Here is a 72,089-nt window from a genome sequence, read left to right on the forward strand (position 1 = left end):
TGTTTAACTAGCAAGTCTAACTAATTATTGTCTTGAGCAAGTGAAGTACTTTTAGCTCCTCGGGGAGAAAGATGAACACTTGAAGAAGTACCTTGATTGTAGCCACTTCTAGGTTGCAAGACAAAGCAACAGACCTCTCTCTCAGTTCAATGTTGAGCTTGAAGACCAGTAGCTCTGGTTTCTTCTTTCTAATGAATTGTGCTATGGTTACCTCTTTGGTCATCACTATGATGTAATAGCTCTATAGATCTTTTTTGTGATGTTTCCTCTATGAGGTTTGGACTGGAAAGAAAATGTATAAATCTTTGATATAATATTAATACAATTTTTTTTTCTACCAAATTGTCATCTTAGTCAATCGTCGTTGCAATACCCTTGATGGGGACTACCCTTAAATCAGTTCTTTAGCAATATGAAAAGAAGTATGTGAATTTTCTACATATGAAAGCCACCGATGCAACAAAGATGGCTCTATGTGAGAATGCTTAGGAGGGTGTAGAAGCACTTTGTATATTTAGTAGCAGTTATCACCTAAACCAAATTAAAGCTGGGTTATACCCCTTCATAGTACATTGAGACTCAATTAGATACATTTGTATCTTTAGTAGCACTTAGCACCTAAACCAAATAATAGGTTACACAATTGAGTATTGAGTGATCGAGGGAAAGGTATCATCAACACATAGTTTATATAAGGCCGGAATAGGCTCTAGACATTGTTGGAATAGTAATTGTGCTTGCCATTTTAAGAAATTCCATCTAGTCCTTAGTGCCTGCATAGATGCCTATTGAAGAGGCACTTATTATCATCCATCTCAATCATCCAAAAAGGAGATTTAATACTTTCATTGTTTCCACAAATGGAGTACCATGAAGATCATTCATGTTGCATTCTTCATAAGTTGAGATAGGAATGTTTGCATTCTTCCAAATTTCAAATAGAAAGGTTTGAAAGAAAACACCATGCTTTTTGTAAAATAGAAGAAACAAGGGCCGAACTATTCAAGTAGCTCAATTATATTTAGATAAGCCATTAATATGAAGCAAGCTCAATTTATGTAAGCTTCTCACAGAGAAAATTTTAGTTAACAACTCGGAATCATGGATATATAATATTCCAATCCAAAAGCAACGTATCCTTAGCATGCGACTACCAATAGCATCAACAATGTCAAACATGTAGCAAGTAGGCTTTCTAGGCTTTAGTCAAGATTCAATGTTGGACAAAAAATGGGTATATGTTTTAGAATCCAACATGTAGCAAGTGCAACAAAAACACTTGTAGATCTACATTCACAACAAATATCAAAAGGTTTTCAATAGTCTTTATAAAAAGGACCATAATTCCTTGCAAACCAAAATTATTTAGATGGGATAATCACTTTATAGTTAAAGCAATGGGATTAACTCCTAAGATGAATTCCGATTTAGGTGCAGATAACATTGCACAAGTATGCAATAATTAGTCAGATTGTTATTAGAGTCATGAACCTCTACCCCCCCCCCAAGTTATGCTTATATGATAGTTCAAACCTTTTGAATCCTTGCAATCAATGCAATTTTGAAAATGCAACAAATGTATATCAATCATCCAAAATTATGTTTACCATGAACACTAGTGCTAACATTTTTAAATCATGGAAATCCTCAATAAGTTTGGAACATAATATGTACTCATCAAGTAGATGAATGTTGTTCAACAACTGTAGAAGTAGTCTTCTTAGAACATCAGCAAAGCCAATTTCTCATTGTGACTATGAACAATAGTTTCTAATACATGTGCATTTAGATATTGCACATAAACCCCAATTAGACTTTGGAGTAATAGAGTTGGTTATTCCAACTAATCATGCTTATGGTATCACACAACAAATGAATATGCATGAATTATTTCATTAATGGTATTACATATGTATTTTGGAAATTATATCCATCATCAACTTTAGTTAAAGAAAATTACCAACATATTACAAAGAGCATTCACCTCGCATTCACATGCCATCGTACTTCTTTAGTGGTCACACCATGGTTTAACGAACGTTCACATAAAGGAAAGCTGATCTTCAAGCCCTCTTTATGTATTTCCATATGTGAGGACGCATTTTCTTCAACTCAATTGTATCTAACTAGAAATCAAGATCTAGTCTATGATATCTAATCAAATTTTCCAATCCGTAATTTAAATAATTTAGGATAGAAATCTTCTAGTCGATTTGGAGATCAAGAAAATATGCCATCATCAGATATCAGCAACATGTTTGACAATATCTCTCCAATTATTACCTCAGATTATGTGAAGCTTCATTATAAGACAAAGGCTAAACACAAAGAAACATCAAATGTCTATTAATAGAGATCTATGTTCCATCATTTTTATTCAATGCCATTAGTCATTCTTATGTTTTTAGAGCAAGCCAATATCAAAGTAGAAGTCCATTACAATTCTGTGGAGATAGTCAATTTCCATGTTCAATAATAACGACATTTGCTTAATGACTTTAATATGCATCCATCTCAGTAGAAATAGCAATAGAAAGATTGATACACCATAATGTTTCACATAAAGTGGCATATACAAAGTTAGAAATGGAATTTCTACACCAATTTTAATGTAACAGCACATCAAGTAACTAAAGTCAACACTAATCTCTTAAACACATCAAAATATTTTCAAGTATGCACACCAAATTTTGTCACGCATTTTCTTTGTCATATTTATGGACCATCCTCTTGATTGTGTACTCCATTTCTATGCTAAATACTTATAGGTAATAAACTCACATGTGCCATATCTTCCCCCTAGATGGAGACTATGTTAGATATACAATAAATGGACCATAGTTTGGGAGGGTTTGATAACCTCACTGATGCACTAGAATAGGAGGATAACTTTGTACTTCTTGATGTGTTTGAGGAGAATTAGGGAAATGAACCATACTTTATGTTGTACTGTACCAAACTCAAACATAAGGTTGAGGAAGCTTTTTAGGCTCTTTGGGGATCAAACACAGAACATCCACGAAAGGCTATAAATATAGATTGTTACATAAAAGATTTGTAGAAGCCTCTACACTATCACTTAGTTAGGGCCATAAAATTTCAAATGCAAGTTGTGTCTAATGGAAAGAAGCATAGTATGGTCTTGAAAATCAATGTAGACATTGATGAGCACATCATGGGGTGTCTTCGAGTTGTGGAGGATTGACCCAACTATAATGATGAAAAACCACTAGTATGGGTGCATTAACACAAAAAAGGACTAGTTTATGCATATTATCTTACAAATAGCAAGGCATATACTCTATGTATATATCCTCATTGCAAAAATATCTGTGAAATTGTACCACTATTATATTCAATAATATTTAGCAATGTATTGAGCCACTTTTAAATATTTAGCATGTACTAAGATATTCAACATTAGCAAATATATATTCAGCAATATCATGGTTTACAAGGGCTCCTTGATTGAGCACCCTTCATCAAGGAGTATTTCCTTTTTTGCCTTGTTTTTTGGGTGGAGATAAATTGATAGAAGCTGCATTGAGAATGTCTTTTAAGAGCATGAGGGTGGAAGATATGTGGTTTATGAGCTACAAAGTATGAAGCCTCTACAATCTTATTGTTATGAGACAGACTTTCTTTTATATATAATATATAAAGAGTGTTTTATTCTGCAAAAAAAAGAACCTACAATTGCAAAGAACCAATTGACTTTATTAAAGTAAAAAAACAATCTTTGAATTTTGGAAAATTAAAACAAAAAATTTTATCCAATAACATTCAATTCATTATTTTCAAAATTTATTTGTTACTCAACAAAGGTAATGTCTTGAACACACAATGTGCTCTCCCACATCAAGAATCTGGGAGGCATTGATGTGCTTTCCCACATCATCACTCCCGCCCACTCATAGCTGGCCTTAGGCTACTAGCAGCTGGAGACATCCTATAGGATTTTAACGTGGACAAGTAGCTCAAGTGGGCAAATGCTCTCAGCAGTTTTGGTTGCTCCGCAGTGTGACATGATAACAATCACGAGGCGATGCTAAAAAGGAATGCCCGCATCACCCACTACAAGGGGCACATGAGCCATTGGTAGGAGATGTCCTATAGGGTTTGAATATAGGCAGACAGCTAGCTCAAATGGGCGAATGCCAGGTTGGAGCAGCTCCACAATGTGCTCTTTGCGGTAGGCAGCCTAGGGGGAAATTTGGGTTTTTTGACATCTCTTTAAGCCACATGTTTGAAGTGTAGACCATTGATGTGAATTGGTCTTGACCAATTCACATCTCTTTAAGCCACGTGTTTGAAGTGTAGACCATTGATGTGAATTGGTCTCGACCGTGAAAGGAAGCTTTTCAAGATATACAAGTAGGCTTTTCACGTGAGAAAAACAAAAGCTTCCATGAAGTAGCCAATGAGTGTCACAAGGTTGTGAGCTGAGCAGAGTGTAGACCATTGATGTGAATTGGTCTTGACCATGAAAGTAAGCTTTTCAAGATATACAAGTGGGCTTTTCATGTGAGAAAAAAAAAAGCTTCCATGTAGTAGCCAATGAGCGTCACAAGGTTGCGAGCTAAGCATAGTTGAGGATTTCAACCTCGGAGGACTACATATTGTCGTCAATGCTCTTGAAGGATTGAAGCAGGAGATTGGAAAGCATATTATGGGTCCATTGTTTTTGGGATAAGTTGTTAGGGTGGTCAGATGTTGGGGACATTGTCTCGAAGACTTGATGAAGTTCTAATAGAAGTAGCTCTTGAGATAACAGGGGTTCGGCTTCTCTCCTTCAAGGACTATTGGCTCAATTTCTGACCTGCACGATGATAGTTAAACTTTGCCATCAACTTCTCACTGAGAATCAGACTGTGGCCAGGTAGACAAAGTTCATTGTTGCATTGGAATACTTGTGGTCCCTAGAAAACAAATCAAAGAGTAGTAACAATTACCTCTACTGTGCTTAAGTTGATACTGAGCAGGGTCTGCGACAAAGCAGGACATCATACTTAAATACCGAGAGGGTTTCTTCCTGAGTTCAAGCTAGTAGATGCACTATTGCACATTTTTGAGCTTGAAAGTGGTGCTTCAGTATCACTCCCATGCTGGGATCTATTTGTTGGGTATGATTGTATGTTACTATGATCGGAGATAGTTGTTTAGGATGGGGAGGATGTGCCAAAATCTGATGCTGTAAAAGGAGTATAAGATTTTCTGGTATTCAAATTGCTATCATCGCTCTCTTACTTATAATTAATTGTTGGTCTTTGGTTTCTGTGTTGCTCTTGATCGGTAAGCTACTTCAATGCTACAATCTCTACTGGTAATCTCTCAATTGTGTTGAACAAGGATTGACCAATCTTTCTCCGCTTGCTTCTTGATCTGATTCAAGTTTTCATCATCTTATAGTCTAATCAGACTGTTGGATTGGTGGTTTGCAGTAATTATGACCAGTTGGTAGCATGTGGCAGTCTATAAAATTACAATTGTCATCTATAGGAGAAATTGAGCGACCATGAAAATGCAACAAAAATTGACGAGCAGTATCTTATCCATTTGCGAGACTTATTCTCAGTGCTAATATTCTCGATGCTCTCAATGCTAATGCACAGGGAAGGGCCCGTTCCCTCGGATTATAACTCTTTGTGAAAGGAAGCGCGCCGCCTCCCCACCCACACTATGTGTCATTGTAATTATATTATATATTATCATGTAAATATTTTTAATTTCTTGTCCATTCGAAATTCCTTATTTTTAATCTCAATTCTTACAATATTCCTTTCTTTTGATGCATGTTCTTGATGCGAGAGAGCAAAGAAATCCCAGCTTGATGCAACATCGATAGATAACACCTTTATGCATATGGTTGTAGTCCACATGACAATAATCTATAGACTGCACCAAGGATCAGTTATGAGTTGGGTTGTTCTAGAAAATTGATTGATGAGCAAGAAATGGTAGCACCACCCTTTCAATTCCTTGCTTGATTGCATTTTTCAATCACGATAGAAAACAAGACTAGTAATGTTTGCTTTGTGTCACACGTCATGGATGCCCCCATTACAAGCTCCCTGGAAGACACCTTGTCGATCCTGTAAAAATAGCTTGCCAAGAAGCACACCGTCGAAAGCGCCATGGCTTCCCTTATTCACATTGTGTCCAATCAATATGCCTCCATTTCGCAGTCGGATAAAAAAATGGTATACGATTCCTTTGATCATGACCTATAGTGTAGAATGAGCTCGTCTTCTATGTTCAATTGTAAAGCATCTTTGGTAGCATTCCATTACCAAGGTGGGAAAATGGTGCCAAGTTATTTGTGCCTATTATAAGGGTTGAATGTGGGTCTAGAGTAAAATAAAACAAAATCAGCACGAAGAGTCGGACAAAGAGCTCATCAATAGAGCACGCTAAGTATTTTGAGAATTCAATAACATTTTTGCTGGGGAATACACAGGTTTTAAGGGGACATCTCCTCTAATATCTTAGCATCCAAAGTCCTCTAATCATAGATGTGAAGACCATAAAGTGGAAATGATATGAGTCTAAACTATGCCAAATCAATGAAAGCGAAAATATGTAACTTTTGCAAGTAGATACTAGAGTACATCTAATCTCAATAAATAGAAATAATTTGATTATTTCCCATTGTAGTTGCTCGAAAAAAAGAATGAAAAATTAAGCGCCTGTGTAAATTCCAAAACACTTAATACATAGACCATCAAGTTCCCTATCCCTTCCCATTCACTAACATATTCTAGATAAAATGGCACTATATGAAATATATTCAATCACAGATGGATACAATAGGTACAATCAAGTGACATTAGCTAGAGGATCAAGACAAGACTACCTTCATCATGGGATGGGGAGCATTCTGAAGTATAGTGATGTCTTTCGGATGAAGAATGCTCTAGAGACATTCCAGAGGTTCATAATACAAAAATTCAAGGAATAAATTGATGAGCCTTTGGCAAATTTTCTAGAGCTCGTAGAAATTTTTTTACATAGTGGCATTTTGATCAACCGCTACCATTATGTAAGTTCTATGTGCTCTTGGGTATATTGCTTGGACACACAATATCTAAAAATGGAAATCATGCTAAAGAATATTATCAATGCAATAGAGAAAATTAGGGAATCAAGTCAAAATGAGAGGCAACAAGGGAAAAGTTAAGCAATCTATCAAAGAAACTGTAGCAAAAGGGCCAAAAGATTTGGTACTAATAATTGGACATGTGGATCCTTTACAATGACAATGGAATGGCACTAAATCTATGATTCAATATGAGCACAACAATTGCTATGGATCCTTAGTAGTATTGTGAAATGAACCAACAAATATTCAAAAGAGCTACAAATGTTGGTGCTCATGAGCTAGAAAATTTCCAACAACTAGTCACGCTGGAATTTGGCCTAGTGCAAGAAAAAATACATTAAATCCAATGTATTGGAGGCTCAAGCAAACCGATAGGAAGGTGGTCATGATGAAGCAAGGGCAAAATTAGGCGTTCTACTAATGCTCATAGATGACAATGAAGCAATGGGATGCTTACAACAAGTAACAAGCCATTTAGGTGATGGATGGTGACAAAGGTGTATTTTGTCCACATGCATGATGCTACGACCACCATGGTAGTGGGACTATGTACTTTGCATCTTTCTCTATTGTTGCCTAATATATTTTCTGGTTCGGTGGATAAAATGAAAAGAAGCATGGTGTGGGTGCATATCACATGGTACACCCTATGGGTAAAGAGAAGAGTGGACTCAACCAAGGAGGGCTTCAAAATGCAAATTTGTTCATGTAATCTTATGGGTTTTAGGAAGTACATTACCTTCATTTTAGCAAGAAGACCATGCATGGACCGTGTGTGAGGGAGCTTTGCAAGCTCTCCTAAGTTGGATTAGGTCATTGATTATCCTAGTGAGGGTAGGGTACATGCACGAGATAGAGAGAATGTTATTTGAGTGGGAGCGATGAGCGGTTCAAGGGTGTTAACAATCCATTGTGTTGTGATGTGAGCCAATTTTTTTCTATACACGAGAGAAATAAGAGTCAACACACTCACATTAGCTAGCAAGAGCACATCACGTAGAGCATACAAAAAGTCTCAATGAAGCTAGATGGTGCTCATCAAGAAGATATATCTTCAACCCTCCCAAGACATGGACATCTACTAAGTATGGGTTTAGTGAAGCAATGCATGTGCCATTGCACCAGCTAAGCTTCCTCTAAGGGGTTGGAAAGTCTTTCATAAGTGACTCATTATCAGCATCTATCCTAGTAGCAGCGTTTTAGTTGAAGAAGCCAAAAGCCCTAGGTAGATTTGGCCTCTTCCTTTTCCCGTGATAAATATTTAGCCCAAACATTTTGATGCACCATGCGTACAAATGGAGCTACATGGTTGACACAAGGAAGCAGATGGTCTTGTAAGAACCTATATGGATCTAGCCTCCCATGTGGGTATAGCAAGTTTATCTTGAGGCAATCAATTAGCTAGCCAACCAACGTAATTAACAAGGTCAATTAATTTAATCAGTCTAAGTAATTAGTTAGTTATTTCCACTCAAGCTAGATCAATCAATCAGCTCTCATGTTAAATAATCAACCTAGAAATTTTAACACCAAGTGCATATAAATTGGCCTACAAACCTATAGCCAATGCAGAGCTTCCAGCAATTTTGATAACTTTAGATATTCCGACAATTCTTGAAACTTCTAAAAAGCTCGACAACAGATATGTGTGCCCTGATGCACATGTTTTTATTCTTCTGCGGAAGCAGTCAAGGCTCAATTCTTCTCTTCTCTCTAGCAACGTGCAATCGATGCACATATTCTTCTTTGAATTGTGCATTACTGCATGGATTCTTCCTCTCAAGAGCATAATTGCTCGAGTTTTCCCCCCAATGGTGCATGGGCTTCTTTTTAAGGTATGGTCAATGCACGTTACTAATAGATCTCAAAATCCTCAATAGGGTTCCAACTGTCCGTCCACTCGATGGCAATCTGACATTTCAAAAAATTCCAAATAGTTTCATTCTATCATCTAAGGGAGGTTTCACACCCGTCTGCCCGCAAATAGCCAGACGGTGTGACCCCCAATCAAAATGCATGCTGTTCATTCAATGCCTTCACACTCGATCGCCCGCAGGAGAAAAAAAATGATGTGTAATCCCAATCACGCCCTTGCATGCAAGAATTCTTGGGCGGCCTAGTCGTGGCACCCAAGTGAGCATCCGCCATCATGCAGTCAATCAAATCCCATGCTCAGGAATCGAACCTGGGATCACATTTTTTTGACCCCACGTTTCAACCAACCAACCAAGCCTCATTTGGTGATCATTCCCTGCAACATTTAATATATTAGCATAAATGTTCAGCCTGTTGTGAAAACACTCCCGGACGGAGGAGTCTATTCAAGGCGGACATGGATATTGGGGGCTTCACCCGTTTGCAGATGAGTGTGAACCCCCCCTAAGCCATAGAATTCCAATCTAACATTTTGATATTGATTCCACAATTCGACTTCCCTCCTCCTCGAGAGTTTTGGCGCTTTTTTCCAATATTAAGCAAATAATGCGCATGGTTTCTTTTCATGCTATGCAACGAGGCATATGTTTTTACTCCACAAGCGATCAAGGCCCAATTTATCCTCATCCCAGTTGTGGAGTGGTGCATAGACTACTTCTATTCATAGATGTCTGATCAATACACATGTTGATAACCCCCTTCTTCATAAGGATGTGCATACAATGCACATGCCCTTTCTTCTACAAGTTGTGCAGTTTTTCGCTAATGTGCAGCAATGTACGGTTTTTTCTTCCTCAATGAGATGTACGCTGATACAACGGTCCTCCTTCCCCTCTTCACGATGTGCGATTAAGGCACATGGTTCTACCTACGTGCAGTGTTACATAAGAATTGGATTTGGGCAACAAGTAAACGCTCGCGAATGGTATGGAGCCACTTGTAAATCCAAGGCCTATGTAAATAGTCTACACCCGCCTATAAATCCTCGCATTGCTTGTAAATCTATGGTCAAAATGAATGTTGTCTATAAATCCATGAACAGTTTGGAGCTTCCTATCAATGTATGGATGCTTCTTTTGGAGGTGCATTGCCTAACATGCTTTAACAACTATTCATTTTTCTAGTCCTACCAATAAATGCTCATAATGGTATGGAGTTGCTTCAGCATGGAATTGCTTGTAAATCCAATGGCGTGCAACAATGCATAGATCTCTCCAATGGGAAGTAGAATGGACCCAAGAAAGGGACTAAATGATGGTGTCCTTGATACATCAAGTTCTTCACCGCATGGATTCATTCTTTGAATCAGCAATTGGTGGCTCTTCATTAACATATGTATTTTCTCATCCACCAATGCTTTTTAGTTTTGTATGAATTTCAATATGGGTCCCCAACCCTGGCCATTAGTATTAAACTAGTCTATAGCTTAGCTTTTTTTTTTTTTTGCACAAAAAGTAGTGCTAGTTATATTACTTGAAAGTGAGAGTACAAGAAGGCCTAAAGGCCAGCGGGTTGTAATCACAAAACGGATTCAGCCCGTGAAGTCAAAATGCTAAATACAAGCCTCTTAGGGCATAATCATCGAAGAGTGGACAAACATCCACGGTGGAGGGGCGTAATGCCACTGAAGACTCTGAGTGGAGTGCTGGAAGAACAACTCCGGTGGTCCCAGTCACGAAGGAAATGTCGTCTCTTTTCCTTCCCTGCCCGGGACTCTCCGTGAATCTGATCCCACTGACCCTTGAGCGTGTGAATGATATATCTGCTAGGGTCTGGGTAGTAGTAGTCTGAGCTCCTAAAGTCTGCGCGCATAGTCTGCGCGCATCTGAAAGTCTAGATATGCCAGCCTGCGATGCTCCCTATGATCTCCCAAACTGGGTGCCGAGGCATCGCTCTTGCATCTGTCTCTGTCAGATGCCAAGGGAAGTTGTCCATGTATGCCCAAGTGGCTTGCGTGATGAAAAAGACGAGATCCTATCTAGAGAACTCATAGGCCAAGTGATGTCCCGACTCAGTGCTGCACCAACAAACGGCTGCGAGCAGCTCCAAAGGCAATGCTTCAGGGACGACTCCTCCTGAAAACACATCTGGCAATGCCCCTCCTGCCCCATCTATCTCAGCCAGCTGCCAACTGGAAGCCCCTTGTGTGCCACCATCCAAAGGAAGTAGGAGATCTTCCTCAGATGCCAGCTAGCCCAAAGAGTCTTCCAGAAAGTGCGAAGAAAGACCAAGGATATCCCCTGGGCATACCACCTATGTGCCTGTGTGGGTAGCCCACGTTGGAGAGCCCCAAGAGCACGCCGACCCGTGCGTGCACTGTAAGAAAAGAAGGGGGTAGGGTTCTTTGAGGTCTCCGATGGTGGCCAACGCCACTCCCCTGGGTCCCACTCCACCTCTGACAAGGAACGGCCCTCCCATATCCAGAGTCTCCAATCCTGGTCCTGCATAATCAGGGGGTCTATATGCCACGTCTTCCCTTGCAGCCCTACAATGCAAAGGCGCTGCCAGGGAAGCTGGGGGTCGATCATGGCCTCTCTGCTCTGTAGGCGACTGTCATCAGTGATGGAGAAGAAGTGTACCGAGGAGTCCGAGAAGAGGCCTGCCACCACCAAAGGAATGCCTCGTGGAGTGAACTGTCCTAGCCACCTCTCATCTCTCGGGAAGAGCTGTCCGGTGACTATGGGAATCCTCCAACCTACAGGGATGGCAGCATCAATCTCCGCTCGTCGAGCCTGGATCCCACGTGCCGTACCTACTGCTGTTGCCAGCTCGCCTGGGCTCAACTGACTGTAGACGTCCCTCCAAACCTGGAGCGAGCGCGCAGGCCCACGCGCCCAAAGCGCCCAAGGGATATGGGATCTCTCTCGAAGCTGACGACTCGTATCATCTGTCACCTGGCTGCTCCAGATCAGGGGTTGTCTGTCTATCTCCTCTCGGCAGCTAGGGGGAACCTAGGAAAGGTTGTGTCGCAACTTCCTCCAGACCAAAATGAGGCTACGGAGGAAGGGGGAACGGGGCTGAGTCAAAGGAGCTGAAGTGAAGATCCATCGGATAGAAGGCTGCCAAACACCCCCTCTCTAGGAAGTACACGCACTGAGACCATGATGTAGCAAGAGCTTCCACGTCTGCCCTCCTGGGGTCAGACCGTGGATGACTAGCTTGCCAAGAAGTGCCTGACTCTACAGTTCTGGATCTATGCTGCCGAGGCTGCCCTCTGCCTGGGGGAGAATGACCGTCTGCCAGGTGACCCTAGCTCTGGTGGTGCCAGAACCGTCTGAACCAGACCATAGGAAGTTCCGCACCAGTCTCCTCAGCTGGGCTACACAAGACCTCGAGAAACACCAGCAAGAGGCCACATACCAAGCAGTGGCAAGAAGGACCTGGTTGACCACAAGGGCCCTGCCTGCCAAGGAAAGCCGAGCCGTGCTCCAGAAAGCAAGCTTTCATCGTATGGAGGCTAGGACCGGCAAGAACTGCTGAGCCGGTGTGATGTCCAGGCCTACCTAGAATCCTAGGTAATGTGTCGTCTGTCCTCTAGGGATCCAACGAAACCCCAAGAAAATACCCCACTGTGAGCTGGCTCCCGGATCTGTAAGAAAACCAACTGACTTATGCCAGTTGATTTTCGCTCCAGCCGCAAGGCAAAAAATCTCTAGGGACAGTCTCACTCGCTCCAGTGACTCGACATCATCTTGCACATATAGGGCTGTGTCGTCTGCATACTCGGAGTCCAGCAACTTTGCATCCTCTCGAATAGGGAGACGCATCCCGCGAAGACCAGTGGTACGGGCTCGAAGGAAGTGTGTCATGGCCTTCGCAAAAAATAAGAAGAGGTAAGGCGCTAATGGACAGCCCTGACGCACCGAGCGCTCGAGTGTGAATCTCTCCCCCATCCTGCCGCTAATGATAACTCGACTGGAGGGCCGATCTGTAAAGGCTAGCAATACCTCTGATCCACTTGTCCGGGAAACGGAACCGAGCGAGTGTACCTTCCAAGAAGGACCAGTCTACCCTGTCATACGCCTTCTCAAAGTCGAGAAGGAGTATGGCAAGGTGCTGGCCACTGTGCTGGGCCCATTCCGTCGCCTCTGAGAAAGTGAAGATGTTGTCCAAGATGCTGCGATCTTGGACAAAACCAATCTGGGTGTCATGAATCAAGTCGTGTAGCAGGGGGCGGATGCGGCTGCTGATCATCTTGGCGAGGATTTTGTAGGCGGTCGGGAGGAGGGTAATTGGGTGCCACTGTCTGATCTCCTGGCGGTCCCCCCCTTTGGGGATGAGGCAAATTAGGCCTGTCGCAAGGCTCTCTGGCATCTGCCCACTGGAGAAGATGTGCTGGAAGGCTGTGAGCAAGGGCCGGTGGATCTGCTCCCAAAAGGTGGTGAAGAAAGCTCTAGAGAGGCCATCCTCACCTGGGCATTTCTGCCCATCAATAGCGCTTACTGCATCCTGCATCTCCGCAACATTGAAAGGGGCGAGAAGGGCGTTGCTCATGCTGGGCTGCACAAACCGCGGTGTAGATCTCCACACCTCCTCCCTGCAAATGCGTCCACGAGGGTCTGGGGGCTCCTGCTAGAACAATGATCTATAGAAGTCTGTCGCCAAGTCCCGAACCTCATCTGGATCTGTCCTGACACTACCATCCTGCGCCCTAAGAGAACGGAGCTGTTCCCCTGCTGACCTCTGTCCATGAGTCCTGAAGAACTCTCTGCACATCCTGTCGCCTTTCCTAGCCCAAAAGGACTTGGAAGCATGAAATGAAAACTCTGAGCAATGCTGGGTGATCTCCTCTAGCATGGCTCGGGCCCGAACCTCCTGCTATCTGAGCTCCTTAGAGCCTGGAGAAGACTATTGCATCCTCTGAATCGAAGCGAGATCACGTCTGAGACCCCTCTCCCACGCCCAACACCGCTGTCACCTGAATCGCCTCCTACTTGCAAATGCGGCTAGACTCAGCAAGCGCCTGAGCTACCTGTGCTACCATATCCCTGGTAGGGTCCCAATCCTGCTCCCATAGGTCCACTATCCTGCTGTGAACCGCTGCTCTGGCGTAGATGGAGTCTGGGATCCGGCATGAACGTGGAGGTGAGGATTGAGAGGCTGAGTCCAGGACTAGGATGACTGGGGCATGGTCTGAAAGTGTCGTCCCTGGAACCACTCCTGACTCTCCTCCTCTGCCAAGCGCCCAATCATTGACATAGAAACGGTCCAGCCGCTCCAGAAGTCTGCCTCCCTCCCTCCTGTAACCCCAAGAGAAGTCCAGACTCCCAGGCCATCTGCGAAAGGAAGGCTCCCTCCAACTGTCCCGACCTCCCACTGCGAAGAGGAAGGAGTCCCAATCTGCCTGCTCTGCCTGAGCTATACCGAGGAACTCTGGGCCCCATCCCTGCTGATCCTCTAAGGTCTTAAGGTTGTTGAAGTCCCCTCCTACAATCCAAGAGTCCATCTCTGGCAACAAGTTTGTCAAGGATCTCCAAAAAACAGATCTACGTCTGAGATCAGTCGGGGCGTAGATATTGAGGATGCCGATATGGGATCCCTCAATATGCAAGCCCACCCAAAGCGCACGTCCTGGGATCATAGTGCCAAAACCACACACATGTTGAACTAGAGAAGCATCGATGGAGGTACAGACACCCCCGCTCCTCCCTTGCTCGCCAATCGAAGGTTCCCAGTAGGTGTGGGAGCGTCCTGTGAGGACCTTCCCACAAATACTGGTCTGTGAAGCCGAAAGCTTGTGTTCCTGTAGTGGGAGCACATCTACCTTTCCCACCAAGGATGGCTGGAGCTCCTGCCTGAGCATGATCTTCCTGGGGCCACGGGTGCCTGATGAGTGGAACCTATTAACGTTCCAAGAGATAATGCGTAAACTCATGAGGAGGGAAGGTGGGCCACAAATAGCTGTCTGCTTGCAGTCGAAGTCGAAGTGGTCGGAGGATGTCCTGTTTGGAGACGAAGGCGCTTCTATGAAGGTTTCGAAGGAGAGGCCGGATCATCGGACCCATCCTCTAAAACCTTCAGCAGAGGGGAAAGGCCCTTCGTCCCGTGGTGGTAAGCTCTCTCTAACCAGCTCGACGCCTCTGCCAAGGAAATGCTGTAGAAGCCCGCAACCTCTGAAGTCCTCCATGGGCGAAGCCCTTCCGCGTAGGCCCACTCCAGCGGTGGTCTAATAATGACCAGGAGTCGGAAACGTTTGGCGCTGTGGCGCCAATGCAGACGAACATCACCCTCCTACCACTGCTACTGAAGAAGCTCCGCTGCTCTGCTACCAATCCAGTCCTGCACCTGCTCCTGGGTCTGGTCTCGTATTGTCTCCCAAACATTTTCATTCGTCCATTGCTCATTCCCTTCATTGGAGATAGTGAAGGAATAGCTAGGACCATCGTGCGGAGCAAGGATGGACACCTTACCCTCCGCCCCCTTGCGGAGGAAGAAGATGCTGATGTCTAGGCATGCGGGAAAGGAGCCAATACCCGCTGCATCCAAGTAATCCCAAGGACCTGCTCGGTAAAACTCCAATGGAAGAGCTCTAGGAGCAGCCCTTGGGCATGGGGACGAAGATGAGGAGTCTGAACCGGAGGGAGGGGTGCTGGCCACCTGCGGGGAAGGGCCTCTCCCCTCCGTCGGGCCCGAAGGGATAGGCGAGGGTGAGGTCTGTGCTGGCTTCGGGGCTGCAGGTGGCGCAGGTGGAGGGGGAGATTCCTTCTGGATCATGCTCGAGGAAGAGAGTGGAGCAGAAACCACTGGTGCGGGGGGGAATCCTGGAGGGGGTGGGGGTCGGAGAATCGAGGAGGAGGGGGGAGGGGGGGGAGGGGGGAGTGAAGGATGAGGGGGAGGCTGGCTAACCTTCTCCTTTCCCTTCTCCTTCCCCTTACCGGGCTGCTGATGAGTAGGGACCATCAGAGGGGGCTCTTGCTATATATGGGCAGATTTTTTGGGGCCTGCTTTGTTTCCCTTCCGTTTTCAGCCTTCCCCTTCGGGAGGGGATGTCGCTAACTGGTGTGGAGTATCCTGAGTTGCCTGAACGGGGGTCTTCTGAGGTTTTGTACCCGTGAAGCGAGGACATGAGCGAGCCTGGTGCCCAAAGCCATGGCATCTCAGACACTGGTTTGGGTGACCAGTGACCAGAATGCGCTGCGTCACCACACCTGTGTCTGTCTCTATCTCGAACTCTGAGGGGATGCTCTGTGGATCAAGGACTACCACTTTGACATGTGGCACCCCTTGGGCTGCCGTCGCATCAACGTAGGTGTCCTGCATAGGCCAACCAAAGTGCGCCCCCAGGTCCTTGATGATCGGGCGAAGCTCGATTGCGAGACCTGGGAAGATAAGGGTAACTGGGTGGCGAGGAATGCGAAAGCGGGCATCGAAGTCCGCTACACTGAATCCCCTGTACCATGGGACCATGAGGATGATCTTCCCACCCAGAGAAGTAGGGGATCGCCTGACCATGTCGCTCGCAGCCTGTGCTGAGGAGAGCTTAAGCCAGAAAATGCCATGTCCCATGAGTGCAACCTCCTCAATGTGACTGTCCTCGAGGTAGAGGGTGGACTGCAACCAGTCCCTAATGTCTGCTCGTGAAGGGGAGTAGCCAATGACCCTCCCATAAATTGATGTCTGGGAGAAATCTGTGGCGGCCTGCTTCACCAAGGAGACCTGGTGCTCTGTCAATGTAACGCGATAGGCTGATGGAGGGGGGGGGTCCGTCTGGGCCACCGATTTCGGGCACGTAGCTGCCATATCGCTTGACTAACTGCGAACTCCCGAGGCGGGGGAAGGGAAAGGAAACGGAAGGGGAGACGTATGGGGAAGCGGGGGGGGGGAAGAAGGTGGGGACTAAAGGGGTGGCAGGGAAAGAGGAGGAGAAAGAGAGGGGGAGGTAAGGTGAGCAGAGCAGAGCGAGGCGGGGGGGTGAGGTGAGGTGAGCGGAGCGGAGCGGTGCGGAGCGGGGTGAGGTGAGGTGAGCGGAGCGGAGCAGAGCGGGGTGAGGTGAGTGGAGCGTGGCGGGGTGAGGTGAGTGGAGAGGGGGTGAGGTGAGCGGAGCGGGTGGAGTGGAGCGGAGCGGGTCAAGGCGGGGTGAGGTGAGGTGAGCGGAGCGGAGCGGAGAGGAGCGAGGCGGGGTGAGGTGAGTGGAGCGTGGCGAGGGGAGGGGAGGAGCGACGGGCGGAGGATGAGGAGAGGGGGGCGGCTGGCCACACGGCAATAGCTGACAGAGGGAGAGGGAGGGCCGCGCAGCATGCGAGGGGGGGGTAGACGGGGAACGAAGGAGGGAGGGAGCTCGCATGAGCTGATGTCTATAGCTTAACTAGTTTTCCACATGCACCATGTAAAAGTGTGTGGGTTCAACAGATTTTCATCCGTTCACCATGAGTGCCATTGCTAACTGGTTTCGTACACATGGTTAAGTGCTAACCAGGATTACGCATAAGACTCGGCACATAACAAAGGCATCTTCACATTTAAGAAGAGGCAAATGAACGTTGAGGAGACCTTGGATGCTTGGCCACCTATATCTTTGTATGGAGCACTTTCATGATAGTTTTGCATGCCCCGCTTAGGGAAATTTCTTATGCATACTTGGCCTTATAGAAGCCTCTCGCTTTGGTCTTCTTTCTTTTACATTTTACGTGTGATGTAGGTTTTTCCGCAACACTTTGTTGGGGCAGCCCTTAGCCCCCAACACTTGGTTAATGGAGGCGTTTTTGCTGTCAACACATTGGCGATCAACTCTCCTTTTTTAGTTTTACTATTGAGGAATTTCCTCGTCAACAATGATTGCCGTTAATGACCATAAAGACCTAAAGAAGAACTTCTCATCTAAATATTTGAGTCACTGTGAGCTACATTGTTCACATATATTTGGTGTTGGTGTATCATTCATACCATTTGCAAATCATTATCATAGTGCTATAGTGATAACCAATCTCAAAAGCATGAGATATAAGCCATAGGATGCTATACCACTTGCTTGGAAGCAATGTTTGATAGATTTGTCTAGAAATTGTGGTACCCCCCAAAGTCGCAAGCAAGTATGAGGGTTGCATGCTTACTTGATGCATGACGATGCAACTTGATATCATGCATGACTCAAGAGGCTTACAAATGAGACCCAAAATGTGATTTTATTGCATCCTTACAACAAATATATGTACAAAGAATTTCTATGCATAAAGAATTTGTCTTTTATTATTACTCCGCAAGCTTTAGAGCAAGGTTCATCTCTTCAATAAGCCATACAACTAACTGCCCATCACAACCAAACACCTGAAGTGTCGCATTGCATCTTTAGGTGTAAGCCTTTCCGATGGGATTTCAGCCATCATCTTATGACCAACATGTATCAAATGGACTGCAAAGGTGCTTCGATACAAGCATGCGCACACCCAAATAGAAATATTTATGAGCAACAAAGACAAACTTCACCATCATGGTGATAATCCAACCAAGGACAAACATATCGGATTGTGGACTGTATCTCTGGTGCAAGCCAGTGTTTCTAGCATGGTATTGCTTGCCGTAGAGAATCTATTATGTCCAATCCTATCGCTCTCATCCTACAACCACTTCATTTTTCTAAAGGACTTTCTACGATCCACTGAAATATCTTGTGCCTTTCTCTAATCAATTATTCTATTATGTCCAATCCTATCGCTCTCATCCTACAACCACTTCATTTTTCTAAAGGACTTTCTACGATCCACTGAAATATCTTGTGCCTTTCTCTAATCAATTATTCCAATTTGACATGCACCATTTGAAGTAAAATTGAGCAAGAAATTGCCAAGGTGCAAGTCTATATAGAGCCATGGGCACAAAAGAAGTTGATTCTCTACACCACGTCTCCTCCTTTGAACGCATCCTCTTGCTTGCTTTCTACATGTGCCCTCATCTTGTTCCTACCTTCAAGTGCACATCCACGTAACGCGTGAAGGGCAACTTGCAAAAAACGTGAGAAAGGCTCCCACAATTGAAGTATGGTGTGATGGTCCAGAGGAGCTCCTCTCGAGTAACAACAGCAACTCACACGAGGGTATAGTGTACTATTTGCATGGTCACCTCTCTTCATACTCATAATGCTTCTCGTCTATGAGTGCCCTTGTATAGCTTGCCAACATACCATAATTGTTGTAATTAAGCAAGACACCCTATTAGACGAACGATGGATAGTCCCCGTTTGTTCCAGATTCAATCTCTCCACAAAGGAAGATCTCTTTCTCTGTACTAAATGTCGCAAAAGTAACATTTCTTATGTGATTAGCTCGTTGCTGTAACTTTTACATGTCACCTCCCTACACTTTCCCTTTCAAGTTTGCAGTGCCTCCTTCACTAATCTTGCTCAACTCACTCTGTGCCATCCCAATCATTAATGTTGACTTCTTCCCCCAACTCTCAATCATGAGGGTCTCCTTCTCAAATCATAGGACTACAGTTTTATGCAAAGTCCATCCCATTGCTCCATCTACGATGCACGGACATCGTTGGCAAATGTCATTACGATTGCCCAAAGCGTATGTAGACATTGCCAATGAGGGATTAATCCTAAGTACGCACCAAACTCCCATTTTACAATGCTGACAAGCCCATGGGGTTGGGCATCTACTTCTAGCAACCTATTGCAAAGAATACGCTCTTTCCTTCCGAAGACCCATTGCAAGGTGCTTCACAATTATCTTAATGCCATCTGGTAGTCTATGAGATACGTGTGGTTGAGCTAAGGCTTTGCTTCATTGCATAACATAAGTCTTGCATTGGGCTTCCCATGTTTCTATGAATGTCAACTCTTCCTAAATTTCTTAAGCAAAATCAAATACCTCCTCCATGGTTGGCTATTGAGGCCCGAACTCTAACATCGCCTCTTCAACAAAAGCATAAAGCAAGAAAGTGAGGGGGAACACATCACTCAGCCCAAAACATCACGGAGAGGAGCCTTGAGAGGTTTAAGATAAATAGAACCTTGTTCACGAAAGGTGAAAATGAGGTAATCAATTGCCCTCGGATATCTGGAGACTTGCTTAACACCATTGCAAACAGAAAACTTGTTTTCCCACGTATAATCTTAATGAAGCCATTCAAACAAGTGTATGGACTCAACAATCTTCTTTAAAGCAGATTAACACTTGCTACCCAACAAAGGATTGGACTGAACAACAAAAATGGTACGAGTTCGCACTTCACACCATCCAACAAACACAGTTGAACAATGACGAAAGGCACAATGTATTGACATTGCCATTTCTTACATTCTATTCCACTAGCTTCAACCTTGACTTCAAACTTCGAATTCGTGTACAATAAAGACAATTAAACAAGGGTTTAAATCATAAAACTGAGCTCCGCTTGTGAGCAGTAAAAAAAATATGGATCTTTGAGTCGTCAAGCACATGGCACAACACGACACAAATCCAGAATCTTTGCAGAGAGCATTTCTTCATCCCATATCACTTACTCTACAGCAATCCACTCATATTTGACAGTCTGGCTCACATATTGTTTCGCTGAATCAATCTGTAATAGGCCTACTGCATCATACATACATGAACTCCCCGCCAGGTAAGGCATTTTCAGCACCTTTTCTCTCCTCCTCAAACTGTTTGTCTCGTTCCTTTTTATTGTTTTGCTGAATCAATCTGTAATAGGCCTACTGCATCATACATACATGAACTCCCCGCCAGGTAAGGCATTTTCAGCACCTTTTCTCTCCTCCTCAAACTGTTTGTCTCGTTCCTTTTTACTCTCATACTCGTGATCATCTGTTTGGAGTTCGAATCGACATATGGGACATGAATTATGTTGGTCCTGCCATTAATGTAACGAGGTGAGACAAGAAAACTGTTTTTTCCCAGAAACAAGACTCGGAGGTGAACGCAATAAACTCACCAGCCATGGTTTCAAACAATCTGGATGAAAGTAGTGTTTGCAAGGCATTTCCTGCATCTTATTGCCAGTAACCAATTGTTCTCTGCAGACAGCACATTCAATCCCTTCGCCAAGTTGCTTTAGCAAAGAATCAGTGACATCGAGCACTGGCAATTTTGCAACCTCTTCTTTTGAAGCTGGTGGAGTACCATCAGGGATATGGCCTATTTCCTGTGATTTATTAGCTTAATTGCTTAAATGTTCAGCCTTCTATATTATCATGGCAGAAAAAAAACAAGAACCCATTACTAGATTCTGACATTCAAAAAGTCTCTCAACTTCATAGAAAGCACCTGAAGTGATGCTTGCATGGCAGCTTCAAGTCTTGACCCAAAATCATTGGGCCCGTCCATTCTCTGAATCAACTCTTCTATATCACCTGCCAACAGGTGCTCCATTTGTCGCCGTGATTCAGCTTGTAAAGTTTCCCCAGAACTTGTGCTGCTCTGCTCAGGCTGAGCAACTAAAGCTGCTAGAAGATTTTGAGCCACCATCCAAGCAGGACGGGGTGGTTCTGGGCCCACTGTCAGTTGCCCTTCAAACAGAAATCCAGGGTCTGTCGTAGAAACAACACCTGTCTACCTTAGCCCATATTTATAGTAACAGTCATACCACTTTGAAAAAGTACTTACACAGACAAATAGTACCACATCTCAGATCGCTAAGGAGCGTAGAAAAGATAGTTACATACTTCTGCCTGCTTGTGGCTGCACAGGAACCTCTTCTTTTTGTAAATCTCCAATTATTTCATGAGCTCTTCTGATACACAATTTCATGTTTTCTCGTTCCTCAGGCTTGCCCACTACCTGCAATGTTGCTTCGAATAACTCCAAACCTGCCATCCAAAAGCCTAGAGCAGTGTACCGTGTCTTAAGCAAAGTTGCTGTTCTGCAAACTGCAGCATAGATCTGCATCCATCATAGCAAGGCAAGACAGTGACATCTGTTATTTTTAATCCTCTCTTTCAACAGCATGATGTGCCATTTTGTAGCCAGAAATAAAGGCTGCACAAGCTAAATACGAAATATTAAGGAACCGTCTCTCTCTCTCTCTCTCTCTCTCTCTCTCTCTCAATTAACTCAATGGACAGCTGCAAAATATCTCAGTTCACATGATCTAGAGGTGGAGAGGGGCAGGTGGGCAAGACCCAAGATCCCCAGAGAAGAAAGGGCCTGCAAAATCTGCCCCACAAAGGAGGTAGAAAATGAGCAGCATTTACTCCTAAGATGTAGAGCCTGCGCACACATTATAGAAGAATCTGCTGGAGCAGCCAGCCAAAAAGCTAGGAAGCTACTTAAAAGAGGTTTTGCAACACTGCAACAAGGTACTAACAAGTACTCACTACATAGCAAGTTTGTAAAATTTTCTTTCACTAGCTGTAAGGGATCACTATTAATTTACAGTGATGACAAGTCCCATAGATCCTGAAGGGTCTCGACTCTCATGCAAACTTTAAATACAATCATATCATATCATTTCTCCCTCTCTCTCTCTCCCCCTCTGGTTATCCAGATGAAGAAGTCAATTTCTTGTGTGTGTACTTCACCTCATAGACCCGTGAGGTCTTTCACAGAAATTGATAGATCTCTCTCACACACACGACACCCACTCACCCCCACCCCCCATACGTGCACGTGCACATCACATAATCACGTTGGTTTTAGATTTTAGTGAAGACTATCATTTGGCACACTTAGTTTAATGACAATGAAGAGAGATGCCCAATGAAAATTCATTTTCATGCTGATGCAACTAAATTTTCAGTCAGGACTTTGATTCGCAAATGAACAAGCCCCCTTCATTACACCTCTCTCTCTCTCTCTCTCTCTCTCTCTCTCTCTCTCCATACCACGAGGCCTCGTCATGATCGTGACACAGAGCCAGCAACGTGACAGCTCAAACAGAGGGTGGATGCACAGATTACACTTGGGGATATTCCTTCCTTGTTCAAAGTTGGGACTCCACCGATAGGGGTTACAGTAGCCCTTGTCAGATGCAGAGCTACGACCAGGAGACGACACAGGACCATATCAGCGGGAAGCCGCCGGCACTCTATCTCTGACTTTATGCCCTCACTACCTCATCCCCCTTGACGCTCTGATGATGAGGATGTTAGTGTTGTGTAGACGATCATCATTCTGACATGACTATGTAGCACTCAGCACTTATCATTTTGCATTCTGTATTGGAGTGGATGCTCGTTTAGTAGCTCCACCCACACAACTTGTTTGTATCAGGATTTTTCACACCCATCGGTCTTTCAAAGACTTTTTGTTGGGGTAAAGGCACATTGCCACCCCTTTATTAAAGATAAGACAGTCATAGGGTAAAAAAATCTAATCCTAATAAAACTTAATAGTTTGTGGTGTGGCTCATCACTTCACACCTGCATCTATTGTGTCACTCCTCTCTCTCACTCACTCCCCATTGTACTTCTCCCCCTTTCCTTCCCTCTCAACTGGTATCAGAGCCTTCATCACTCCCTCCCTACCCCTGCCTACCTCTCCCTCTAGCCCTTAGGGACTTGTGCCCTCAGCAGCGTGCAAGCAGCGTGGGCGGAGCTTGGCATTGCGCAGGCAGCTCGGGCTACAACGGGATAGCGAGGGCAGCAGCGCGGGCTGCAGCGGGGCAGCGCGGGACAGCAACGCGGGGCAGCGTGTGTGTGAGCAGGGCAGGGCGGCGCAGAACAGCGCCAGCAGCTGCAACAGCAGCAGCTAGCTGTGCGCAGCACCGGTGCGCACCTACGCAGCCTCAGGGCCTCGAACAGGTCGGCGCGCATGTACAGACGTACGGCCGTCCGTACCGCCGTACGGACACCGTACAGGCGTCCGTACTGTACGGACGCCGCCGTACGTACAGGGAGCTGCGTCAGGAACTTTTTCGTCAGGGAAGAGCATTTCGAAAAAAAAAAAATTTTCTCTGTTCTGGGATTTCGTACCCTGCACGTGTACAGCAGGTACAGTGGTACCCTGCACAAGTACACAGGTACAGAAAGTATAGCACTTTTTCTTTGGGGAAAGAAGGAAAAGAGAGAGCATTCCCGGCCGTTCAGTTCCACAGTGTGTGGTGGTTGCACAGTTATCTTGTTTCGGGAAGGTAATGCCTTGATTTTGCAGAGGGCTTTTATGCTTTTGCTGAGTGCAAATCTCAGCTTTTGGGTGACATTTTCAAAGGGCTTTTGCCTGGAAGCTTATGCAGTGTATGCCTTGAGGCAGTGTGGAGCCAGGGAGCCCACATTGGTCTTGTTTCCGCAGTGTATTCAGTGACATTTCTGCAGGTCACATTTTGTGTACGACACCTTGGAAAATCTCAGTTGAGCCACGCTTGGCCAAGGCGCATCGAGTTTACTCGGTCCCTAACTGTCCATCGTTGACAGTGCTCAAAAGATTTTCTCTTCAGTGTTTGTACGTTGGGATCTGTGTTGTTATTGTGTACACAGGGCTGTTTATGCATTGCATTGTCAGGTGAAGGTGCCAGGAGAGCGCTGCATTTTGTATGCTACCTCAGTGTTGAGGTGTTTTTCACTTGGTACAGGTGTCAAATCAAGGGGCTTTTGCCCAGATTTTGCATGGGAGCACTTGGGTTACTGTTTGAGACCTTCAGATGCCTTTTATCCCCTTGGCAGAAGGGTGATTGCTTGGGATTTGTCCCATTTTCTGTTGCAGGTTTGTGACAGGCTGAAGTGTCTGGAGCCTCTTTTTCAGTGAACAAAACAGTGTATGACAAGTGGTTTATGAATATAAAATCAGTGCAATACCTCATCTGAGGTGGGAGAAGTGATCAGGACAGCAGTGTTTTGTGCTTTGTCAACTGATGATGCACTGTTAAAGCACTTGTGGAACAGCTGCAGCATTTTGAAATTACTGTTTTATGCCTATTTGAGCACGGTACAGTGTGTCAGAAGGTACAGTAACTGGAGGGAAATTTTTTTTTCTGTTTTGCTGCAGATTTTTTGATAGTAAACACAGCACTATTGTGAGTGCTCCTGGCTCTTGATAGAGCAGGTTTTTTCTGAGAAATCAGAATTTTATTCAGTCTTTTTTTACTTACAGGGAGTCAGGTACTTTCCTTAGCTGATATGGCATCAGGGGGAAGTGAATCATCAATTCTGAACATAAAGAAATTGGAAGGGGCACACAATTATGCATTATGGGCAGAACAGTGTTTGAATGTACTTCTGCTTAAGAAGATTTCTAAGCCCATAAGGGTGAAGGGTGTCAAGCCATCTGGGATGTCAGATGATGAGTGGAAGGAGCTAGATTTGTCCGCGAGGGCTGCTATCATGCTTACTCTTAGTGATTCTCTTGTGTACAATGTTCAAGCAGAAAAGACCTCTTATGGCGTATGGCAGAGGCTAGCAGAGTTGTATGCCCAAAAGAGTTCAGCCAGTAAAGTGTATTGGTTGAAGAAGCTGGTTGATCTTCGCATGAAGGAAGGTACAGCTATGACCTCACACTTGAGTGAGTTCAATGCCATCTTTACACAGCTGATTGCACAGGGGTTGAACCTTGATGAGGAGTTCAAGGCTACTTTCTTGTTGTGTACCCTCCCTGAGAGTTGGGACACTTTCAAGACCACCCTGTCTAATTCAAATGTCACTCTTATATATGCTGATGTAGAGAGCTCTCTTCTTATGGAGGAGATGAGCAGGAAGAATAATGCGGGCAGCAAGTCTTCAAATGCTTTGCAGGTACAGGAAAGAGGCAGGACTCAACAGAAGGGGAGATCTGCTAGTAAGTCCAAATCCCGCAGTCAGTCCCGTGGCAAAAAGGATATTGAATGCTTTTATTGTGGCAAGAAGGGACATGTGAAGTCTAAGTGCTTCAAGTTTATACGGGATCAGAAAGCCAAGAAGGCTGAGGCAAAGGATGCAAGCAGTGGAAGCAAAGGCAAAGGCAAGGCCAAGGTAGATGACTTGGATGCAGTGAATGTTGCAGCAGAGGACAGTGACAGTGACAGACATGATGTTCTATGCTCTTCTGCTGTAATTGCACATACTTTGGTTATTGATGGCCATGACATGCACACCTGGCTCTTGGATTCAGGTGCTTCTTTTCATGTTACTCCTCATAGGGAGTGGTTTACTTCCTACACAGGTACTCATGGAGTTGTTCACCTTGGGAACAACTATGCATGTCAGATTGCAGGGATTGGCAGTATACAGATAGTATTCCCTGATGGACGCATATTTATGCTTGATGGTGTTCGCCATGTGCCGCAAATCAAGAAAAATCTGATTAGCACTGGCTCGTTGGATGACAGTGGTTACCACACCACATTTGGGGATTCCAAATGGGTGATTACTGATGGCCAGGTTGTAGTGGCTGAGAGTTTTAAGAGTGATACCTTGTACCCTCTTTATGTTTCCAGTGTAGGTAATCATGTTGTTGCCATAACCGAGCTGCCAAAGGTTTCATTGTGGCATAGCCGGTTGGGACACATGTCCGTTAAAGGAATGCAAGAACTGTCACGTTTGGGTTATCTGCCGTCTCTTTCATTTTCAGATTTGCCTACTTGTGATCATTGCATATTTGGCAAGCATTCTATGACTCCTCATAAGAGAAGAACTCCCCAAAATAGAGCACCGCTTGATCTAGTGCACACTGATTTGTGTGAGATGCCACATTTATCACTAGGGGGTGCAAAGTATTTCATTACTTTTATTGATGATGCCACACGCAAAGTGTGGGTCTATGTCTTGAAGCATAAGAGCGATGCCTTAGATGCTTTCAAGAAGTTTGTCCCTCAGGTTGAGAATCGGACAGGTCGCAGGCTGAAATGCCTCAGATCCGATAATGGGGGTGAGTATGTGTCACATGCTTTTGTGCAGTTTTGCGAAGCTAAGGGCATTAAACAAGAACTCACAGCCCCTCATAATGCATCTCAAAATGGTGTAAGTGAGCGGATGAATCGAACTATTCAGGAGAAGGTTCGATGTATGTTGTCTTATGCTGCATTGCCCCATGGCTTTTGGGCAGAAGCCGTGCAAACAGCAGTTCACATAATCAACAGGTCGCCTAACAAGGCTTTGGAGTTGAAAGTGCCAGAAGAGGTGTGGTCTGGCAAGCCACCTTCATATAAGCACTTACGTGTGTTTGGCTGCGAGTGCTTTGCTCATATACGCAAAGAACTGCGCACCAAACTGGAGCCAAAGTCTTCCAGATGCATCTTTATGGGGTATGGTGACGAAGGTGAAATGGGGTACAGGTTATGGGATCCCGTTAAACGGAAGATTATACGCAGCAATGATGTCATCTTTAAAGAGGATAGTGTACACAAAGAACCCGTGCAACCTGTGGAATACAGGAGGGTTATTTATGATGATGTCGGACAGCAAAGAATGCCCATTTATCTGCAGCAGCAGGCTGCTGCAGATAACCCTGTTCAAGAGGGTATACAGGCTGAAAATCAGCCAGATAATCTTGCCAATGATGCACCACTGAATATGCCAGCAAATGGGGCTGTAGAACAGCCAGATATGGTGGTACAGCCACCCGTCATGCATGACGAACAGGCTAGACAGCAGCCTAATCCGGAACATTTTGTTAGGAGGAGCACTCGTGTACAACGGCCTCCTGACAGGTTTGTTCCAGGAGCCAATAATGTGGCTGATTTTATTATGCTGACAGATTGTGGTGAGCCTTCCAGCTTCAAGGAAGCTATGGGAAGAACAGAGAAAAAGAAGTGGGAGAAAGCCATGCAATCAGAAATGGACTCCCTACTTCAAAATGATACATGGGACTTGGTGCAGCTACCTGCAGGCAGAAAGGTTTTGCCATGCAAGTGGGTTTACAAAGTCAAAGTGGATTCAAATGCTTTACCGAGGTATAAGGCCAGATTGGTTGCCAAGGGCTTTAAACAAGAGAAGGGCATTGACTTTGATGAGATCTTTTCTCCTGTAGTCAAGATGACTACTTTGAGAGCGGTGTTAGCTCTTGTTGCTCATGAGGACATGGATTTATGTCAGATGGATGTGAAGACTGCTTTTCTTCACGGAGATCTCCATGATGAGATCTATATGAGTCAGCCAGAGGGATATGCTCTTAAAGGAAAAGAGCAGCTTGTGTGTAAGCTCAAGAGGAGCTTGTATGGACTCAAGCAGGCACCAAGAGAATGGTACAAGAAGTTTGATGCCTTCATGCAGTCCCAAGGGTATCATAGGTGTGAGACCGATCATTGCTTGTACACCAAACGGGCAAAGGATGGCAGTTTGATGCTACTCATTCTATATGTGGATGACATGCTGATTGCCAGTAAATCTCAGCATGAGATTAGTGCTTTAAAGAAACAACTGCATAAGTCTTTTGACATGAAAGACTTGGGTGATGCAAACCATATTCTTGGCATGCGGATTACTCGTGACAGGTCCAAGGGACTTTTGTTTCTGTCACAGAAGGAGTACATTGACAAAGTACTGCAGAGGTTTAAAATGGAGGGGGGGAAGTCTATTAGTACCCCGTTGCCTCCACATTTAAAACTCAGCAGTAAGGACAGCCCCAGATCAGATGATGATAAGGCTGAAATGTCCAAGGTTCCGTATGCATCTGCAGTTGGTTCTTTGATGTATGCCATGGTTGCCACTCGTCCGGATATTGCTTTTGCGGTGGGAGTCATCAGCAGGTATATGGCAAATCCAGGCAAGCGGCACTGGGAAGCAGTGAAAGGTGTCTTGAGGTATCTCAAAGGTACCAAAGACTTGAGCATATGCTATGGTAGGCAAGATGCATTGGTGCATAGTTTTACAGATTCAGACTATGCAGGGAATGCAGATAACCGGAAGTCTACTACCGGTTATATTTTCACATTTGCAGGAGGTGCTATATCATGGGTGCCTCGGTTGCAGAAATGCGTTGCACTGTCAACTACTGAAGCTGAATATGTTGCAGCCACTGAGGCTTGCAAGGAAGCAATATGGCTTACTCGGCTGGTGGGAGATTTGGGCATTACAGGAGATATGCCAGTTTTGCATTGTGATAGTCAGAGTGCTATCATGTTGGCAAAGAATCTGGTCTTTCATCAAAAGACCAAGCACATAGATGTGAAATATCATTTCATCAGGGAGGTACTGGAAGACAAGCGACTTGAGCTTGTGAAGGTGCATACTGATGATAATCCTGCAGATTTGCTCACTAAGAGCTTGCCTACAGAGCGGTTTGCACATTGCCGCCACATCATGGGATTAGGATGAGACCATTCTTATTTTATGGTCTTGTATACAGTAACTATATATTGCTGTAATTTTTATTCTTTTCTCCCCTTTAGGCACATTGGCCTTTAGGTGGGAGGTTGTTGGGGTAAAGGCATATTGCCACCCCTTTATTTAAGATATGACACCTATGACTGTCTTAAGACAGTCATAGGGTAAAAAAACCTAATCCTAATAAAACTTAAGAGTTTGTGGTGTGGCTCATCACTTCACACCCGCATCTATTGTGTCACTCCTCTCTCTCACTCACTCCCCATTGTACTTCTCCCCCTTTCCTTCCCTCTCACTTTTAAACTCTCTCTCTCTCTCTCACACACAAAAGAGGGCTCCTTACTGCTACTACAATTTTTCTGTCTTCATACAACAGCATGATCCTAAAAGAGAATCGGATGCCGGTTTTTTCAATCTCCGAGACTAACTCTTTGTGTGTAGTGCAATTTCCCGATGCATAACACAATACCACAGGCTTCCTCAATCTCCAAAACTAGCAATTTCTTCTATGTGGTTCTTCTCAATGTTCTCTCTTTACATGAACAGATATTTACCGACCACACCCCACCCCAAAAGGGCATACTCAATCCCTTCTACCAACTGTGCATCCTTGAAAAACTAGGCTAATTGAATCTCAAACCTTGGTAGGGGAGCCCAGAAGTGTCCAATCTTGATGATGCAGAGGATGCTGGTCATGGTGCCTTCTGGTACATGAAATGCAAAGGGGATAGTACAGCTCGTAGATCCCACTGCTCAGATCAATAGTAACAGCAGGGGACAACTCCAAGTGCCCAATGAAAGGGAGAGGTAACAAAACATCTGTTTACACGGTGCTGCTCATTCCAAACACTGCAAGAATCTTCCAAAGAAGTTCACCTTGACAGGTCACCTTGCAAAGTATGTGCTTGACAATAGTCTCTACCTAGTAATTGTTAGAAATAAGTATAACAGAGGGTATACACAGCAGAAGATAGATTGTGTAGCCAAGGAACTCACGCAGTAGTGCTTAGATGGAATCCAAGACTTCTTTTCTCAGTTTGCTCACATACATGTGCAAGCCACTAAATAGAAGAGCTCATGAGAGAGATATAGAACCAACAGTAGATATATTTCTGGCCAGAAATGGACACAATACAAAAACAAGCCCAGAGTCTCACCAGAACGTGGTCCCTAAGATTTGAAGAAGCACCCACATTCCCTTTCTCCCTTCCCGAAAGGCATACACCTTATCTTAGACTACATGAGAAACATGAAGACCAGATTCTTCGCACAACATGCTATTAAGGCTCAAATCAATTACGTAAAGTACATACCAAAACGTCATCCTGCATGTGTGCTTGCTCTGAAAGCAAACCATGCATCTCACGGAGGCACAACCAACTGCCTGATGTAGTCCTATAATGCCCTCTTCTAAACCACCACATCTATCTGACCCTGAAACCCTATGCCACTCCATGGAATCCTCCCTTATGTCAATATTATCAACCAAGCACCTAGAAGAGTCCAAGCACTAAATGCTTTCCCTCACCTCCACAAAAATTTCCCACTCCTCTTCTACCTATATCTCAATAGACATCCTCACTGTACTTCTAGGTCTGCATATCTTACCTCAGTTTCACTCGGAGATGTCACCAAGAACAGTTCTACACTGACTACCACATTGCCTATGTCTGACTCCACTGATTCTAAGCTGGACCCCTTCTTGTTCTGCTAATCCACCTTCTTCTTTCTGCAATCCTTTACAAAATGGCCTGGCATCCCATAGTAGAAGCACTTCTTCTTGTGCTTTGTCTTTTTCTTCTTTTGTGGCGCATCCCCTTCATCCTTAGAGTCAACTCTTGCCATTGCTAGGCCTAATAGGTTATGTGAAAAGGCCAACCAAACTCAAACTAATCTTAGACTAGCCCTTTGTATATAGCTAACTGCCAAAAACCTGAAGATGAAAGAAGTAAAATCCGACTAGCATTAACAACCCAAACCCAATTTATTAGTCAAGCAAATAAGACTGGTTGAAATAACCTTACTCCATAATTATAGCATGTGACACATGGCATGCTGATGTGATCACCATGCCATCTGGCATAGGACACATGGCAGCTTGTGACATGGCATAGGAGATGTGACACGACCACCTATGACCCATGGCACCACTTGTCACAGCCTATCTCATGAGGAGTCTTCATTCTACAATTGTTTGTATCTTGATTGGATCCATTTGAATACCATCTTTGGAGATAATATGGCCTGGATATATTGGATTTCTACCAAGAACAATTCAATCTTCTTGTCATTAATTTTATAAGACTTTCCTCACTTTTTTAAAAAAAAAGACTTCCCTCGAAGAAAACTCCTATGAATCCTTTTCTGAAACTTCCTTTTCAGCTATGTAAATATGGAAAGAACATTTTCCTTTTCTAACAACTACTGAAGATCATGAAGGGCTTACTAAGGAATACTATTTCCTACAATGCTCACATCTCGACCCCCTTGTGTTGGATGGTTAGGATCTTCTTTGCGTAATCAATTCAAGGATTGACTTGCTTATGCCAAGGTATTCTAAGTATAACATCAGCACCTTGAATCGGGGCAATCATAAAAGAGAAGTGATCAAGATTTCCCTCAATGTGAATCCTGAGTTTTCCAATGAGAGGATACACCTTTTCTACATGACACTCGAAAGCACCAAGTAGCTTTTCTGCTTCACCTTTGTCTTCAATAGCTATCCCCAAAGTCTTTACTACTCATACAATATAAAGTTATGCGTTGCACCGTCATCAAGCAAGAAAAGTGCTAAAAGATCTTTTACCTGACCCCAAGTTTTGGGCAAACTATGGGTTGATAGATCCTCATCTTTTTGTGGGAGAGTTGCCATATTGTGGGCTTCCTGTGCCGTCTTCAAAACCTTCTTGTTTGCTTTGACAACTTATCTTTTGGAGAAATTTATAGATATTGTAGCCACGCTCTCCACATTTAAAGCATCAACCCTCAGAGAAATGCAATGCGACAAAGTATTTAAAGATTTCTCTTGATGAACATGCTTTCGGGGTGGTCCATTGGATGCTCCTTGATTCTTCTTGAATTCTATTTGGAAACTCCTCTTCTATCAGTCGTGCTTGCCGAAGAAGAGTAGCTTCTTCTCAATCTTTGGCAGCACAGTAATGTCGTCTTCCAAAATTAGGAGCTGATGATGTTGTGTGGAATGGAGTATCTCAACCGTATAAAACTTCCTTTGTTTCTCCACCAATTCTTTTTAATGAAAGCTTGAACTTAAAATCAAGTATACAAGAGCAACTAACTCACGGACTTTTCCATCTTGTGATTGCCAAAAGATATTACATTGCACCATCGTCTCTTTTGAACTCCTTTGGCAAGAAATGATTGTGCAGCTACTTCTTAAACCTTCTCCAATTGTGATCTCGTTGTCCCGTGCTAGTCATAGCAACCCACCATAGAGAAACAGGGTCTTGCAAATATAAGGCGACAAATCCGAGCTTGGCCTTTTCCTTATATTCATCTCCATCAAATAAGAAGTCAAGATCTTGTATCCAACAAAACAGGGGGCTGATCTTCGCCTTGCATTTATTGAAATAGAACAACTTATCTCCAAGCTTGATCATTGGCTAAGCTGTTATGCTCAAGCTAAGGTAACATGGGATCCATCAACATTTCCCCTTTAGAAAACCGAAAATTGTAAATAATGTGTATAGCGCTTCATGTAGAGCTTAAAGGAGTTTAGTGCCAAGGTCGTCGATGAGGGTGATTTGCACAACTAGGTGAGTCTAAAGGCCGAAGGTTTGGTGGTTCCTCTTTACAAATTGTGCCTAGGGGTAAATGGTTTTAAAGTATCCCAAGAAGGGGTGAAAGGAGGAACTTGAGTGGAGCCTTAATTAATGGACATGTGGCATTTTGAACTTATCTAGGTAATCAAGGGACTTTGTAGAATGAACATGGAATCAAATGCGACTGTAGACATCAGATTGAAATTGCAAGCTCACGACCCGTGATGTCCTATGTTGAACTGTAGAATCAAGTTTGTCCGTATCATTAGTATCAGAGCGCATGATTCTTGGTGCAGATGACATATGGAGCGAAGCCTTACGGCGGTTTGAATTTGGAACGTTAGTTTTCACATAAGACACTATTTCAAAAAGAAATCTGCTTGGGCATCACTACTAGCTTGGAGTAAAGCGATTGAATATTCAAGCTCAGCATAATACTGAAGCGAAGGATGTAGATGACGTCTAGGAACTTAAGGGACAAATTGCAATTGGAAGATACATAATGCCTTTCATGTGAGCTTGTTAAAGCAATATCATGGAGATGTTCCCGAGGATTTACTTGATGAGGTACAGCCTAAAGTAGAAGAATAGGATGAACTTCTGGTCCCAGAGCAGATTCTGGCACACAGAGATAGAAAGCGCAAGGGTACAGTTATCCATCGCTACTTGGTAAAATTTCAAAATTACCCATCACTTGATGCAAAATGGATGGGCAGATTCACCTAGGATATTGCAGCTTTACCTTGATGCTTTCCAGTTAGAGCCGACTGCAGTCCAAGCTCCTACAGATAGTTCAGCAGAGCGAGCGTCTGGAGCATTACCTAGTGTTCGAGAGGAGATAAGCACCTCCACTCTCTCAGTACAGACGGGCTCACTGTGATTTCATGAGGTCGCTTGATGACACTGTATGTTTCATCCGAGATACTGAGCTGACAGTATTTCTGCTGTGAGACTTCATGATATTGATGCATCTTGACTATTGATCGCCGAGGATCACATAGATTTTGAGCAGTGTATATGGATGGATGCATGCCTCTCCTAGCCATATTTTCACTGTCTTTGTATACTATGGCTGCGACTTTCTTGTATACTCTTTCATGGTATATTTCATGCTCGCTCTTGTGTTTTGGGCCAGCAAACTGTGGTTTGCTGTTTCAAGAGAGGGGTATGTCATGGGGGCGTGAAATTCTAAGTACTTTAATGTACTACAAGACTGTGACAACTTTGGTTTTAAAAGTCCAAGCATGGGCTTAATAATGTGTAATTAAACGTGGCATGGTGCCTAGCACATAAGCGTAATTAATCCTTAGGCCCAAAGGCATTCCAAGTGATTAAAAGAGTGGTTGTTGGGAAATGATGACGTGGCATTTTTAATGGGAGCCATGTACTTTCAGTGGCCCCCCTAGAGTTCCAAGTGGCTCTGGTGCCTTCTACATGCTCCTTTGCCATTCTTGGACCTTGGCCTTCTAAACTTCACATGTGTGGTTTTCTCTCTCATCTTCTCCCTTTGTTGAGATTTTGGACTGGTTTTTCAGCCTCCTTCAGCTGAATTCCGTTTTTCTTCATAACTCCTCACCCGTTTGGACTCCTCAACTTCCGTTTGGCTCGATGGCTTTCCCTCTGCCTCCCCTTCACAGTGATATCATTTTCCCTCCATGCGTTTGGTAGAACGGGCTGAGTTGAGCACTTCTTTTGCTGGTCGAATTTGCAAAAGTGGCTTTTTCTGGACCTTTTTGCTTCTACAGCCTCCTGGGCCTCTCCTCTTGCAAAGCTACAGCTTTCTGTTGAATTTCGAGTGGTCCCACGCACTAGTTGACTGGTTTTTCTCAGTTTTAGAGGACTTCCCAACGATGAAACTTCTCCAAAACCTTCTCAATGCATTCCTCTCTGAAGCACGCTTCTTTTGAGCCCAAGAACTCCCACTTCTTCGCGACAGAAATGCTTCTTTTCGCATTTTTCAGTGGAATTCTTGCTGGTCGGCTCTTGTAAATGCTCTTTCTTCATGCCTTTGCACTCTTCTTTGGCTGAGGATGCGATTGGGCATTGGCTACTATGTCCTCACGTGACAGCGAATTTTTGCTCTCTTTTTTTCAAACACATTATTCGTATGAATTTCCCAAAATTTTCGAATTCGTTTCCGTTCCCCATTTCCCCGTTTCCGTTTCCCCTAACTATGGTTTGGGGCCAATCTGGTGCACTTGTCTATGTTTGTTGAGCAGGGGCATTCTAGCCTCCATCCCTTTTTCAATGGTTTTGTTTGTAAACAATGATTAAAGGTTTAGTTCCACTGCCCTATGAGTGATTAGAGGCCAGTTTCAGTACACCATGCACATGACATACTCCCCTTCCTCTAAGAACTCACTCCTGAGTTCACCAAAAAGCCCGAAAACTCTCTATGAAGATGAGTCAATGCCAATAACTATACTCTAACTATCAATTTGAGTGTGCTATACATTCCATGAGATTCAAATCAAAGAGAATCTAAGGCCAAAGCCACAATCTGTGATAACCAACCCAAGGAAAGTAAATCTCTCAATCTAAACAAGGTTACATATTGTCGAGTAGTCTCCTCCAGAAATCAATCAACGCCTGAATCCACAGAGTTAATTCCATTGACATATCTGTACACAAGCATGGTAAAATCTGTACCTGAAGGTAAATGATTCTATCAACCTTATCTATTGAGTATCCTTGAACTCAAAATCTTAGGTTGAGATCGAGGAATCATTATTCAAACAACCCCATCAATTGAACCCCTTGAGGTCAATTTTTGGGTTGCAATTTCTATCAACCCTAATTCTTGGATTACTTAGTATTCAGAAAATCCCTCAACGAAATACCCTTGTAATTCAAATTCCTGGGTTGAAATACATGACATACTTTCCATCGCATAACAATTAGGTATCAGTTCATAACTCATGATGGAAGAATCTTCATGGAAGTATCAATGGGCAAAATCCTGACCAAAGATATGGTCCCCTTGATCTATCCTTGAAATGCCCCTACGTGAGGATAATCAGTAAAATTCAGTTGGCTATATCCAATCAATGGTACTATTCTAGACATGTATATAGTCAACCATCATAGGAATAACATCCTATGTGATCCAAAGACTACGGAAACATACAATCCGAAATCTCTTAAAACAAGATCCACTATCGAATATCCTGTATAAACTTGTGCACAATAAACCACTGATCACAAGATCATCCAGTTCTTAGGATCTCTTATCTAGGAACATCAAGTTCCAAACAAGGCACTGACATACCATCATCAAAAGATATGCGGTAACCCTCCCTAAGATTATGTCTAGACTATGAAGCTCCCAAAAAATACATGGCTTCTCTCTGGGTAAAGAATCTTACACAGCCAATCACATCAACAACCCAAGCGTGGGAAGTTATAGGTCAGAAACAACACATACTCATATCTCTTGCTGAAACATCAAGTCTTCTCATCGCCTACCCTTCTCAGGGAATCTCGATTTCCAAACACGTAGCAACCGAGAGAAAGCACACAGCCTATGGACTTCTATTTCTTCCACAACTCTCACAATCATGAGCGCACATCATCAACCAACGATTGAGGCCATACATGAGCGGAAATTCAGATTTGCAAGAGCAATCTCAAAAAGCGTACCTATGAATAGCTCCCTCCATATAAAGCGAGCACTATATATGAATCAATCTCTATATATAGCAATCTCGGCTAAAATAGCCATCCAGCCCTATGCTATCCTGTAACCCACGTTCACCTGCTATCCAACCCTAGGTACACCATGCACACGACAGTAACCTTACGGCACAACAAGGATCGTGCCCTGCGGCCCGTACTTTGTCAAGTAGAATTGCATTATTAGAGGATGCCTTACAGCAAATCTTGACACAACAGTTGCAGGCTAATGTAGAGCAAATCTGAGTTGAAAAGGATGGTTCAAAGTATATCTACGAGATCGTCTAGAGAAAAGAATAGGAAGTCTCATATGGAACCAAAAACCAATGTAATACCGTCAAGCCTATGAAGGCTAAAATACCTAACATGCCAATTATAAACCATTCTGGTCGAATGATAGACCATAGTTCAAATGTCTTTGAAGGCTGGTTGCACAAATGGGACAAAGCATTCACCATTTGGAAAATCAGAAATGACAAAGAGAAAATCCATGAGGCTACTCATCTAAGGGATTGGATGTGGAAGGGGAGAGTGGGAGCACACCGACACACACAAGCAGGATAAACACAAGAAGTGTGGGGATAAAACGTATGTGTGTACCTCCCCTAGCACACAGTCAACCTTTTATATGAAAGGATAAGGTTACAACACTAAGTACGGTGTACTTAGTGTACTTAACAAATAAAGTACTAAGTGTACTAACTGTACTTGGGTGGCCATAGTGCCTTTACCCCAACAACCTCCCACTTAAAGGCAATATGCCCTCAAGTAAAAATAAATGAGGCTCAACCTATACCCATCAACTGTCGGCAATGTGCAAACCGCTCTGCAGGCAAGCCTTTTGTCAACAGATCTGCTGGATTATCATCTGTGTGAATCTTGACAAGCTGAATCAGCTTATCATCTATCACCTCCCTGATGAAGTGATACTTCACATCAATGTGCTTTGTCTTTGCATGAAAGACAGGATTGTGTGCCAACTGAATAGCACTCTGACTGTCACAATGCAACAATGGAATATCACCTGTAATCCCCAAGTCTCCCACTAGCCGAGATAACCATAAGGCCTCCTTGCATGCCTCTGTGGCTGCAATATATTCAGCTTCCGTAGTAGACAAGGCTATGCACTGCTGCATCCTTGACATCCATGACACTGCACCTCCAGTGAATGTATAAACATAACCGGTAGTAGACTTCCGGTTATCGGGATGACCAGCAAAATCTGAATCCACATAACCATGCACCTTTGCATCTTGCTTGCCAAAGCATATGCACAACTCCTGTGTGCCCTTCAGGTATCTCATGATACTTTTCACTGCATTCCAATGCTTCTTGCCTGGATTTGCCATATACCTACTAACCACTCCCACTGCAAACGCAATATCAGGTCTGGTTGCAACCATGGCATACATGAGACTGCCACAAGCTGAAGCATACGGAATCTTGGCCATTTCAGCCCTATCAGCATCTGAGTGTGGGCTGTCCATTGCACTGAGTTTCACATACAGAGGCGATGGAGAACTAAGGATCTTCCCCCCCTCCATATGAAACCTGTGCAATACTTTGCCAATATATTCGGTCTGAGACAAATACAACAAACGCTGTCCCCTGTCTCTCCGTATCCACATTCCCAGTATGTGATTTGCATCACCAAGGTCCTTCATATCAAAGGCCTCATGCAATCTTTTCTTAAGGTCATCAAGCTCCTTACGAGCTTTACTAGCAATAAGCATGTCATCCACATATAAAATGAGAATGACTAAGCTGCCATTTGCAGCCCTTTTTGTATATAAGCAGTGATCGTCATCACTTCTCCTGAAACCTTGGGACTTCATGAAGGTATCAAATTTCTTATACAATTCCCTTGGTGCCTGTTTCAGCCCGTAAAGGCTCTTTTTAAGCTTGCATACAAGTGACTCCTTGCCCTTGACTGCAAATCCTTCTGGCTGCTGCATGTAGATCTCCTCATGAAGATCACCGTGAAGAAAGGCTGTCTTCACATCCATTTGGCATAATTCCAAATTCTCACATGCAACCAAAGCAAGTACAATCCTGAGTGTGGTCATCTTAACCACTGGAGAAAAGATCTCATCAAAATCAACACCATACTCCTGCTTAAAGCCCTTGGCAACCAACCTGGCTTTATACCTTGGCTTAGCTCCAAGTGTGACTTTCAATCTATACACCCACTTGCATGGCAGTACTTTCATGCCCTTAGGCAACTGCACCAATTCCCAAGTACCATTTTTATGGAGACTGTCCATTTCAGACTTCATGGCTAGTTCCCATAGCCTTTTATCATGCATTTGCACGGCTTCCTTCTAACAGGAAGGTTCTCCACAATCTGTAAGCATAATAAACTCTGCTCTTGGAACAAATCTGTCTGGCGGTTTCATTTGTCGAGTGGACCTTCGGACCCATTGGTCTTGCTGTCCAACTTGCTGCTCACCTAAAACAGGTTGCTGTTCTAGTAGATCAGGCTGCAGAATTATGCCTGGGAGGTCTTCCAAAGGTGGCATGTCCCGTAGTACATCTTCCGCCATTGCGGGCTGTCCATTTGGACCTGCTGCAGCATCATGCATTAGCTGATTACGCTGCTGTTGTGGCTGATTTGCAGCCTGCCTGAATTGTACAGGATGTCCCGAGTCATCAATGTCAACCTCTGAAGCATCAGAAGGCTTATCTGCTGCCTTAAACATACATGACTCATCAAATAAGACATCATTGCTGCGTATTAGCTTCTTATTCACAGGATCCCATAGGCGGTAACCCATCTCACCACTGTCACCATATCCAAGAAAAATGCATTTAAGAGACTTAGGATCAAGCTTGCTGCGATCTTCTCTGCGTATATGCACGTAAGCAGTGCAGCCAAAGACCCTCAAGTGCTTATAGGAAGGAGGTTTTCCTGTCCAAAGCTCCTCTGGCACTCTGCCATCTAGTCTTTTATTTGGTGACCTATTGATGAGGTGTACTGCTGTTTTTACAGCTTCAGCCCAAAATCCATGAGGTAAAGCAGCATGTGACATCATAGAGCGAGACTTTTCCTGTATGGTTCTATTCATACGCTCTGCAGTGCCATTTTGCGCTAGACTATAAGGAGCAGTGAGTTCTCTTTTAATACCTCTAGCATCACAAAATGCATTGAATGCATTGGACATATACTCCCCACCGTTATCTGACCGCAAAGCCTTCAGTGTTCTGCCTGTTTGGTTCTCAACCATAGCAAGCCATTTCTGGAACACTGGAAAGACATCACTCTTCAATCGAAGAGAATACACCCACACCTTCCTTGCAAGGCGAGCCAATTGCTCCATTCCACTGATGCTCATATGTCCCATCCGGCTATGCCACATAGAAATATTCGGCAGCTCGGTGGCATGAATATCAGCATGATTACATACTTTAGCATGAAAAGTATACATTGTGTCAACCTTAGAGCCTCTGGCAACAACCAGGGCACCTTTGGTGACCTTCCAGAAACCATGACCAAAGCTGGTCACAAAACCTTCGTCATCCAACATGCCAGTAGAAATCAGATTTTTCTTGACTTCGGGTACATGCCTAACATTGTGAAGCATAAGCTGAGTACCATCAGCAAATACAAGCCTGACATCTCCAATACCAACAATACTGCATGCATGATTATCCCCTAGAAAAACGACTCCATTACTGCCTGCTGCATATCTTACAAACAATTCTTTGTAAGGTGTAACATGGAATGAGGCACCTGAGTCAATGATCCAAGAGTGCATGTCTGCAAGATCTCCTGCATGGAGAGAATGAGCATCCAAAGTAGAGAGAAATAGAACCTCTCCCTCACTGTCATAACCGTGTGTAGAATGAAGCTCTTCAATCTTCACACTGCTCTTGCCATTGCTTACTGGTACAATTGCTTTAGCATATGACGCATCAGTGTTTTTGGCTTTGTCTCTCTTATCATTTTTCAGTTTAAAGCACTGCTTTTTGGTATGTCCCTTTTTGCCACAGTAGTAGCACTCAACATCTTTGTTGGAGCGGGACTTGCTCCTCCCTTTTCCCCTTTCCTGAGATTTGCCTCTTTGCTGACTTCTCCCCCTTGCATTTAAGGCATTGTTAGGCTTTACTACATCTTGAGCTTTCAGCTTCTGCTCTTCTTGCAAAATCAGCGCTGTGATATCTGAAAAACTTATGAAAGTGTTTGCATTTGTTACAGCTGTGGTGAATGTATCCCAACTTTCAGGAAGAGAGATCAAGAGTGCCATACCCTTGGTTTCCTCATCCACCACATATTTTTGATTTGCAAGTTGAGTGACAATTGAATCAAACTCATTGAGATGTGCATCCATGGAGGTCCCTTCCTTCATCTTCATATTGAAGAACTTGCGCAGCCAATATATCTTTGTGGCTACACTCTGCTGCTCATATGTGTCCTGTAGCTTTTTCCACACACCCCAGGCTGTTTTTTCACCATCCACATTCCAAACAACACTCTCATGGAGTGACAATTCAATTATGGACTTTGCTGACAGATCAGCTAGTGCCCAAGCATCATCAGATGTGCCAGTGGGCTTCACACCTTTGTGTATAATAGGAGCATGAAACTGCCTGAGAATTAGCACATTCAGGACCATCTTTTTCCACATTGGGTAGTTAGCAGCACCCTGCAACTTTTTAATATTGAGAAGAGAAGATTCCGAGGATGAAGCCATTACAATCAGCAAGAAATATAACCCACACTTGGGTGCCTAACTCCCTGCAAACTAAGTGCACAGATGCACTTGTAGTTGTGCTCAAAAGTTAATTCCTGCAATGGAACACAGGACCTGCAACTTTCTCCCACTTAACAGTAAATACTGTCTGTTTCCTGCCTGCTGCAGATCCAGAAAAGAAATACTTAATGCATTAATTGATGCTCTGTAGTACAGTACAGCAGTACCTTGATTTGACACAATGTATGTCCCTGCTGTAACAGTGAAAACAGCACTGTTTTATGCACTTTAAACTTCAGTAAAGTGACTGTTTACAGTCCAAAAATTGACTCCGGACAGTACCCGACTGTACTTTCTAGTACAGCAACAGAAATTGACTGTATAACTGTCCAAAACTGTCAGAATTAGACTTTCTCTTGCCTCTATAACTGTGTTACACAGTTTAGAACTTGAATGAGGCAAAAGCCCCTTGACTGGAAGCCAATTTTTGAAGATTTTAGTGCATACACCGCTTTCCAATACGTTTTATCCCCACACTTCTTGTGTTTATCCTGCTTGTGTGTGTCGGTGTGCTCCCACTCTCCCCTTCCACAACTGGTATCAGAGCCATCAGCACAGCCATCGCTAGGCAGCCAGCATCAGAGCCATCGCTAGGCAGTTAGCAGCACTGCCATCGCTAGGCAGCGGCAGCTTGCAGACAGCGCCGTCAGCAGCGCCTTCAGCACTGCCATCGCTAGGCAGCGGCGACAGCAGCGGCAGCCTGCAGACAGCGCCGTCAGCAGCGCCTTCGAGGCTGTTCGACACCAGCGCCAAGGCCACCGGCGACGCCAGCGCCAAGGCCACCAGCGACGCCAGCGCCAAGGCCACCGACGACGCCAGGGCCAAGGCCACCAGCGACGCCAGCGGCGCCACCAGCAGCAAGCCAGGCGGCGCCAGCAATTCCGCCATCAGCGCCACAAGTGGCCACAGGTGCATGTCCCTGCCATCGCCATCGCCGGAGAGCTCGGAGACGTTCACGATCGTAGAGCAGCCCGCTTCACCCGTTTTTTTTTTGTTCCTTCAGCCTTCAGTTCTTTTCAGTCCCAGCGCAATTTCTGAGCTCATACTTGAGCATTGTGGGTCAGATGTATTGTCAGTGAGGTAGATCTGCAGATCTATGCCTCCTATGTGAGAGAAATTCTCATTTTCTTTGAATTGCGGAATCAAGGGGCTTTTGTAGCCACAGCCAAGCATTGGCTTATACACGCACTTGTTTGCGTATATCCTCCTGATTGGAGTTGATTTGTGCAAGGATTTGATGCATTTTATGACTTACGGGACAGTGGCAGATGCATATGAATTGGGGCTTTTGACATTGTTATGCATATCAGTGTTGGGGGAAACACCTAGATGCCTTATGTGATCCATCAGCTATGTTAATTTCTATCATAATCATTCTTGGTTTCAGGCAAAGTTTGTGGTGCAGCCCAACAATCTTTCTGGAGTTTGCCAAAGTTTTAGTTTTGTTACATGTTTTGTGCCTAATGTCTTTCGCTTTGAGTATGTGGTGATGTGATTCAAGCATACATATTCGTTGTACATGTCTTTTGAATATTTTGAGTAGAAGAGGTGGAGGATAGTATGTTTATGTGGTGGTTCTTTGAGGTGTTGTTTGTTTAGGTATTCGAGGTTAGCATCAGACTAAGAGGCAACTTTGATTTTGTTGAGCAAGTCAAGAAAAGCTAGATTATTTTGACGCATCGGTTTATCAAGTTTGTAGCAAAGCAGTTGGGATTTCCAATATGATCCAAGCATGTGGCCATAGTGCCTTTACCCCAACATTGGATAGGTACTAGATCCAACAACAAAAGGATGAAAGAGCATCCACTACCTACAAAGGGTTCAAGAAAGGATTTAGAAGGCATTTCCTACCTCCTAACAAAGCATCCCAGCTTGAGATTAATATAGTAATCTTCATCAAAGGAGTTTGTCTTACTAACAAGTTTGGGGAATGTGTCATGAAGATATCTAAACGTCTCCCTTAGTTAGTGCAAGTAAAGAACTATATTTTCAACCTGAATGACAGAATCAAAGTGGAAGTTCGGGCTAAGTATGTAAACACAATGGATAGAAAGCCCTAAACTATGAAGATGCTAGAGGCAAGCCGAGTGGGTTTGTACAGGCGATAGAGGCTTTGTAGAATTAATGTGCAATGAAATGAGACATCAACATAAGTTCGTTCTACAGTAAGTGGCTGGCTGCAATATCGTTTTCTTATTGTTGAAGAATAGGTAATAAATGACTTACCCTCCCTTACAGAATCTTGAATGTCTGCATAACATCTTCCTTCGTGGCTGGTAGACTCAATGAGAAGAAAGAGGCCTAAGGGAGCACAGAGATTCAAGGATCACTATTCTAAGCTCTAATACCAATGAAACCTCTCAGTGCTCTCTTTAACAAGAAAGTCCCCCCATTATCCTTTTTATCCAGGCTCTCTATTACAATGAGTAGAAGATCAACACGTTGAAAGTAAATCTTATCAACACCTCCAAACATGAGATAGAACTTAGCACTGTGAAGAATCCACACTTTTCGAAAATGCAAATGTGTGCAATGCATGCAGAATTTGAATGCCGATTGGCCCTCCAATGGGGAAGAGCGCCCTCGTGAGAGTACTTGTTTTTTTTTTCGACCTACATGCAAGGTGGGAGATAGATGACCGATGAATGCAATGTGGTAGAGAGAATGCAACGTGAGATTCACAATGAAAGGGTGATACCCTTTCATTAATGTCCCTTGAGATCACTCAAGTTCCATCTTTCCATTTACACCTACCCTTAGCTTATGACCCATGCGTCTACCATTCAATGCACCTTAATGCACCCTTCCCTTCCCATTGCCCCTAGGACCTAGACACATGTGTGCACATTTTTATTAATAGAATAAGTATCACATGTCCAAATTCGATGCCGTCTGAAGCAGTGGCTCCAGCTCAACCAGTCCTATCTACTCAGATGATCCACCGCCATAACAAATCGGTTGGTGTCCATCATAAATACAAATACATGTTACACCATAGGCGTATAACATAATAATAATGTTTTAATGTCTACTAATCACAGATTAGTGATTTCTCTTGTCATGACACTCCCTCCTGCTTGAATGGGCGGAAGTCCTCTTCTGGATCCTCTCTTGTCTCTTTCTCTTGCGTACGCTTCTCTTTTACTTCTGCATTTGCATCTCCTCTTCATAATCTGCAAATAATCTTCTCCTGGTAGTACACGATCTCTTCTGAATCCGAACTTAAATCTCATCTTCAAGTTCTGGTTCCTCTTGATGCTGAATATCCAAAATGCAGAAGTACCGCAGTGCCTCTTCAGTATCTCTTCATGCTCAGAATCCTCTTATGAATACTTAGCTGCTGAAATCTCTTTACAGTAACCTGCTCAATAAGCTTAAACACATTCTCAACAAATTGGTCAGTATTAAAACGATTCTCTCACCCAAATGTTTTAATTGAACTAGGTAGACCTTGGCTATGGATGATTTTGCGATGGAGAGCTACTTAGTCTATAAAAACTATAGACCTTCAATCTCTTTTTCCAACTCTTCTATTTCAGCCCTATTTATCTTATCAGATGCTCTACACGGAGGAGAAAAATATTTATTCTCTGTCCATACTCTACAATGAATATGCCTACTCTCTATTCAGTTCACACATCCATACACCAGTGTTGGCTGAATGGATAGCATTTACTCTTGGTTCTATGTTCATCGTAGAGTCTTGGGATGAGGAGGTAGAAGCCTCACCCTCCTGCTTGGATGCTTTGCCTTTCCCTTTTACAGAATTGGTTTTGACAATTTTGGCTAATAGAGTAGGACATTTATGCCATGGATGCCTTGGCCTATGTTTCTTACATCCGAAACATTTTCCCTCCTTAATTAGCTTTTTCTTCTCATCGTCAGTCATGGAAGGAAATGGTATCCATCCAGGACGTGATTGGCTGTTAACATTTTGTACAATAGCTTTCTCATTTCCTTTGTTGAAGGGTTTACGCAGATTCAATTTCCTCTCGGCTATTTCAGCCAGCTTAGTGAGGTCCTTAAGCGTGGCCGGGTTAAACATTTCAACCTCGTACCTTACTTTTGGGCTTAAGGCTGCTAAATACTTCTTTCTCTTATCTTCCTCACTCTTTTCGGATAACTCTAGAGAGAGTTTCCAAAATTTGGTTGTAAAATATGCATTACTCTCATTATCGAACTGCCTAAACCTCTCCCAACGAAAGGTTAGGTTCTCTTCATGCCTCTGTGGCATGAAAGTGGCTTTCAGTTGCTCCACGAATTTAGCCCATTCATGAATAGGCTCTTTTCCTGTTTGTGACAAGGACCACCACATTAGAAATTTTCAAAAAAATCCCTTGTCTCAGAATCTCAGAGATCGGTCGGTCGCGATCCTCTTCCGCAACTTCTCTTGCGACTTCCGTCGTCCGCAACTGTCGCCCTCTTCTCGTCTCGCTCATGGATCGTCACCGCTCTTATACCAAATGTGAAGAATCCATACTTTTCGAAAATGCAAATGTGTACAATGCATGTAGAATTTGAATGCCGATTGGCCCTCCAATGGGGAAGAGCGCCCTCGTGAGAGTACTTGTTTTTTTTTTTGACCTACTTGCAAGGTGGGAAATAGATGACGGATGACTGCAATGTGGTAAAGAGAATGCAACGTGAGATTCACAATGAAAGGGTGATACCCTTTCATTAATGTCCCTTGAGATCACTCAAGTTCCATCTTCCCATTTACACCTACCCTTAGCTTATGACCCATGCATCTACCATTCAATGCACCTTAATGCACCCTTCCCTTCCTATTGCCCCTAGGAAGGGAAGGGTGATACCCTTTCATTAATGTCCCTTGAGATCACTCAAGTTCCATCTTCCCATTTACATCTACCCTTAGCTTATGACCCATGCATCTACCATTCAATGCACCTTAATGCACCCTTCCCTTCCTATTGCCAGTCTTACAAAGGATGAGCCATCAAAAGAACATTAATAGCAGTGAAGCTCCCGTATATGCATAAAGAAAATGAATCCCACGCAACATTTTTTGTGTATGGCTGTGAAAAATATTATTGTGGACATGACAAACGACAGACACATGACCACTCATTGCTTGCCATGAGACGATTCTTGGCTATGTAGTAACCTTAGTAAACGAGCAGCAAAACCAGTAAGCTTTCACACATAAAATCTCGTCTACTTTAAATATGGGCGCCTATACATGTTTGTTTTATAAAGTTCAAACACCCTTTCTAAGGGCATATCAAACGTCAGAACAATTACTACTCGAACTGCCTATTCTTTCCCGAAAAAGTATGGCAGATGTGATTCACCGCAGGCAAAGGGAAAGGCGTATAGGTCCAAACGCAAATAGGCACAAATAACCTGGCGCCATTTTCCCACCTCGGTAATGGAATGCTTCTGTCATACCAAAGACACTTTCCAATTGGACATAGAAGACTAGCTCGCTCTAAACTGTAGATCGTGATCAAAGGAAGCGTGTACCAGTTTTTTATCCGACTGCGAAACGGAGGCATACTGATCGGACACGATGCGAGTAAGGGAAGCCACGGCGCTGTCGAAGGTGTGCTTCTTGGCAAGCTGCGTCTGTAGGATCGACAAAGTGTCGTCGAGGGAGCTCGTAAAGGGGGAATCCATGACCTCTGAATCAAAAGCAAACAGAAGCAGTCTTCGTTTTTCTCGCGATTGAAAAATGCAATCAAGCAAGGCGATCTGGGACTTGAAAGGGCGGTGCTTCCATTTCTTGCTCATCAATCAATTGTGTCTAGAACAACCCATTTTGCAAGCCTACCACGTCAGCACCACCGTCAGCATCACCATCATGGCCTTTCTACTTCCATTTCTCCTCCTCAACCAACTAGAATTGTAGCACTCCGCCTTTCCGTCGTCTCGAGAGCACGTAGCTATAAACTCCAAATTGAATTCAACTCCTACTGTTTTATCAAATTTTTAAAGGAAAAAAATGAATCTGTAAAAATATGGACACTACTCTCGATCTTTTACGATCGGGCTATGTCAGGGGCTAGTGATTTATTACCTACTTGGTGATGTCAATATTTTGCAAGTTGAAGGCCAACGAATACATTAATAAGGTGATGCTCGCAAGAGCTCATAACTAATCCTCGTTGTAGTCTTTACAATATTGTCACGTGGACTACAACCATATCCATAAAGGTATTATCATCCTTCGATATTGCATCCAGCTGTGATTTCTTTGCTCCCTCGCATCGAGAACATGCATCAAAAGAAAGGAATGTTGTAAGAATTCAAATTAAAAACAGGCAATTTTGAATGGATGAGCAATTAAAAATATTTATATGATAATCTAAACATTTATATGATAATATATAATCTAATTATTATAATCACACATAGTGTGAACAGGGAGGCGGCGTGCTCCTTCCACAAAGAGTTATAATCCGAGGGAACGAGCCCTTCCTCGTGCATCGAGATTGAGAGCATCGAGAATAAGTCTCACGAATGGATAAGATACTACTCGTCAATTTTTGTTGCATTTTCATGGTCGCTCAATTCCTCCTATAGATCACAATCACAGTTTGCTACACATGCTACTACAAACCACCAATCCAACAATCTGATTAGACTATAGGCTGATCAAAACTTCAATCAGATCAAGAAGCAAGCGGAGAAATATCGGTCAATCCTTGTTTAATGCAATTGAGAGATTACCAGTTAAGGATTACAGCATCGAAGTAGCTTACGATTCAAGAGCAACGCTAAAATTGAAGACTACCAATTAATCATAACGAAGAGGACGATGACAACAATTCGAATACCGAAACATCTTATATTTCTTTAACCGAATTTTGGCCCATCCCCAACAACCATCTCCGATCGTAGTTACATATAATCATATACAGCAAACAAATTCGAGTATGGGAGTGATATTGAAGCACCACTTTCAAGGTAAAAAATGTGTAGTAGTGCATCTGTTGGCTTGAATTCAAGAATAAACCCTCTCAAGATTTAAGTACGATGTCATGCTTGTCGCAGACCCTGCTCCATACCAACTTAAGCAGTAGAGGTAGCTGTTACTACTCCTCGATTTGTTTTCTAGGCATCTTAAGTCTTCCAATGCAGCAATGACCTCGGTCTAGATCGCCACAATCAGATTCTCAGTGAGAAGCAAAATTTAACTATCATCGCATGTCAGAAATTGAGCCAACAATCCTTGAAGGAGAGAGGCCAAACCCCTACTCTCTCAAAAGCTACTTTTGTTAGAGCTTCATCAAGTCTTCCAGACAATGTCCCCAACCTCTGACTGCCCTAACAACTTACCTCGAGATGGTGGACCCAGAATATGCTTTCCAATCTCCTGCTTCAATCCTTCAAGAGAATCGACGATAGTATGTGGTCGTCGGATGTTGCCTCTTAGTCAAAATGTCCTCCAAAAATGCATCAAACATGCAAACAGGCAGTGAGGTTCATCCATAGCACGCTTGACTTTCACATCTAAGCATCCAATATAAGGAATGAAGGCTCCTATCACTGGGGTTGCAAACAAGGCAAACATACTACGAATGAGATGCTTGACCAAAGAGCCACCTTGCCCTCTACTATCAGATATATGATATGAGAACACCATCCGACCGACCACATTAGACATCAAAGAACGTAAACATTCACCCATGTTGATGGGTAGCTTCCCTCCTGAGATTGCTCTAGATACCTCGTAACTTAAGCTAGAGCTCCTCCGTTCTGATGTCCTGAAGCTTCAAAATCCCTTTGGAAGAGAATAACTCAAGAGTATGGAAGCTCTTTAATTCCCTCCACTGAGCTCCATACGACGCAAAAGTGAGACTGCTCTCCCTTCTGTAACCCCTACTGTGGGTGAGCTGTAGTGAGGGGCGATTTGCAAAAGCTCTGTCATGGGAAAGCAAGATTTTTTTGGCCATGGTTGGGTTGGAGTGAATGAGCTAAAGAAATTTAGAAGCAAAAAGATTTGACATTACTTGAATAAGAAACAAGGAATGATGAAAGTACATTGATTACAACCGTGCATTCGGAGCATTCGATCCTATCTATAAAGAGGTCGTAGATGGAAATCAAGTTGCAACATTAAAGGAGTGACACTGGCAACCGTTGTCCATTGGATGAGATCACACTGAGATGCATTCTCTTCTTTGTAAGACCGCTATAGTAGTTGCTGGGTTTTTTCCCCCCCAGTGAAGTCGGTTCCGTGTTTTGCCTAGCAAGGGTACTCAGATTGACTATTTGGTTCAAGAACATTTTGTGAAAATGGCACCTTCTCTCAACCACACATCAACACATGATGCGAGTAGTGCTGGACAAGATCATGCAGAGCACTTAGGAGGCCTCAAATCCACATCATTGTCATCGTTGTCATTGCCAAGCCTTCTACATACATTTTCACATATATTTTTGCAATGAGAATATATACATAGAGTGTATGCCTTGCTATTTGTAAGATTATATGCATAAATTAGTCCTTTTTTGTATTAATGCACCCATACCACTGGTTTTTCATCATATAGTTGGGTCAATCCTCCATGACTCGAAGACACCCCATGATGTGCTCATGAATGTCTACCCTTATTTTGAAGACCATACTACCCTTGCTTCCATTAGACACAACTTGCATTTGAAATTTTATGGCCCTAACTAAGTGTGACTATCGAGGCTTCTACAAATCTCTTATGTAACAATCTATATTTGTAGCCTTTCTTGGATGTTCTGTGTTTAGTCCACAAAGAGCCTAAAAAGCTTCCTCAACCTTATGTTTGGGTTTGATACATTACAACATAAAGTATGGTTCATTTTCTTGATTCTTCTCAAACACATCAAGAAATACAAAGTTATCCTCCTCTTCTAGTGCATCAGTGAGGTTATCAAAGCCCTCCCAAACTATGGTTCATTTTTTGTATATTTGGCATCGTCTCCATGTAGGGCATAGCTCCACTTTCATAATGATGTGATTGATTTCATCCTAATATGGCTTGACTTTGCTTCTATTGACAAATTTAGCCATCAAATTTCCTTAAAGGTCTTCCAATCACAAAGTATCACTTGTAAAGGCCTCATTTAGGTCACTAAGAAGGGAGATTCCAACCAAGTCTTTGTGGGGGTTAAAGGTCACTGTGCCTTTACCCCGGTTATGTACACATATATAAATGAATGAAAAAGAAGATTAGGGTGTTCTGCACCCACCAAAAACTTGTGTGACTCTCTGTTTCTCTCTCTCCCTCTTTTGTTCTTTCTTCCGTTGAGAGCACTCTCAACTAGTATCAGAGCCCAGGTGATCTAGCTGAGCATGCGTGAATGCCTAGAAGCTCAGCAGCTCTGTGGGAAGCTTTGTGGGTGACTTTACTTGCATCTGAGTGCGCAGAGACTTTGAAGGAACCTTTTGAAAGTCACTTTGGTTTTGCGAAGTGGTTTTGAGAGCTTGTTAAGTGTTTTCAAAGAAAAAGTCGTTTTTTAAGCTTTTCCCTGTTCCGTTCGACAATAGAGACTCCGTATTGACTTGTAGAGGCAACTATTGCTTGTTTTTTGTGTCCATTTCACTTCAGGAGCTTGGAAACACCTTCATTCTTGAATTTGGGATCATTTCATTGGATTTCTAACTCACTGTGTCAATTTCTACGTTTTTTTGGCCAGGTGTTAAAACTCAAGTTTGGAGCAACCATTTGCAGATCTGTCAGTTCCGGTGGACTTAGAATGTCCTATAACTTCTATGTTGCTCATCATTTGCACTCCGGTGGAGTTTACAAATAGTTCTGTTTCCAAAAACGTTTTTTAGTCCGTGTGTTGGACCCAGTGATTGAGAGCACGGTTTCCAAAACTGTTGGTCCCATTGCATTTCAGATGCCTAAAAACCCCTACTTGCTAGTTCTTGCGCGATTCGGTGGAGTATTTTCAGAGTTATAGATCTCTGTGTATTGGATTTCGTCTCTCTGTTATGCATTTTTCATTCTAAGGTTTTGAAACCTTAGATTTATGCCACATGGCAGTGAATAAGTGTTGACTCCCATTTCTCACTCATCGGTTGGGATTTTGGAGTTCCAACAGAAAAGATATATTTGCAGATTGTCTTGATGAGTCTGATTATGCAATGGCACCCATATTTTGAGGCATCTCAAGTTCTATTTTTAGTAGCGGTCATTGCCGTGGGACCATGATTTCTTGAGTATACCTTATGCAGATCACTCTAGTTGCAGTTTCAGCTGTGTGCGCTCAATTGTGGTGTGCATTGGGTTGCAGTGGATGATTTATAGGCTATTTGGATGCATTGTGATCCTTATTGGATGTGCTGATAGGCCCAGATTGCCTTGTGGGATGCTATTTTTTATGGACGCTTTGCACATGGATGCTATTTTATGCTGAGGGACAGCTTTGACACATTGCAGGTGATGCACTGATAGTGTTATGCTCTCTTGGATGAGATATTGGTAATGCATATGCCCATGGACGGTGTTTATGCTTGAGCCATTTGGCACTTATTGGCATTTTGGATTGCCATTGCAGTTGGCATTTTCTTTTGGGCCAGATTTGCTCATATGGATGCATAGTACATGCACATGAGTTAGCTGTATCTTTTGATGCTTTGAGCTTTGTGTTTTGGTGATATTTCATTCTATTGTGGCATACACATTTGGGTGCACCTAGTATTTGGTGTGATTTCTCTTTTACAGGCACTAGCATTTGGGATTTTGCTTCATTTGCATCATGGCATCCTATTCCATGTCTAAAAAGGAGTTTTTCAGCATTAAAAAGTTTGATGGGACAAACTTTTCTTTGTGGAAAGAACAGATAAGGGATGTGCTTATTCAAAAGAAGCAGATTAAACCCTTGGCAGGTACTGAAGCTAAGCCTGCAGATATGTCTGAGGATGATTAGAATGAGTTGGATGCATTAGCAAAGTCTACTATTAGACTTCATCTTGCAGAGTCAGTTTATTTCACAGTAGTAAATGAGCAGACTACGAAAGATTTGTGGAAGAAACTGTGTGCCATTTATGAGAAGGAAACTGCCTCCAATAAAGTTTACCTCATGAAGAGGTTGTTTGAGCTACAGATGAAGGAAGGGGTCTCCATTGCTTCTCACTTGAATGAATTCAATATTATTTTCAGCCAGCTTTAGGCTTAGAAGATGAATTTTGATGCGGAGACTAAGGCAATATTTCTCTTATGTTCATTGCCATCCTCATGGGATACCTTCCGTACAGCTGTCAATAACTCTGCACTTGGTGGAGTACTGAAGTTTGATGATGTTGTGGGTAGCTTGTTGGCCGAGGAGTCTATGGATGGCAACAAGCAGGATGCAGCCTTAAATGTGCAAAGGGGCAGATCACAGTGTTCAGGGGAAGTCCCAAGAAAGACGGAAGTCTCGTACCAAATCCAGGGCATGGAACATTGAGAGTTACCACTGTGGCAAGAAGGGCCATATGAAAAAGGATTGCTACAAGCTGAAAAGAGAGCAAAAGGATAAGAAAAAGAATGCAAATTGGGGTGCAAATCAGAAGGAAGAGAGTCCAAGGGAGGACAAAGGAAAAGTGAAGATCGAGGAGATCAATGCAATCACACATGATAGTGACAATGACATTCTCTTCATGTCTAGTTTATCTGCAGAGTTGCTTACCACTTCAGATGATGCATATTCCCAAGATTGGATTTTGGATTCTGGTGCTTCATTCCATGTTACTCCCCATAGGGAATGGTTCTCCACTTATGACAGTGGAAACACAGGTTGTGTGCATCTTGGAAATAACTATGCATGTGACATAGTGGGAGCAGGTGACATAAAGTTTTCTTTTGCAAATGGGTCTGCATTTATTTTGAAAAATGTGAGACATGTGCCTAAGCTGACCAAGAGTCTCATTTCAATGGGTCAGCTAGATGATGCTGGTTTTCAGACCAACTTTGGTTTTGGGAGTTGGAAAATTCAGAAGGGCTCTATGCTTTTGGCCAGGTGTGCCAAGTGTGTATCCCTTACATGTATCAAGGGTGTTTGATCATGTTGTTGCAATAACCGAGTAGCCAAGTACTTCTTTGTGGCATTGCAGGTTGGGGCACATGAGCCAGAATAGAATGAAACTCTTATGCCATTTGGGTTATGTACTGCATTTGAGTTTCTCTGATTTTGAATTTTGTGAGCACTGTCTCTATGGGAAGCAGACTAAATCAGCCCATAAAAGAAGGGGAAAGAGTTTGAAAAGCTTGATTTGGTGCATTCAGACGTATGTGGTCCCATGCCTACACGGTCATTAGGCGGGGCTGAATACTATGTGACATTCATTGATGATGCAACTAGGAAAGTGTGGGCTTATGCTATAGCTCGAAAGAGTGATGTGTTCCAGGTATTTCAGAAATGGCTGGCCTTGGTTGAGAATCAGTCAGGTAGAACGCTTAAATGCCTATGGACTAACAATGGTGGAGAGTATCTCTCTCATGACTTTTAGCATTTCTGTGATACACGTGGGATTAAGAGGGAGATCACATCCCCTCGTACTCTAGAGCAAAATCTAGTTGCAGAAAAGATGAACCATACCATTCAAGAAAGGTTGCAATGCATGCTTTCCAATGCAAGTCTTTCTGGTAGTTTTTGGGATGAGGCAATGAAGTCTGCAGTGCATGTGATCAATAGATCACCTAGTAAGAGTTTGGATGGTGGTATTCCTGAAGAGGCATGGAGTGGCAAGAAGCCCTCTTACTCTCATCTACGTATGTTTGGGTGTGAGGCATATGCACATGTGCCAAAAGAGCTTCGAAAGAAGCTAGATCCTAAGTCTAGGAAATGCATCTTTCTGGGTTATGGTGAAAGTGGAGAGGGGCTATCGTCTCTGGGATCCAAAAGCAAAGAAGATCATATGCAGCCATGATGTTGTCTTCAATGAGAAGAAGATGTATAAGGCACCCATGAGGGATGTGGAAATGAGGAGAATCACTTTCCAGGATGTGAATCCACCTGCATATGTTGATAGACAGCAAGCTGTCCATGCACCAAATGTGCAAGAAATGGTAACACCAAGTACTCCCATAGGTATACAATCAAGGGTAGATGATGGATCATCTATTGGTGGAAACGATAAGCCAAATGTGGCTGATATGCAGGTGGGACAGCAAGATGAAATGCCCTTGAGAAGATCATCTAGAGTGTCTAGACCGCCTGATAGGTTTGTTCCAAGGGTAGACTATGTGATGCTTACTGATTGTGGGGAGCCTTCTTGCTACAAAGAGGCTATGATGCGTGAGGATCAACACAAGTGGGAGTATGCTATGCAATCAGAGTTATGAAGAATAAGACTTGGGACTTGGTTTCTTTGCCACATGGAAAGAAAGCATTGCCATGTAAATGGATCTACAAGATGAAGGTCATAGGTGATGATATGCCTAGGTACAAGGCCCGTTTGGTTGCTAAAGGGTTCAAGCAAGAGAAGGGTGTGGACTTTGATGAGATATTCTCTCTGGTGTGAAGATGACCACACTTAGATGCATGCTTGGACTAGTGGCAGCAGAGGATATGGAGCTTATGCAGATGGATGTCAAGACAGCTTTCTTGCATGGGGATCTGCATGAGGAAATTTACATGGTGCAGCCGGAAGGCTTTGAAGAAAAGGGCAAAGATCATTTAGTTTGCAAGCTGAAGAAGAGTCTCTATGGTCTTAAGCAAGCGCCTAGAGAATGGTATCAGAAGTTTGATGCTTTCATTCGGTCCCAGGGTTTTAGGAGTAGTAAAATTGATCACTGCCTCTACATTAAAAGGGCTAAGGATAATAGCCTGATAATCCTGGCACTATATGTGGATGATATGCTACTGGCTAGCAAGAATATTATGAGCTAGATGCATTAAAGGCCAAGTTGCATAAGGCGTTTGATATGAAGGATTTGGGACTTGTAGGTCATATTCGTGGTATGTGCATCACACGTGATCGGAGTAGGAAACTCCTTTGGCTTTCACAGAAGGAGTATGTTACAAAAGTATTGCAGTGTTTCAATATGGAGGTGGGGAAGGCACTCAGTACTCCATTGCCTCCATATGCGAAGTTGAGTCATACAGATAGTCCCAAATTAGATGAGGAGAGGGCCATGATGGCCAAGGTTCCTTATGCATCAGCGGTTGGGAGTCTTATGTATGCTATGATAGCTACTAGACCAGACATTGCATTTGCAGTGGGAGTTGTTAGCCGGTATATGGCTAATCTAGGAAAGAGGCATTGGGAGGCAGTTAAGTGCATCATGAGGTACATGAAGGGTACCAAGTAGATGTGCATCTGCTTTGATAGAGGAGACATGCGTGTACTTGGGTACACAGATTCAGACTATGCAAGGCATGTGGATAGTAGGAGATCCACTTCTAGTTATGTGTTCACCTTTGCAGGTGGTGCAGTGTCGTGGATGTCTCGTGCAGAGAAGTGTGTTGCTTTGTCTACCACAGAGGCTGAGGGAATTTCTTAAAATGGCAAGGACAACTACTATTCCAACAATGTCTAGAGCCTATTTTAGCCTTACATAAACTACATGTTGATGATCTCTTTCCCTTGATAATTTAGTACTCAGTTGTGTAACCTATTAAATTGCTTAGGTGCCAAGTGCTATGCAAGATACAAAGGGCTCTAACCAAGCCTCAATGTACAACAAAGGGGTCTAACCAAGCCTTAATTGGTTTAGGTGCTAAATGCTACTAAATATACAAAGTGCTTCTACACCCTCCTAAGCATTCTCTAACATAGTGATGTCTCTATTGCATGGGTGGCTTTCATATGTAGAAAATTCAAATACTTCTTATCGTATTTCTCAAGAACTGATTTAAGGTAGTCCCCATCAAGGGTATTGCAACTACGATTCACTGAGATGATAATTTTGGGCAGAAACAAAAGTTTGTATTAACATTATATCAAAGATTTGTACATTTTCTTTCCATTCCAAACCTCATAGAGGAAACATTTAAAAAAACATCTATAGAGCTATTACATCATAGAGATGACCAAAGAGGTAACCATAGCACAATTCATTAGAAAGAAGAAAGCAAAGCTACTACTCTTCAACCTCAACATTGAACTAAGAGAAAGGTATGTCTTGCAACCTGGAAGCAGCTACAATCAAGGTACTTCTTCAAGTGTTCATCTTTCTCCCCAAGGAGCTAAAATTATGCTTCACTGAAGTCATCCTCTCTTGGTCAAGCTATTCCTGAGCCTGCTCAATGCAACAGTTAGTTAGACTTGCTGGTTAAATGAAACTTTCATGAAGACAAGCTGCCTTTTGAACTGAAGTTAATGAGCCAGTTGCAAAAGACTAAGATGACAATTTGGATTTTCCATCCATGCAATCATGATCGCCCTTGAGAAAGAGCTCTACTTCCACTCAATTTCTCTACCGTTGCTGGAACATGCAATAATTTCGTGGTTCCTTGGCATATTAGGAAAGAATTGCCTTGTCCTTTTGAACACATCTTGAACACCTTGACTCCACCATTTGCACTAATCTGAGCTTTGGGGCATAAATATAAAATACCCTTTCTCTCCTATGACTTCTCTAAGAATTGTGCTTGGGAATAACTGCTAGTAATACCTAGCCTTTTTCAAACATGCTTTCACCGATGTTAATCTGCTCACTTTGATAGACAATGAAATTGGTGAGACAATCTAAACTGGGCTTTTGAAGATTGTGTGAGGAGATCTCATATGTCATGATTTCAAGATTAAGGTAGGAAAGATTGTGTGAATTGCTTTCATATGTCACAATTTCAAGATTGAGGGAGAAAAGATTGTGTGAGAAGATCTTGGACTGTGCAGAGATGGAGCAGAATGACACATTTTAGAACTCGATTTGTCTAGTGAGAGGGGATAGAAGTTGCAGGAATAGTGCAAGTGATAAATTTTGAGAGGAAATAGTGAAGGAAGTCAAAAATGGCAAATGAGTAAGGTCTAGATAAAACAATAAAAGGAGTCAAAGGTGGCAAAGGAAATCTAATACTGGAGGCTTAAGTAGAGTGAGGGCTTAAGTAGAGTGAGAACCACCGTAATGGCTGAATGAGGCCTATATAGCAATTATCGTGGTGGTTGGCTAAGGTCTAATTGATGTAAGGCATGTGTGATTAATTGGCAGTTGAATGTGATTAATTGAAGGTAGATCATGATTATTTGGATGGTACCACCGGGCTTGCATGTGATTAAGTAGAGCAATTAATTACCAGTTGCCAGGGTAGCCCATGATTTGAGGCATGGTGGCTCCTTCATGATTATTTGGATAGGCTTACATGTGATAATAGTGAGTATAGTTAATCACCAGTCACCATAATGGCATGTGATTAAATGGTGAATCAAATTTAGATGGTAGCTTGCATGCATGTAGTTGATTACCAGTCATCGTGGTGGCCCATGATGCCAGGCATGTGATTAATTAATGGTTTGAATTTTAATTAATTGAAGGAGGTTCATGATTCTATAATTAGATGGCACAGTCGGCTTGGCTGCATCATAGTTAATCTTTAATCACCGCGATGGCCCATGATGTGCACGTGATTATTTGGTAGCTCAAATTTTGATTATTTGATCGGCACCACTAGGCTTGCATACGTGCAATTAATTTCCAATCATCGTGGTGGCCCATGAGTTATTAATTGGTGGCTCACATTTTGATATGGAGAAGGCTATTTGGCTACTTTGCTCCATGCATCCCAGCTCCCTACTTTGCTCCACCACTCATCCGCTCTCATCCGCTCCCCTATTCCAACACCCTTATCTCTTTTCACTTGTTCATCATTGCCATGCTTGCTACTGCTGTCGACCCCAACTTTAGCCCCCCTCATATTAACATTATCCCCATGTTGTCTACTTTCTTCTACAAGGCGATCCTGTTGCACTCCACAGGAATGGAGATTCCTCCACTTATGCACAGTCTTTGGATTCTCCATCAGCTCCCCAAAAATCTCCACATTGCAAACTTGGCTGAGATGTATACAACTAGTCTCTTTTTAGTTGTGTTCTATTAGATACCCTATAGACGTTGATGAAGGGATAAGGATTTTTATGTGAGAGCTTGCTCGTCTGCCATGGATTTTGATGCTTGCACTTGTGCACGGTCTTCAAACTCTCCATTGACTCCTCAAAAATCTCTATGTCACCCCCATCATCTCCCCAAAAATCAAATTTGTATGAGATGCAACAAGCTGGTCTCTATGAATAGAATTATTTGGTATAAGAAGTGATGTACTCAAAATTTCCCAATTCCACGGTAGTATCATTTTTTATTAGCAAGATTTTGTAATGCTTAGTAAGGACGCTTAATGAGGCTCACAACAATTATTGAGTTGTTATCCTCTTTGGATGTAATATCTTTTGTTCAACTTTGTGAGGCGCTCAGACTCAGTTGCTATCCTCACCAGATGTAATCTATTTTGTTTCAACTTTAATATAATACTCTTATCTCAAAAACTATTGTCACTATTACTTCAGTCGTCGTGAAAATGGTTCTAAAGAAGCACAAATGGCATACTTTTTCCCTCGTTTAGGATTTATTGCAATCAGTGGAGTCGTTGCACAAGAAATTGTAAGAAAAACTATTGTTAATGTTACTTTGATAGTGAAATTAGTTCTAAAGAAGCACAAATAGCATACTTTTACCATCGCTTAGGATTTACTACAACCAATTCGGCGGTCATTTCTCAAGCAATTGTTTCAAAAACTATAGTCATGTTCCTTAGGTAGTGAAAATAGTCCTAAAGAAGCACAAATGACATATTTTTGCCCTTGTTTAGGACTTACTACAAACAGTCTAGTAATTGAATAAGAAATTGTTACATAATACAATTTCTCTGGTTTAGGCTTAATTGCAAGCAGCATTAAAATAGCTCCAAGAACTAGCGTGGTCGTTCCAAGGAAATACATTTCTCTTAGTTTAGGATTAATTGCAACCGGCACTAAAATGGCTCCAAGAACTAGCATGATGGTTGCACCAGGAAATACTTTTTCCTTGGTTTAGGATTAGCTGCAACCAACATTAAAATAGCTCTTAAATCTAAGGTATAATTCCATTTTCTCATCCAACATGCGAGAAATAGAATTTCAGGATGAACAACTATAATAACACGTTGTTCCAACCACCGAGCTGGTTCTAAATATTAATTTTAGGCACATTGTTCCAACCATTAGGTTGATTTTAAAGATTAATTTTAAACTATTAATTAAACTATAACAAGTTGAGAACAAGTTCCAAACACCAAGCTGGTTCAACTATGGGCTAGTGACACATTAAGATCATAAATTATTAGAATATTCTAATGCAATAGTCAACCACTTGTTTTGAACTATTAATCGCACTCTCATTACACTATAATAACATGATGTTCCAACCATCGAGTTGGTTTTAGACCTTCCCAATGGCACGCTAAGAACATAGATTAAACTATTAAAAAATGCAATTGTTGATATTGCCCTTGCAGGGTCCCCTTTAGGGGCAAGGGCCATATCAAGATGCCATTGGATATATATGGCATGTTGATACGGCCCTTGGCCCAACAGGGGACCCTCGAGGACCATATTGACATGAAAGGTGACCCTCAAGGACAAATGATGTGAAAGATATGACTAGGGCCCATATAGAAGCCACAAAAAAACTCCATCATTGTGGGACTACAATGCAGGTCTCACATGGCATAGCCAATTAAGGTCTAGCTGGTTGCATAAGAAAATACATTTTTCTTGGTTTAGGATTAATTACAACTAGCACTAAAATAAATGAAAGAACCAGCGCCGTGGTCGCTCTAGGGCAACATCACCACCTTGTTAGTGCACATGCTTTAAGCATGGATTTTTACGATTCTAGATCTGCATGTTTGGATTAATAAAGTACATTTTCCTTGTACTAGCATGAAAAAGCTATAGGTAGATAACAAGTGGGAAGCTATGGCAAAAGACCACTATCAGAAGGTAGCAGAGAGCCTTCCTAAGTCAACCACTAGACTATGCAAAGAGTAGCCAATTTGCCAATCAAGTAAGTCAAGATAGACTGTGAATAGTCTACCGCACAAAGATGCAGCACAGACATTGTGTGAAGGAGGGCAGAACTATAGTCATGTTTAGCTTTGCATGCTCATGGAGAAAATGCATGTAGTGATATGTGTCGAGCTCTATGGTGTTCAAAATAGCAAGTTTTGATAGATTGTGTCTCATTATTACGCTAGTGCCATAATCATTACATCAGGAAAAAATTTGGCGAGAGCGCGAGTCCACTCCAAATTTAAAATCTCACCCACTAACGTGTTGCTTCATGGTCCCAAAATTGTCCCTAAAATAGTTCTGTGATTGGCTACTCCAGATCATGCATTGATCGACATTATCATCCTTATCTTCAAATTCAACTCAATTCACAATTTCCCCCCCAAAAATAGTATAAGAGAGAAGGCTAGATGATGGAAGTGGGTTAGAGATGAGAACAATAATAAAATATAAGATGTTTATAGGTTTTAAAAAGAATATATAGAGATTGTAAAAATAGAAGGAAGAAGGTACAAGGAGAGGCTCATAAAAAATGTTTGAAAAAACAATTACAATGTTCATTTTCATTTGTATTTCCTTTTTGGTTGTGGGCCTCTTTATCTACATGTGCTTTGTCCTCTTATTTATGGTCCTCTACATTTTTCGTCAAAATACGTGCCATATTCTCTTTTACTATTGTCCTCCTCTCCAACCCATTTTTTGTCCTTATCTTGAAGCCATATGTAGCTCAATGTCATTATCAATGACTTAAAACTATGAGCTTTCTACTATGAAATGTATTTCTTTTATTTAACAATAAATAGTAAAAGAAATAGATTCGTTTAGAAGAAGTGAACTTGTTTTTGCTATTGAGTAATAAGAGTTATGACCATTCAAATGAAAATTTAAATATTACAATGTGTTGGAACTATGGAATGTGTTTAGTGAAGTATTTCATGTCTTACATATTTGAAAAATAGGTGATTAAATGGACTAATAATTTGAAATAATTTAATGTTTCAAATTACTTCTTAGTAATCATAAATCATTAGAGAAGGGAAAATCTTTTTCCTTGGCAAGAAGGGTGGTCACAAAACATTAATTGGCCTTAAAAAAAAGAATTGCTATTTTATATAACATCTCTTACAAGTTATTATCAACATGGCAGAACATGAACTGCTATAAGCAGTGGCATGGAGCTAGACAATGGCCATTTCCTAAGGGTTGGTTCCCACTCTAACAATGGTGCACAGCCCAGTTTGTAGCTAGAGTCTTGCCTTGGACTATTCAGTGCTTATTTATATAGAGTAAGACCTAAATCTATTAAATAGATGTAGTAGAACAAAGTACTATAGAGAGCCTCCCTCAAGCCTTAGTTCGCATTTGCAGATTGGTTCGTGGGTGACCTTGCCATGTTTTTAGGCTTGTGGGAGCTTGTAGACAACACAAGGACCTAGGGTAAGGGGTCAGTGCTATGGAGCGATGGCTTTAGCACTAATTCAAAATTCAAATTCGAAGCTATTATGGTCATGATGTAGTAAGAGGGAGCAAATTTTATTTTAAAAAATTTCCAAAATTTTGTGGAACACAGAAAACTATAAGAGTCAATTCTTAGGTTAGGTAAGGGCTCGTATTGAGGCATTGTTCATCCAAAAAATAGTGAAAGGAGAGCTTGACACATCATTTTTTCCTATGACAAAGTGGCTAACACCATCTCTTTACTAGCCTGTTTACCCTAACATCAAACAAAAGGCACTTTCAGTTTAGGTTGATGGAAAATGGCACTCTGATGCCCCAAACTAAACCCTCCAAAATTGGGGTGCCATTTTACCCACCAAATTCTCTCTAGAGTCGCATTAATTTGTATCTATACCAACGTGTGAGTTTGGGAACGTGCAAGTAGAAGCATATTTTTGGATTCTTGTGCACAGTCTTGAAGAGGATATTCGCTTGAGGCCAACAATGCATAGTTGGTGCACCATAGGCAATTAGGTTGTGTGAAATCTGAAAGTCTACGGTGGAGCTCTACGAGTGGCCGAGTTTGTACATGGCAATGAAAGGGACAAGTACAATGCCCACCAGACCTGTGGAATCTCCTTCGAAGTACGGCTTTGCACCAACTACGTCACATATAGTAGAGTTCAATGTGATTATTGAGACAACCACAAAAGTCTTCTTAGCTTGGGGTCTATGCACAAGCATAGACCTTTGGGAAACCTATGCAACATCCAATTTCATGCACATGATTTAATTGAGAGGGTGCACATATGTACCTTGAGGTGCCCAAATAGGCACCTTGATTTCAAGGGTGCCAAAGATGGAGCCCATGTGCCATTTTGACTAGCAGTAGCAAATCAAGGGTGTTGCAGTAGATAGGCACATGCTGGTTTGTTAGCATGCATGGCCTATTACATTGTGTGTAGAAAGTGTCAAAACTCTTGCTCTCTTAGGGGTGCACGTGCAAGCTATCCAGAGGCATGCTTGATGACCTATTAGATCAAATCAAGGGCATTGCAGACGAGCACATGCTGGTTTGTTAGCATGCATGGCCTATTACATCATGTGTGTAGAAAGTGTCAAACTCTTGCTCTCTTAGGGGTGTACATGCGAGCTAACTAGATGCATGCTTGATGACTTTCAATCACAAAGGAGACGTAAAGTCATCAGCCCCTTCAATGTATGAATTTGCCTTTTTCATAGCGTCCCCCTTGAATCTTTCGTCTATACTCTCGCACTCATATCTAGTTACTCTTTCTCTTTGTTCACAACTACAAGGTCCTCTTCTTCTCTCTCTCTCTCCCTCTCTCTCTTCTTTCCTCTCTATCCCATACTTGGACTCTATTAGCTGAACATGTTGTTTCCAACCGTGCTTCTGTTCGTCTCATGCCATCGTGTGCTCTTCTTGTGCTTTGGGATATTTTTTAAAAGGTTTGCAAATGGAACATGGAATTGATGTAATGCTTATGCGTACTTTTGTTCTTTGTTTCACACCGTGCACTCTTCCTATGCTTTGGAGTTTTCCTTGAAAGGTTTGCTCAAATGGCACATGGAACTTGCATAGTGCTTGTGTGCATTTTTGGCGGTGGTTTCTCGCCATGCACTCCCTCGGTGCCTTGGAGTATTCCCATGCTTCGGAGTTTTCCTTGAAAGGTTTGCTCAAATGGCACATGGAACTTGCACAGTGCTTGTGTGCATTTTTGGCGGTGGTTTTTCACCATGCACTCCCTTGGTGCCATGCACTCCCTCAGTGCCTTGGAGTATTCCTGCAAGAGTTTGCTCAAATGGTGCATGAGATTTGCATGGTGTGCATGTGCATGTTCCTAGATTCCAAGTTTTGCTACATTTCCATACTATTTAATAGATGTGGCAAAAAGCTTCCTCTAGCCCTTTATGGTGCGGGATGCTTTTTCTAGGCAAGAAATGTAAATAAGAAGCTCAAACTTATTTAAATTCACTAGCAAGGGGATTAATTAGATTAATTAATTTAGCTTGAGAGGGGATGATGTTATTCTCATGCTATTTTGGACCAAAAATGTATTAGGAAAAATCAGAGCTCATTTTGGTGTCTTTTAGCCCAAAAGGAGAATAGCCATCCACCAATCAAAGGAGGGCCAACACAACATTGAAAAAGTCTGAAAAATGTTTTAAAAAAAACACCGCTGAGTTTGAATTCAATAAGGATACTTGAGCTACTTTATTATATCTAATACAGGATGCATAATTTGGTATTCCTGACATCACAGGCACATCTAGAGCAGGCCAAAATCCCTAGAAGAACTTTTAAAATGCCAAAAACCGGCACACGGAGGCCCAAAAAACCACTTGTAATTGAATACAATTTGATAGGTTGGCACCTTTTTGGCCTTCGGGTGCCTATTTTTGGCATTTCAAAAGTCCTTTCGTGAGTTTTGGTCTACTTCAAGCGCGTCAGTTTTCACCGCATGTCATTGGGATTATGTCGTATTTATTGTTTTAGAGGAAAGAAAAATGAAAAAATCGTGAATTTCTCTTAGGGCCCCAAAATGAGCTCCCGTTTTTCCTAATGACAATCATGAATGATGCATTTACACAAATGCAAAAATTTCAACAAAATCCCCACCTCATGGAATGGAGCAGAACATGGGGGAATTTTTTTTGCGAGCTTTTTGTTGTGAGCTTTCCTAGGAAATCTGCAAGGTTCTTTTAAGATCCCCAATCACACCACCCTTAATACACACACACACACACACACACACACACACACACACACACACGCATGCACGCACACACGCATGCATGCATACATGCACGCATGCATGCATACATGCACGCATGCATGCATACATGCACGCATGCATGCACAATTTTTTGGTGTGGACAAAAATCTCCCAACTCCAAAGAGACCAAGAATCCAACATTAAAGGAAGGAAAAATTTCATGAACTTTTCAGGCTTCGTGGAGAGTGTGCAGACTATTTTCACACATTTGCACCCAGGTCTTTAGCCATATCTATGGATTAGATGAAGACGTTAAATTTATCTATATAGATCCTAGATACCTATATGTGTATATATCAATTTCTACATATGCATCATGGTCAAGATATCAAGGATCGTGTATGAGATAAAAGGTATATATTTATAATCTAAATCCTTAGAACAAAATCCCACATTTTGATACACATATAATTTGACACTTTTGATACCTTAAATGAGACCAGAAGTCCCAAAACCCATAGAATTGGCTATAAACATGGGTACCTTTCAACATTTTTTCAAAAAACCATATGAAAATGTAGTGCACTTGTGGGGCCCGACTAGAGTTTGCGCCAGTGTAGACTCTAACTGAGCCTTAGCTACACTTCTTTCCTAGATGGTGTTTTGAAAAATCATCGAAAGGTACCCATGTTTACAATTGCTTCCAGGGTTTTGGGGCCTTCTGAGCTCATTTCAGGTGTCAAAAGTGCCAAATTATGCATATAAAAAAGTGTGCCTTTTTTCAAAGACATTAGAGCTTCTAAAGGTTTACCTAATAATCACTAGATATTTATTCCATTTTGTAATAATTTCTCATTGAAACATTGAGGGCTTCATTAGAGGCATCAAGGTCACTCAATATGCATTGAGAGCTCTCGTCCATATGTGTTGATGATCTGATCATGCTCGTATTGGATTAAGGGTGTACCAATACTTACTAAAGGAAAAAATTAAATCTAATGAGAATTTTGTTTCTAATCTATATCTTAATCCTTGTTTCTAAAAGCATTGTACACTACTTAGGAGTGTTAGTAATGGTCATGGTACATTGAGATTTATGTTTAAAAAAATATACATCAACATTTATCAAAATTTCATTAAATATACCAATAAAATGTCTTTGGGATTTGCATGTGTAGGAGGGGGATGTCAAAAAAGCTCACAAAAGCTCACTGAAAAATTACGCCCAAGTAGAACATGATAGAGACCCCGGATGCTTGATAGAAACCTACGTATCCCTATATGCAGCTTAGATTGATAATGATAGATCAAGCGCGATATCCAATTCCAAGAGGGGTAAATTATGAATAACATTATGTCTTTTTCTCATTCCACACATTTTACTTGTACTTACAATCGACTAGAGATAGTTTGCACTTCTCTCAGCTCGTCTAGTTGCCTAATCCCACCTCTCCTTCCACCCTTCATCTCCACTTCCCTCCGTACTCCCTTCCCCCACCTTCCCCATGCATCTTCTTTCTCCTCCCGTCCTCTTCCTTTCCTTCTCTCCCTCATGCCTATGCTCCTTCCTCTCCCTCATTCCTCACCTCATCTTTGCCTCCCTGATTCTCTCCATCATTCTACCCTCATCAGCACTCCCACACTAGCATGGGGGCTGATTGTTCCTCCTCGCCCCCTTTTTTTGCCTTTGACAGCCCCATGAGGACTACCTTGTTGTCCAATCGCCTAGACTATTACACCTCTTAAAGGCACCTCAGGGGATCTCTTACCAATTGCTAGCCTAGCTAGTAGGATGGGCTAAATCCCTCATCTCACATTGCACAGCAAGAGCTGGTCTGAAGGGTTTACACGCAATATACTCAGGTGGTGAGAGGATTTTTTAGTAGGCTGGGTGCTTGTTCTAGGCCCTACCTTTGCCCTTTCAGCTCTAATGCTGCATGCAAAGGCTCTTTGGCCCCTCATGTGCTAGGTGACTTGGTTGTAGGAGGCTCTTGATGGTCAGTGTTGTTGGTGGGATCTTTGGTGGTGCAGTTTTTTGGAGGGTTATGGGATCTTTCTTCTTCCTTCTTTCTCTTTTCCACCCGTTCCCTTCCTTCTAGGCAGCAAAGAGGTGGAGTTTTTCCCTTCTGGGATTCAAGTCTTGGCAATAACCCTCCATCTAGAGATATTCTTTGTGGTAAATCCCGATGGCTTTCCCTACATCAAGACTTTTGGCTACTCGTGTACTTGCACCCACTGTGTCTGAAAGCAAGGGCAAGCAACCTATTATGCAGGTCCTGGGAGAGGAAAATACTATTCTCACCATACTGAAGAATGTCAAACTTAGACTTCAAAAGGTCGTATTCACAAACAAGTTGCTCATGAGCACCTTTTCATGATGCAAATCCCTCTTGATGGCCCTTTTGACTATCATGGCCTCATGTGATTTCCTTTGTTGAACCCATGCACACATGGCTTGTCAAGATGGGCACGTGTCATGTTCAAGAGGATGATCTTTCAGAGTGCATGAATGTCATGATTAAGTCTTTATGACTCAATCCCATATTTTTTCTCATTTTTGAAGATACAAATGCTTGCAGAATAGTAATGGAATTGAGGCACTTTCTTGAAGGTGTCATAAGTAATTCTGTTCTAGCCGCATGCAATAGTAAGTCCACCAAAATGCTGTGTTTTTCAAAAATGGGATTCTCCATTGAGGTTGGAGACCAACATCCTTATTGTCTTGGGGTACTATGTTGTTTTCAGGTTAGTTATATGCTCCCCATGTATGCTCGAGAAAGATGAGGAGGCATGGGATGTATCTTTCTCAAAGTCTAGTAATTTGATTCAAGGGGGCACTTTACTTAGAATAAAAATAAAAAAGACAAAAATATAATGATGATTTACACAAAGTCAAAAATGGGTAGAATGGTACCTGAACCTCCTAGTGGAAGAAAGAGCCACATGGGACCTTTTGCAAACTGAATTCAAGAGGCGCTTTCAAATAGAGAGACTACAAGATGATCCCGCTCTCCAACTAAGCAAGCTCGAACAAGGTTGGCAAGAAGATGTATGCACGTAGCTGGGCAAGATGAAATGCTTAGAGGTGACTCTCGAATGAAACCTTTGATGATGTCATTGACTTTGATGCTCCGGTCGATCCAGCAACTAATGAGATTGCACGCTTTGATGACTCAAGCCTCACCGATCTAGAGGCAATCCAATAAACATAGAAGGAAATCAAGGATGCCATACCACGGTACAACATGTCTGATGAGCAATTTATGAATGTGTAGAGGGCATTGTTCGGGGAGAGAGATGAAGAAGCTGGCACCTCACGCTAGCATGAAGTTCAAGTCCCACCACAAAAGAGAGTCCAGTTGGAGACTATAGCTGACATCGTTCATGATGAGGTAGAAAAGGTATGCAGCTTTGCCAGCTTCGTCATGTAATTCAATATCATCTGTATAATTCTAGGTTCCATTTTATTAAGGAAAATCCATGTTCTGTCTTCAACTAGTAGGGATTAAAAAATAGGATTTAGGATCTAGGAAGCAAAACCCAACAATCTTTTTCCTTTTAAACCCATGATATCCTGCAGGTTTACCAGGTATGTGTATGCATTATCAGCCCAAAATATGCCTTGGGAGCATGATATCCGACATCGTGCAACCAGGTCCTACTTTTTGTAGATCCTAAACTCTATTTTTTATTCCCTACTAGTTGAAGAAATTGAATAAATTGAACCCAATAAATTGAACTACATGAATTTTAATTGTTGAATGATACCTTGGGCTCTAGGAAAAGACATAAAAATACCTTTTATATTCAGCCAGTAGGAGATAAAATTAGGGTTAGGGTTCTCTCACATGGTAAAAATCAACTCTTAAAAATATCATCTCCAAGAGGCCATTGAGGGCTTATGGTCCATGTGCATGATTTCCAAAAAAAACAAAACCCTGTAAGCCCTAAATCCGCCATCGTGCGACCAGGGCCGTGCGACCAGGGCCTAGTTTTTGCATAGGCCCTAGTCGCACGATGGCAGATTTAGGGCTTACAGGGTTTTGTTTTTTTTGGAAATCATGCACATGGACCATAAACCCTCAATGGAATCCTGGTAAGGATGATATTTTTAAGATTTGATTCTTCTAATATGAGAAAACCCTAACCCTTATTTATTCTTAAAAAAGGATGTTTTCTTAATTTATATAATCACAAATCATGGTTTAGGGTTTTCATGTAATATGTTGGTTGCAGGATATCTTGTGTATTGATGAATATGAAATGCACAAGGGTGGAGCCAGAGGATCTTCTGGTGGGGGATGGCTTCAATTGGCCACTACATCGATAGATTGACTCAGCACATTGTGGTGTTCCATCGGCAAGTATCGCCAGATGGAAAGTTAAATATCATGAGGTTTATGGTCCTTAGTCAGATGGTGAAGATGAGGGCCATCCATCCTACTGTGGATCGTGTTGTTTTGATTAGGCATGATGTAGCTTTATTTTTTGTTCTCAGACACATGATTCAGACCGCTCCATAGCATCATAGCTATTGTGGGGCTAGTTGGTGTTATGGATCCCCAAGCCATAGAAAATGAAATTGTGCAACCCTCTCTTCTTCAGCAAGCTAAAAACGGAGCTGAACCAAGCAAGAAGAAGTGTAGGCTAGAGTAACATGTGCCCTAAATGGGATGTTCTTTCTAATACCACTATGAAAATCAAATTTCAATTTATTTTCTTATTGGTTACTGAATATGGTTTCCTTTTGCATTCAAATAATATTGAGTATTATTTCCTTTTGCATGTTACATTGAGATTTGCTAAATATCATTTCATTTTTCATGTAAATAAATTGAGATTGCAAATACAAAGGCAAAATATTATTTATTCTTTCAAATTGCATGTTGGCAAGTAAGCATGCATGCACCTTTAGTGCTTTCATGAAGCTAGCTTCAGGCACAAACCAAGCTGTGAAGTAAATTGTAGATCGGAAATAAAATGAAAATAAATTGGAGATTGCATATACAAAGACGATGCGAAAAAGGACACTTTATAATATTCAAAAGAGGATGATACAAAAGTGATGCCAAAAGGCAGAGTACACCAACTAAACCCTAACTATCGCCCATGGTGTATATACAAAAAACCTAAGTGACCTTGGGCTTCCTAAGATGCACAATGAATTACATATCCTTTACGATCACAACGACCCTTTTCATATGGATTGCAGGCAGCTGGGTGCCATCCATGAGGTCTACTAGGTAGGTCTCAATTGTATGCTGCAAGGCAAGCAAGGAATCTTTGGAAATACCCATGGAGCCTCCACGATTCCATGCCTGTAATATCGGGACATGGGACTATTGTTGAGGTCCTACATGACCTTATGTACCACCCTCGCGAAGCTTGCCATCGGGATGAGCAGATCAAATAGATTTCTGAAACTTTCTGATTTCTCAAAGTGCCACGGTCCTTGGATTGAATTTGTATCTCCTCACTGGAGGAGAACCTCTTTGCCTTGGACGTGGAGGAGCTCTTTGCCTTGGACCTGGAGGTGGGTGTCCTCTCCCTCGTGAGCATGGACGTTGATCCTCTACTCTCACCTTGGTTGTCTACTCCCTCCTTTGCTCTTGATCTTCCTCGTTCTCCTCCTTTGTGCTCTCTTAGTCCTCGGTCTCTGCATCTTGATCCTCCTGGTCTTTCCTCTCTCCCTCTGGCTACGGCCCTGCCGCTTGCTCCCTCTGTGGTTGCCTCTCTGGCCTTTGGAACTGCAATTTCTCCCTTCAAGGGCAATCATCAAGGGGAGAGGAGGGGGGAATCTCGCTCTCTGTTTCTAGGTCTGGATGTGGGTTTTTCTCTGCCAATCTCCTTGGTGCCTTGATCTTGGGCCTGGCCATGGAGGATGGAGAGAGTGTGCAAGAGAAAGGGTGAGGATGCAAGAGAAAGGATGGAGTGTCACGGGCAAGTGGGAGGGGGTGTGGGAGTGGAGAGCTCTTCAAACAATGAAATGAAAACAAGAGCCCATTCTTTTATATGGGCACAAAACCCTAATTTTTAAAAATACTTAGTTTTAATATAAACTCTAAAAAAGTTAAAATTGGTGCAACCTTGAGCTAAAAACTTATAATTAACATCCAACTCACATCCAATAACTCAAAAGTTCCCATTTGTACTATAATTCATGACCGTTATATGTTGGCTTTACTACAAATTACATAACTAAAATTACAAAGAAATCTTGAAACTTATGCATGGGCATCCACATTTGAAGAGTCTACCCATATGCGCCCCTGTCTATTACGGGTTGCATGCCACCTTGCATGATTTTGTCTTACATTTGATGAGTTGTATATTCTTCTTCTACATTCCATGTTAACATCTTGCACTGCATGGGACACTAAGGACTTTTTGAATGCTAGTGTTGCAGCTGCTCTTATTTTGATGCACTTGTACCACCATTGAACCAATTGAACCATTAGGCTTGACTTAGTTCTACCACCCCCGTGTTGGGTCGCTCTGTTATATGCACAACGTGCTTGCCAATGCGATCTTTCCATGCCCTGAGGGTACTGCACTCTGATGCTTCCATAATTCCGTGCCATGTAAGGTGCATGAGCGCATAAAATGTGCTGCCAAATAGAAAATAAATTACTAAGTATAGGACCATTCAATATGCACATCTCAATGTCCAAGTTAGAGATTACGATGTACTGTGTAAAATGATTCTTTCCCCAAGCGATCTCCATATTCCGGCTAAATTCATTCACAACATTGATAAAATACTATGTATCATACTCTTTAAACCTTTTCTTTTGTAGTAAAGGTATTAAACTATCAAGAGCTAACCACACTCGAACCTTTTCCAATATTTTTTGTCCCTTCCCCCCTCATTCACAATAGACATTGTGTAACTTTCTCCATACATCAAACTCATCAGCACGTTTGAGCTTGTCATTCTTCTTCTTTACAGAAATGAATTTTAAAGCCTTGACACCACGAAATCTTGGCTTACAAGGAACATTGCCTATTTTTCCATATCTTTTCTCATCTTTTGTAATCTTTACTTGCCCAGAGTGTTGTCCCATATCTGAAAGAACCTTTTAAATTCTTGCAATCATCCTCTCACTTTGTTGTTGGGGCTTCAAGTTATATGTATCAATGATGTACAGATGCACCAACTTTTCAATTATTCTCATAATAGCATGAAGTGCACAAATGTGTACTCTCTCAAGAGGAATTTCAAGAATTGGACTCCACGACGGATCTTTCCTTGGAACATTCCTCTCTGGTGCCTTAGCTTGATCGATCTCTACAAGATCAGAAGCCCATTGCTTTTGATTCTTTTTACCACCCTTTGCAAGTACTCTCGTTTGCATGGACAACGGACAAGGATGGCTTGTGTTTGCTCCATGTGCCACATTAAACATATGTTTAATAGTCTTGACATCAACAAAGCTAGATGTTCAGAAGCCCATTGCTTTTGATTCTTTTTACCACCCTTTGCAAGTACTCTCGTTTGCATGGACAACGAACAAGGATGGCTTGCGTTTGCTCCATGTGCCACATTAAACATATGTTTAATAGTCTTGACATCAATAGAGCTAGATGCCATT

At 42.6% G+C, this 72,089-nt stretch overlaps 1 protein-coding gene across 1 annotated transcript; it reads right to left on the bottom strand.

Annotated features, from left to right (window-relative positions):
* Positions 1–20,268: 20,268 nt before the first annotated feature.
* Positions 20,269–47,232, bottom strand: LOC147898726 (E3 ubiquitin-protein ligase AIP2-like). The gene is made up of 5 exons (XM_087379872.1): positions 46,834–47,232; positions 21,642–21,858; positions 21,244–21,506; positions 20,912–21,121; positions 20,269–20,830 (listed from the first exon to the last, which is right to left on the bottom strand). The coding sequence occupies exons 1-5, from the start codon at positions 47,098–47,100 to the stop codon at positions 20,681–20,683; spliced, it is 1,107 nt and encodes a 368-aa protein (XP_087235998.1). The 5' UTR covers positions 47,101–47,232; the 3' UTR covers positions 20,269–20,680.
* Between the last annotated feature and the right edge of the window lie 24,857 nt (positions 47,233–72,089).

The sequence above is a fragment of the Dipteris shenzhenensis genome, chromosome 9 (genome assembly GCF_047967505.1).
Source record: "Dipteris shenzhenensis isolate YYH24624 ecotype China chromosome 9, Dip_SZ_1.0, whole genome shotgun sequence".
Classification (NCBI taxonomy): domain Eukaryota; kingdom Viridiplantae; phylum Streptophyta; class Polypodiopsida; order Gleicheniales; family Dipteridaceae; genus Dipteris; species Dipteris shenzhenensis.

Excerpts from the sequence above, each read along its gene's own strand:
- LOC147898726 (XM_087379872.1), bottom strand. The coding sequence starts at position 47,100 with ATGAGCAAGAAATGGAAGCACCGCCCTTTCAAGTCCCAGATCGCCTTG. Across the intron at positions 21,859-46,833 it reads CGCAGTCGGATAAAAAACTG|ATCTATGCTGCAGTTTGCAG; the intron begins GTACACGCTTCC and ends TGATGGATGCAG. Across the intron at positions 20,831-20,911 it reads ATTGTTTGAAACCATGGCTG|GACCAACATAATTCATGTCC; the intron begins GTGAGTTTATTG and ends CATTAATGGCAG.